This window comes from Marmota flaviventris, chromosome 3 (genome assembly GCF_047511675.1).
Source record: "Marmota flaviventris isolate mMarFla1 chromosome 3, mMarFla1.hap1, whole genome shotgun sequence".
NCBI classification, from domain to species: domain Eukaryota; kingdom Metazoa; phylum Chordata; class Mammalia; order Rodentia; family Sciuridae; genus Marmota; species Marmota flaviventris.
Genome location: NC_092500.1, coordinates 31,265,032 through 31,337,120, shown reverse-complemented (window position 1 = coordinate 31,337,120; position 72,089 = coordinate 31,265,032). Strand labels below are relative to the sequence as shown.

The following is a 72,089-nucleotide window of genomic DNA, read 5'->3' as shown; positions in this document are numbered from 1 at the left end:
GTGGAAGGGAATAAAACAGACTTTAGAGGTCTATGAATGAATGTGACATCTGAACAATCATCCCTGTTTTACTTAATTTGAATGAACTGCTCTATTGTATGTTTTCTTTGTCACCATATTTATATGTCTTAATGTCATGAATAACTTAGCTCATGCCATGAACAGATAGGTCTCTGCCAGGATCTTAGCATCAGTGGGTCTACAGATCAGTAACCCCCACCCCCAACCCCCTCCCAGGTGACATGAATTTAACTTACACTAAAAACATTTTCTTTCAGGTGCTTTTCATTTCTAGGACTCAGCCGGCACCTGCTGTGGCTCTGCTTGAATTTTCTGCATGAATCCCTCATGAATTGCATCTCTGTTTCAGCCTCCATCAGAACACTAACATTTGTGCTACTGAGTGGACTCCTGTTTAAAGGAAACCAAGATTAGTGACATGCTCTGATTCACTCATAATGAATTATCTTGAGTCTGCTCTTCTCAAAAGTAGGTTTAAAATAAAAATAAAATTACCCAGATCTGGAGCTTCAAGCTAGAGGGCACTGGCCTCTCACTTTGAAAGATGGAGTTTGTTCAAACACAAGAAAGAAAAGCATGCATGCCCCCCCACCCCACCCCTACCATGTAGTTTGTGTCCTCAGACCTGAAGATCCTTTGCTGTATTTAACCTTGGTAATCTCAGAACCACCAATATTCCCAGTGGCCTTGAGGACAGATTCTTATTATTGCTTCTCCGTAGTTCTTATTAAGTGAAAAGTTGAAGGACCCTGATAACTCTTTCCGTTTCTTCATATCAAAACTATTTGAAGAAATATGGCAGAAAATTTAGGATAATATAAATAAGAAATGATCATTTCTTTGTGCATCACCCAGCAGTATGGAGACTCTTGAATCTTAAAATCTAGTATCTTAAAAACTGGTTCCTATAGAATCATCATTAGAGAAAAATCCTTATTCCTAGGAAATAACACTCATATATACATGCACAGAAGTCGACTCCTGTTGAGTGTATATTCTTTCCTAGTGAGGATACTACTTATGCAAATTCTTTTGAATAAACATGGTAATGAAGAACCCAAGTTTTCCTGTCACAAAGATATGAGTTCACAACCCCATGTTGTCACTTATTAGTAGTGACAGCTTGGAAAATATTTGAAAAGTTTCCCTGAGGATCATTTACCCTGTGCAAATTGGGCATAGTAGCAGCTATTAATGGGGTCGTTGGAGATTTACAGGTGTGTGTAAAGCACTTGCTATCACATAGCTCATAACAGACTTACCATTATCATCATCATCATTAGCTGTTACTATATCTGGATCTACTTTAATTTTCATTTCAATTCACATGTAACTTCATGCTATTCCTATGCAATATAGATTATCATCCCCCTTTTTCCATGAGGAAACCAAGGGTTGAGATAATCAAGCTAATAATTGGTAAAAGGGAGATTTGAACCCATATATGTGCAAGTATGGAGCTCTGACCTTTTCCACAATTCCATATATATATTGTCATTTTTTTCTGGTACAGAGAATGACTTTTCCCAGAACAATCTGGACACATCTTTGTTCATACAAATTGATAGATCAACTGACTCATTTGGACAAAATAAGATTCCCTGGTGCTGATGGAATAGAGAAGTAGGCCCTGGGGAGAAATGTGACAGGGGAGGAAAAATTTATTATTTTGAGTTCTTTACCTAGCTGTTATCTTCTTTGAGATTCTAGTGTTTGATAGTTTGTAATCTTCCGTGCAATCCTACACTTCCCAAGAGAATTCATCTGTAGTGCAAAGATGTTGTACCCTATAAAAGAGCATTATATAATCATAGCATCATTTACATAACTGAAGTGTTGGAGTTTGCTTCTAACACATGGCAGGGCCTCAAGAAAGTCCTTTGAAATGTACAGCAGGCAGTATCAGCCATTAAAAAAAAAAATCTATGCCTATATGCCTTCCTTCCTGGTAACAGGATAATTTCACTTCTGAGCAATATTGATTAGGACAAACAAGGAAGTATTTAAGTCCACTTAAAATCATAACCACAAGTTGCTACATGCATAATTTCTTGTCACCAATCCCAAAGTAGTTAAACTTTTCCAAGTAATAAATAAGTTTTCATATATACAGCCAACCTCCATACTGTGAAATATCAGCAGGTAAATAAGAAATAAATGATTATTTTAGGTTTATCTCAAGTAGGGAGAGGGAGAGTCTGTATAAATATCTCAGTTTCATTGATACATTGTTTTAATAAAAAAAATTTAGTGAATTTTGTGGTTTTTTTTTTTTTTTTTTTTGGTGCACTGGCAAACTTTCAAACAATTCTAAGAACATAGGCGTAAGTAGACAAAACAAGAAGCTTGCCAAATCTACTCTTGCAATACTACCAGTAAATATATATGGCACCTTTCAGCCCACCTGAAGGTATCATTAATTACATGTTCAAGCCCTCTGCATACTTCATCACTTCAGTACTTGCCTGAAGACCTATAAAACCTTCAGAGAGCAACATTTTGCAAATTGAATGTATAAAACAAAGGCATGTTGCATCAAATCAAACTCTGTCTTGCAGGGAGCTGTTTTGGAAAGGTAAAGTTCCTACCTTTCCTATTTAAATGCTTAACCTACCTCCTCCTTGCTGTAGCAATGCATGTTTGACAAAAATGTATGATGCAGGCTTCTGAGATTCCTGAGAAAATTCGCACCTTTTGCATATGTATAAAGATATTGACTTGGCTACTGTGATACCCACAACTAAGAGAGAGTGTTGTGTAGTGTTTCAAAGCCACAATTGGCAATAAATTTGAAGGTGAAGCTCAGCTGTACAGCTGCCTATTTGTATGACCTTCTTAGCTTCTCTAAGCCATAGTTTATCTTAGCTATATTTTGTTTAATGGGAAAGAATATTAATATTATCTACCTTCTAAAATTATGCTGAAGAATAAGAAACAATTTATTAAAAGCTTTGAATGAAGAACCTAATGATTTTGTTTAAAGGAAGACATAAGAGGGAGGGAACGAAAGGGAATTGGGACTTCAGCTTTTTAATTCTGAATTTAACATAACTAGAGGTTGTAGAGATTGGAGAAAGGATTGTTGATAACGGATGGATCCCTAAGAGGCAGTGGGCAGACAGCAACGACTATTTAAATATTTCACAACCTCATAAAAATTACACAGCTCAACCAGGAAGTTTGAGTTACTTTTTTTTTGCTATATCTTTGTTTTCTTCAGAGTTTGTTTGTTCCATTAAGAATTAGGTCTAGGAGATCCCAATGAATCTTGAAGTTATAAAATAAGCAGGAGAGGGTGGGAACATCTGTACCTAATACACACTCTCTCACACACACACACACACACACGCACGCACGCACACACCCCTAAAATTGTGCTAAATTTTCCCTTTGGCTGGCAAAGTTATAACAACATATGTCTGGCACCAGACTCCTACACCTCCTCCTTCTATGCCAGTGCCAAAGGATTCCCCAAACATCCAGGTACTGTTTTACTTTGCCCTGACAACAGTTGAAGTTTCAGTGTCTCCTGTTTTTTCTCAACTGGAAAGGATATTCATTTCTGCCCAGCTCAAAGTTTATCTGTCTTGCACCAGAATGTGCATTCTACTACTAAATCTAAAGCCTCCTTGACATGTTGTTATAATACCTCATGGATGTTGAAAGTTTGCTGTAGCCTAAGGTGAAGCATGGGAAAAGGTGTGATTTAGCAGTTCCTTGATGATGTGTTTTCACACTGGTGCCCCAAATCACACTTTCTGTGTGGGGAACATTATGACTAATGAATTTACTACCTGCCTTTCCTTGGTCTAGGCTTCTTTATGTTGCTAGATTGTATTGCCACTTTTGGTTACAAATAATTGCATTTGGATTCTATTTTGTCTTCTTATACAATTAAATTCTGTAGTGGGATTACAACCAGGAGAGAATCGCTAAAAATCCCATTGGATAGAAAAAAAGTCAGGGGGAGCGTTTTGAATGTTTTTAAATTTTTTTTTAGATTACTTAAATTGACATGTAATTTACAATTTTAGTTTTTTAAAGACAAATTGTATGATGTAGAAAACCACTGAGGACTCACTGGAGGGTAAATTCACACTTGGCATTTTGCCTAATTATGTTTGATCCTTAATATAACCTTTTAAAGAAATTATTATGATATAAAGCATAATTTTGAGATATATAGCTTGAAGTCATAGAAAAAGCAAGAAGTGATTTGAGGTTTTGAGTCCTCTGAGTAAAAAGTTTGAGGAATGCATTTATTTAACAATACTTTTGTGGGAAAATTCCATGCATCACCAGATAGGTTTGGGGCACCTACTATGAACAAGGCATTGTCCTAACACTGGGAATACATCAGAGAAGAAACCAGACACAATCCTTGCATTCAACAAAGCTCCCGATCAATGAGGGAGATGTTTAAAAGTTTCATTATGAATATGGCACAATGAATCCCACTATTATGCATAATAATACACCAATTAAAAATAATTAAAAACTTAACTTAAACTTAATTAACAGGACAAAGAGTCTATTTTGCAATGCCACAAACTTGTAATTCCAGCTGCTTGGGCAGTTGAGGTAGAAGGATTGCTTGTTTGAGGCCAGCAGGAGTAATTTAAAGAAACCTGTCTCAGAATAAAATGAAAAGATTTGGAGATACAGCTTACTGATGAAGTACTTGCCTAGTGTGTTTGAGGCCCTGGTTTCAACGTCCAACACCTTACGAAAAAAGTTTTAAAAAGAAAGGGCAAATGTATTCCATGTGCAAGTATTTACAGACAACCAAATGGAGAAATAAGAGCCCAATTTCCACCCCACTCCCCTGAATAAGAGAAAAAGAGTCTTCTGGAAGAGAAGAAATATCAATCCATATACAAAAATATATTTTAAAAGGTTTATTACTAAAGACTCCATTGTTGTAAAATATAATATGTAAAACATGTATGTATAGGTTAACAAAGAGATATTAAATTGAACGTCCATATACCCAGCACTCAGGCTATGAAATACCCATTAAGATTCAATCTGTTCCATCTCATGTGTCAGAGAAGTTAGCTGAAATTCTGAAATAAAAGTTCACAATCATTCTGCTTACCAGTAAGATTATTTATATTTGACTCTAAGCAATAATTTACTTAATTGTATTTAACTTATATATATATAAGTAGTAACTCATTATCATTATTCTATTTAATCATTAATTATTACTTATAATGCTTGTATTAAAATTTCTTTTAATTGTTTTTGTTTGTTTGTTGCTCTGTTGCCCAGACTGGTCTTGAACTCCTGAGCTCAAATGCTCTTCTTACTGCAGCCTCCCAATTACAGGTACATGTCATTGTTCCTGGTTCCTAAAATTTTCATTGTTTCTAATAAAGGCATTTGAAAAAATACAAGTAGAAAAAAATTAGAATAAATGTGGAGAGTTTTTGTCTACTAAAAAAAAAACTCTAGATACAACAATTTAATAAATAAATGTTTCTACATAATAATCTTCTTTTTAAAAATTTATTTATTTGTTCAAATTAGTTATACATGACAGCAGAATGCATTTCGATTCATAGTACACAAATGGAACACAATTATGAAAAATTCTCTTGTTGTACTCAAAGTAGAATCATACATTGTGTCATCACACATGTACCTAGGGTAATGATGTCTACCTCATTCCACCATCTTTCCTATCCCCCATGCTCCCTCTCTTCCCTTCCCTCCCCTTTGCCCTATCCAAAGTTCCTCCATTCCTCCCATACTCCTGGCCCCCATTATGGATCAGCATCCACGTTTCAGAGAAAACATTTGATTTTGGGGGATTGGCTAACTTTACTTAGTGATATTCTCCAATTCCATCCATTTACCTGCAAATGCCATGATTATAGTCTCTTTTAATGTTGAATAATATTCCATTGTGTATATATACCATAGTTTCTTTATCTGTTTATCTATTGAAGGGCATCTACATTGGTTCCACAATGTAGCTATTGTGAATTGTGCTGCTATAAGCATTGATGTGGCTGTATCCCTGTAGTATGCTGATTTTAAGTCCATTGTGTATAGACGGAGGAGAGGGATAGCTGGGTTAAATGATGGTTTCTAAGGAATAGTGGTTTCTAAGTTTTCTAAGGAATCTCCATTCTGCTTTCTAGATTGGTTGCACAAATTTGCAGTCCCACCAGCAATGTAAGAGTGTGCCTTTCCCCCTGCATCCTCATCAACACTTATTGTTGCTTGTATTCTTGATAGCTGCCATTCTGACTGGAGTTATATGGGATGGATTCAACTAAAAAGCTGATTCTGGGCAAAAGAAACAATCATGAGGTGAAGAGAGAGAGACTACAGAATGGGAGTAAATTTTTACCACACGCACATCAAATACAGCACTAATCTCCAGGATATGTAAAGAATTCAAAAAACTTAATGCCAAAAAATCAAATAACCCAATCAATAAATAGGCTAAGGAACTGAAGAGACAATTCTCAGAAGAAGGTATACAATCGATCAACAAATATATGAAAAAATGTTCAACATCTCTAGCAATTAGAGAAATGCAAATCAAAACTACTCTAAGATTTCATCTCACTCCTAATAATCTTCTTAATAGTTTCTCCCTCCATGGAAAATATGACTAACAATATTCTAAGAGCACTAATTAGGAGTAGTGCCAAATTATTTGCATTCCTGCAACACCCACATGTCTCACTACACACAGAAAACTTCCCACTGGAATTGTCAGCTAGAAAGTTTACTGTACCTGTGATGCTCAGGGAAGTTTAGGCTGGATATGTAACTTTAAAAGCCGCTTACATAAAGATAAAAATCTAAGCCATGGGAATTGTTGGAGTTATTTAAACTGAGAGTGTAGATCAAAATACAAATGGTTTAATGAACTAAGCTTCAGCTGAGCACAGTGGCTCACACCTGTAATCCCAGGTACTTGGGAGACTGAAGCAGGACGATCTCAAGTTCAAAACCAGCCTTGGCAACTTAGTGAGACCCTGTCTCAAAATAAAAAATAAAAAAATAAAAAGGGCTGGGAATGTGGTTCAGTGGAAGAGCACCCCTGGGTTTAATCCAAAGAAAGAAAGAAGGGAGGAAGGAAGGAAGGAAGGAAGGAGCCTCTGTCCCAGGGAAATTGTTTCATTGTGGCCCCTACTCATAGGTAATGCTAGCAATGGTCATTTCAGTAGTGAGATACAAGCAGAAGTCCAATAGATTACAGAATACATAAGAGTGAGGAAATGAGGCAACAAGGGTAGATACTTTCTTAAAATAAGTTTGATTATAAAAAGAAAAGAGTATATCAGGGATGGAGTAAAGGTGAAATCAAGGGGGTTGTCGTTTTTAAGGTGGGGGAAATCTGAGTGTATTCCATGGGAATATCTGCAGGGCAGGAAAGGTTGAAGAGATAAAAGTGAAGGAGATATGCAAAAGGGCAAGGCTTGGAAAGGTGTGGTAGAGGGTGCTATCAATCAGGGACATGTGCCACAGGAGGGGGAGTGGGAAGAGAAGGGCCATCACTAATGGATGTGAATGTTTGCCAATGAAACATTAAAGTAATTTTAACTGTTGACATATTTTATTTGACACAGAAAATCAGATATTTATTGAGAATGAAGGAGGAAGGTGGTGGTATTATGAACTGAATAGAGTAAGAGGGTGCAAAAAGCAAAGGTGTGTGCAGTGTGGAAGTGGGAATTGAATAAACTCCTGACATGGGATTGCTCCATAGTATTCAGGGTGTAGTTGAAACAGAATAACATTGCTATAGAAGGTCAACTATAAAGTATCTTTTGTGATTTTTTTTTCAATGTGAAATTATTTTTATTTGAATGAATCTTTCCTTTTTTCTTTCTTTCTTTTTTTTTTTTTTTTTTTTTTTTTTTTTTTTTTTTGTCTTTTTCACTTTTTTATCTTTATGTGATTTTCTGCAGCAGATCCCAGCAGCTTGGTCTCAGGTACAGAGAAGTGAGATTAGCCATGTCATATAGAAACAGAGGCAGGTAAGGTATCGTCATTTGGGGATAAAAAAAAAAAGACAGATAAACAAAGATGTAAAATTGACAGTAAAATGATTCAAATAATAAACTCAAATCTAAACTTGATAGGTGAGTCAAGATGTGTACATGGGGAAAAATGTAGGAGACCAGTAACTTCCATCATGGAGACCTTGGAGAAAAGACTTGGAACAATAAGCTGAAAAGATAATGCCCCAAACCCAACATGTCTGAATTAATGATTTGAAGGCAGACGTGTAACATTCATTATGAACAAAATGTGTACCTACCAACTCCTTTTGAAGTAAGCCACCCACTTTCTAATCAGTCCTAGAGTTTAAACATTAAAGGAAACAAATCACTTGAAATATATACATGAAGATTTTGCTTCTGAAATTTATATATGATTTTTATGAAACTTGAAATATTGAATTTTCTTTGGAAATATGACTTTTATTGGATTGAGACTTTGGAAACTTTTCCTTTTGAATACTATTTAAAATGTTGAATTTTCTTTTTGATACAATAAAAATCAAAGGGCAAATCCTAATCCCATTTTCCACTTTTGTATTCCCATGGGAAATAATTTTCTTCTAGAATAGAGGTACTTTGGATTAGACAGAGGGGACTAAATGGAGGGGAGGAGGTATAGAGGTAGAAAGAATAGTAGAATGAATCAGACATTATTACCCTATGTACATATATGATTACATGACTGATGTGATCCTACATCATGTACAACCAGCAGAATGAGAAGATATACTTCATTTATGTATGATGTGTCAAAATCCATTCTACTGTCATGTATAACTACTTATAAAAAATAAAAAAATATATATATGTATGTAATAAATTAATTAATTTTTAAAAAGTAAATAATTTTCTTATAAAAATTGTTTGATTTAGGGTTGGTGAAGTGACCATTAGAGTGATTTGGCAAACGACACCATATTTGGTTTTACTTTTTCAGTCCCCATAGCGATAATACTCTTGTTCAGTCGTGATTTCGCTCCTCTTCTAAATAAGAAATGCTGAGAGTTTACCTTGTTTCTCTTTCTGCACACTGAATTGAAAATTTCATTTGATCCTCATGATCATATTTTTGTGTTGAATATCACTAGATACTTTTTAAAAATTCAGGTAAGAACCCTGAAGTATCTTGTCTGAGATGCCTTAGTAGATGGATCCTTAACAGTTTTAGTCTGATTCCAGAATCTTAAATTTAAACATTGTTTGTCCCTGTAATAGCTCTAATGTTCAATTGCCTATTAAATGAAATCTACAAAAATGTTGTTCATCAGTTAAAGATCTTGCATAGTTTAATATGAAAATCGAATCTATAATAATTTATACTAATCAAGATGTCATTTTTGAAAGTGTTGTAACTAGATAAAGTTAAAATTTCTCAATGTCCCTGCTTTCTCATACAAATGTCACCATCAATTACCAACTTCAAAGTATGTTTGGGGAGGTGTCTTCCACTTTAAGTTGCGATGGAATGGCTTTCTATTAGCCCAGCCATCCTATTAAAAATAATGGTAAGGGGTGGAGAAAGGAGGAGTCAAGATCTTAGAGTAAAAGGGAGCACACTGACCTGAGTTGGTATTTCCTCACAATCCTTTCCCTTTTGAACATTTGGCAATTCATGGTGGAGGTCATAGAAAATCTAGAAGAGGCAAAAATTAAAATTTAATTCTGACAAGTCAATGAAAGCCTGAAGAGTTAAAACTCTAGAAAAAAGGAAATCAGAAGTAAGTGAAATGAATGCTTTGCTCCTTTGCTATCTTTTAGGCATTTGGCAAATTTTATACTATGTGAGGGATAAAATGAAAAAGCTAAAGATAAAAAAAATCTATAAAAGTTTAAAAATCTAAACAAAAATTTAACAGTTTCATGAATATAAAGAGCGGAGATCCAACATGGCGGCGGGTTCGGAGAGATCAAGTCTCTGACCTCTTCAGCTGCGCGGGCATAGGGAGTCGTAAACCATCTAAATGCTGTTTGCTCAGGATCACTAGGCAATGCTGAGCCGATGTGGATCTGGGGCGAACAGTCTGGGTCTCTCAGAACACACACCTAGCCTGGATCAGCTGAATTCAAGCTCCCATTTGCCTGCATCTCGCAGACAAAACCTCTGTGACTCAGCACTAAACGATCCTGCTAAAACAACTGGTCAGCCCTTCTGAACGTGCGGAGGTTAATACCAACCGAGCCTTCATAGGCAGTGGCCACAGGATTGAGACGGGGCTTGGGAGAGCCAGTCAGGACCCACCCATTGCATTGGTCACCCGGCAAAGGGAAGGAAGGGTCGCCATTTGCATAGGATACCACCATGGCAGAGAACTGACGTCACCAGAATGCGGCCGAGGAGATAACTTCATTGAAACCGGCGGCAACAGGTGTGTAACCCCCTAGCCCTCCCACTCCACACAGTGGGGAAACCTTAAGGGCCCCTCCCAGCTCTCCCATAAGGGCCCCTCCCAGCTCTCCTGTGAGCGCGATAGTCAGACCGAGGGAATCAGGAGTGGCGCGGGACCCGCGGCTCAGAACCCCCGGCTACCGCTCCCACAAGTGCTGACAACTGAGGTCTCTTGCACCAGCTACCGGGGGCGTGGCTACCGGAGGACAAGCAAAATTCGCTGAGGGTTCTCAGCCCCAAGCTCCACAAACTTAGGGTCTGAGGGAATGGCAAACAGGGAGAGTGTGCCCAGTCATTCAAGAAAATAGGGCTCCCGGGAGCACCAGACCTGGCATGTAGCCAGTATTGTGGTGAGCATCACCGGTGAGCGGGGCCTGGCTTGAGGAAAAGTGGGGAAATGACTAGACACAAGAGAAGGCCCTAGGCACTCAGGATTGGAGACCCAACCTGTCTGGGAGGAGGAGCTGCTGCACAGTGATTGGTTCCCTCATATTGAGAGGAGAAGCTTGGCCCGGTGGGCACAGCTCCACCTACTGGAAGAGAAGTTAATCAAACTCTAAGACTGCATTTATTAATTTTTTTTATTATTATTTGGGTTTTATTTTTCATTTTCATTTTTTAAATTTTTAAAAATATTTTTATTATTTTTTTTAATTTTAATTTTAATTTTTTTGATTATTTTTTAAAATTTTTTTTCTTTTTTTATTTTCTATTTTTTTCTTTTGTCTTTTCATTTCTTTTCAATTTGCTTATTCCCCCTTCCTTGAATTCTACCTGCTTACTCTCATTCTATTTAGTGACTTCTTCCCTTCCCTTCTAATACCTTTACTCCCAAGCATCAAATAAATTTATAGGAGTAAACAGTAACTCAGCAGTCAAACAGAACAAGAAGTAACATGAGCAGCATGGAAAAGCAAGGAAGAAAAGGAGTACAAACAATGCAGGACAGCCTAAATATTCAGGAGGACCTAGAGGCATCAGAAAAATGGTCAAATAAAGAACTCAAGGAATACCTTAGACAGATGGAATGGAATCTTAAAGAGGATATGAGACAGCAAATTCAAACAGTGAAAGAACACATTGAAAATGAATTACATAAACAGATAAAAGAAGCAAATAAGCATCTTTATCAGGAGATAGAGATTATTAAAAAAATCAAACAATAATTCTAGAAATGCAGGAAACTATAAACCAAATTAAAAACTCAAATGAGAGTATCAATAATAGAGTGGAGCAAGTAGAAGCCAGAACATCAGATAAGGAAGACAAAATATATCATCTTGAAAAGAGTCTAGCCAACTCAGAAAGGCTGGTAAAAAATCACAAGAAAAACATCCAAGAGATATGGGATAACATAAAAAAACCAAACTTAAAAGTCATCGGGATAGAGGAAGGTATAGAGGTTCAAACCAAGGGAATGAGCAACCTGCTGAATGAAATAATTATAGAAAACTTTCCAGAAATAAAAAAGGAAATGGATATACAAATTGTCGATGCATACAGGACATCGAGCATACAAAATCACAGTAGACCAACGCCAAGACACATTGTTATGAAGATATCCAATATACAGAACAAAGAGAAAATATTAAAAGCTACAAGAGAAAGGAGACAGATTACATTCAGGGGTAAACCAATAAGGTTAAAAACAGATTTTTCATCAGAGACGCTGAAAGCGAGAAGATCCTGGAACAACGTATTTCAAACACTGAAAGACAATGGATGCCAACCAAGAATTTTGTATCCAGCAAAATTAAGCTTCAGGTATGACAACGAAATAAAAATCTTTCATGATAAACAAAAGTTAAAAGAATTTGCAGCCAGAAAACCAGCACTGCAAAGCATCTTGAGCAAAACACTACATGAGGAAGAAATGAAAAACAATAACCAAAACCAACAGTGGGAAGTACCTCAATAAAGACAGAGGGCGGCGGGGGGGGGGGGAAGCTAATCATGGAGAAACAAACTAAGTTTAAAAAAAAAAGATAAATAATCAAATATGGCTGGAAGTACAAACCATATATCAATAGTAACTCTAAACGTTAATGTCTTGAACTCTCCAATAAAGTGACATAGGCTGGTAACATGGATTAAAAAAAAAAACAATCCAACAATATGCTGCCTCCAAGAGACACATCTGATTGGAAAAGACATACACAGGCTGAAGGTGAAAAGTTGGAAAAAAATATACCATGCACATGGTCCTTGTAAGCAAGCAGGGCTGGCCATCCTCATAGCGAATAAAATCGACTTCAAGACTAAGTTAATCAAAAGGGATAAGGAAGGACATTATATACTGTTAAAAGGAACCATTCACCAACAAGACATAACAATTATCAATATTTATGCACCAAATAAGGGTGCTACAATGTTCATAAAACAAACTCTCCTCAAGTTCAAGAGTCCAATAGACCAAAACACAATAATTATGGGTGACTTCAACACACCTCCCTCACCATTGGACAGATCCTCCAAACAAAAGTTGAATAAAGAAACTATAGAACTCAATATCACAATCAATAACCTAGATTTAACTGACATATATAGAATATATCAACCATCATCAAGTGGATATACTTTTTTCTCAGTAGCACATGCATCCTTCTCAAAAATAGACCATATATTATGCCATAGGGCAACCCTCAGTAAATATAAAGGGGTGGAGATAATACCATGCATTTTATCTGATCATAATGGAATGAAACTGGAAATCAATGATAAAAGAAGGAAGGAAAAATCCTACATCACATGGAAAATGAACAATATGTTACTGAATGATCAATGGGTAACAGAAGACATAAAGGAGGAAATCAAAAAATTCTTAGAGATAAATGAAAATACAGACACAATATATCGGAATCTATGGAACACAATGAAAGCAGTTTTAAGAGGGAAATTCATCACCTGGAGGTCATTCCTCAAAAAAAGAAAAAAACAACAAATAAATGAGCCCACGCTTCATCTCAAAGCCCTAGAAAAGGAAGAGCAAAAGAACAGCAAATGTAGCAGAAGGCAAGAAATCATTAAAATCAGAGTGGAAATCAACGAAATTGAAACAAAAGAAACTATTGAAAAAATTGACAAAACTAAAAGTTGGTTCTTTGAAAAAATAAATAAGATTGACAGACCCTTAGCCATGCTAACGAAGAGAAGAAGAGAGAGAACTCAAATTACTAACATACGGGATGAAAAAGGCAATATCACAACAGATGCTACAGAAATACAGAAGACAATTAGAAATTATTTTGAAAACCTATATTCCAATACAATAGAAGATAGTGAAGACATCGATAAATTCCTTAAGTCATATGATTTGCCCAGACTGAGTCAGGAGGATATACATAATTTGAACAGACCAATATCAATGGATGAAATAGAAGAAACAATCAAAAGACTACCAACCAAGAAAAGCCCAGGACCAGATGGGTATACAGCAGAGTTTTACAAAACCTTTAAAGAAGAATTAATACCAATACTTTTCAAGTTATTTCAGGAAATAAAAAAGAGGGAACTCTTCCAAATTCATTCTATGAGGCCAACATCACCCTGATTCCGAAACCAAAGACACCTCAAAGAAAGAAAACTACAGACCAAAATCTCTAATGAACCTAGGTGCAAAAATCCTCAATAAAATTCTGGCAAATCGGATACAAAAACACATCAAAAAAATTGTGCACCATGATCAAGTAGGATTCATCCCTGGGATGCAAGCTGGTTCAATATACGGAAATAAATGTTATTCACCATATCAATAGACTTAAAGATAAGAAACATATGATCATCTCGATAGACACAGGAAAAGCATTCGACAAAGTACAGCATCCCTTTATGTTCAAAACATTAGAAAAACTAGGGATAACAGGAATTTACCTCAACATTGAAAAAGCTATCTATGCTAAGCCTCAGGCTAGCATCATTCTGAATGGAGAAAAACTGAAGGCATTCCCTCTAAAATCTGGAACAAGACAGGGATGCCCTCTATCACCACTTCTATTCAATATAGTTCTCGAAACACTGGCCAGAGCAATTAGACAGACGAAAGAAATTTGGCATAAAAATAGGAAAAGAAGAGCTTAAATTATCACTATTTGCGGATGACATGATTCTATAACTAGAAGACCCAAAAGGGTCTACAAAGAAACTACTAGAACTAATAAATGAATTCAGCAAACTGGCAGGATATAAAATCAACATGCATAAATCAAAGGCATTTCTGTATATCAGCGACAAAACTTCTGAAATGGAAATGAGGAAAAACACCCCATTCACAATATCCTCAAAAAAAAATAAAATACTTGGGAATCAACCTAACAAAAGAGGTGAAAGATTTATACAATAAAAACTACAGAACCCTAAAGAGAGAAATAGAAGAAGATCTTAGAAGATGGAAAAATATACCCTGTTCATGGATAGGCAGAACTAACATCATCAAAATGGCGATATTACCAAAAGTTCTCTATAGGTTTAATGTAATGCCAATCAAAATCCCAATGGTATTTCTTGTAGAAATAGATAAAGCAATTATGAAATTCATATGGAAAAATAAAAGACCCAGAATAGCAAAAGCAACTCTAAGCAGGAAGTGTGAATCAGGCGACATAGCGATACCAGATTTCAAACTATACTACAGAGCAATAGTAACAAAAACAGCATGGTACTGGTACCAAAACAGGCGGGTGGACCAATGGTACAGAATAGAGGACACAGAGACTAATCCACAAAGCTACAACTATCTTATATTTGATAAAGGGGCTAAAAGCATGCAATGGAGGAAGGATAGCATCTTCAACAAATGGTGCTGGGAAAACTGGAAATCCATATGCAACAAAATGAAACTGAATCCCCTTCTCTTGCCATGCACAAAAGTTAACTCAAAATGGATCAAGGAGCTTGATATTAAATCAGAGGCTCTGCATCTGATAGAAGAAAAAGTTGGCTCTGATGTACATATTGTGGGGTCGGGTTCCAAATTTCTTAATAGGACACCCATAGCACAAGAGTTAACAACAAGAATCAACAAATGGGACTTACTTAATCTAAAAAGTTTTTTCTCAGCAAGAGAAACAATAAGAGAGGTAAATAGGGAGCCTACATCATGGGAACAAATTTTTACTCCTCACACTTCAGATAGAGCCCTAATATCCAGAGTATACAAAGAACTCAAAAAATTAAACAATAAGATAACAAATAACCTAATCAACAAATGGACCAGGACCTGTACAGACACTTCTCAGATGAGTACATACAATCAATCAACAAGTACATGAAAAAATTCTCACCATCTCTAGCAGTCAGAGAAATGCAAATCAAAACCACCCTAAGATACCATCTCACTCCAGTAAGATTGGCAGCCATTATGAAGTCAAACAACAAGTGCTAGCGAGGATGTGGGGAAAAGGGTACTCTTGTACATTGCTGGTGGGACTGCAAATTGGTGCGGCCAATTTGGAAAGCAGTATGGAGATTCCTGGGAAAGCTGGGAATGGATCCACCATTTGACCCAGCTATTCCCCTTCTCGGACTATTCCCTGAAGACCTTAAAAGAGCGTACTACAGGGATACTGCCACATCGATGTTCATAGCAGCACAATTCACAATAGCTAGATGGTGGAACCAACCCAGATGCCCTTCAATAGATGAATGGATAAAAAAAAATGTGGCATTTATACACCATCGAGTATTACGCAGCACTAAAACATGACAAAATCATGGAATTTGCAGGGAAATGGATGGCATTAGAGCAGATTATGCTAAGTGAAGCTAGCCAATCCCTAAAAACAAATGCCAAATGTCTTCATTGATATAATGAGAGCAACTAAGAACAGAGCAGGGAGGAAGAGCAGGCGGAAAAGATTAACATTAAACAGAGACATGAGGTGGGAGGGAAAGGGAGAGAAAAGGGAAATTGCATGGAAATGGAAGGAGACTCTCATTGTTATACAAAATTACATATAAGAGGTTGTGAGAGGAATGGGAAAAAAAACAAGGAGAGAAGTGAATTACAGTAGATGGGGTAGAGAGAGAAGATGGGAGGGGAGGGGAGAGGTGATAGTAGAGGATAGGAAAGGTAGCAGAATACAACAGTTACTAATATGGCATTATGTAAAAATGTGGATGTGTAACCGATGTGATTCTGCAATCTGTATTTGGGGTAAAAATGGGAGTTCATAACCCACTTGAATCTAATGTATGAAATATGATATGTCAAGAGCTTTGTAATGTTTTGAACAACCAATAAAAAAATAAAAAAAATTAAAAAAGTGAATATAAAGAGACAAAAAATTGAAGTTTGGTATACACTGAGGAGAAAAGAGAAAAGTCCTAAAATTTTTGATTGAAAATTTTTATTGAAATCTCTGAATTGCTACACTTTACCTAATACTAAAACTTTTAGAAATATCAAAAATGATATTGTGAATAATTTTTTTGCCAAAGACTTAAAATCTTGATGTAATGAGAAAATTCTTTGCAAAGTACAATTTAAACTTTCCAAAGTACAATTAAACAGTAGAAAATCTGAAGATATATTTATTAATTTTAAAAAATCTCCTCTAAAAGAACCTCCAGGTACACATGTTGTTTATTCCAAATATTTAAAGAAGTTGTAACAACCATCTTATACAGTTCTTCCAGAAAACAGAAAAATAAAGATATTGTCCTACCTATTCTAACAGTCTAGCATAACTAAATCTGATAAGGCCAATATCAGAAAGGAAAATAATAGGCCAATATCTCTTACAAAAGTGGACTTAAAGATGTGAACAAAATCATAGCACACAAACTCCAATAATGTAGAAAAAGCACAGCAAAAGTGTGTTTAGCCCTGAGAGTGTGAGGTTGGTTTAACATTTGCAAATTAATCACTATAATTTATCACGTTAATTGAATACAAGAAAAAAAAAAAAAACTATGTAATCATGTAAACAGAAAAAGTTTCTGCTAATATTCAAAATCTCTTCATGACAAAAAACAGGATAGAAGTGAACTTCTGAAATCTAATAGAGTGTCTATTTAAAAAGAAAAAAACTGTGGGTGGGGTTGTAGCTCAGGGGTAGAGTGGTTGCCCAGCATGTGTGAGGCCCTGGGTTACTCAGCACTGCATATAAATAAGATAAAGATCCATTGACAATTAATAAACATTGAAAAAAAGAAAATACTTCCAGGAAGCATTATATTTAATGATAGAATATTAAAACCTGATATCAGAAAGTAAATAAAGAAAAAAGAAAGAAAGAAAGTAAATAAAGAGATCCACTACCACCATTTCTATACACCTTTATTAAACCATTTAGTCAATGCAATAGGTAATATCTACTAAAAATAATATCATATGCCTTGATGCAGTATTCCTACAAGTTATATTCTTTCTTAATAATTTATGTATAACAATACTCATAACAGCATTATTGATGATAACAGACAGGAAATTATCCAAATAAACAGTAATACTAGAATGGATTTTAGTTATAGTATTTTTATTCAATGGAATGAAGTTATAGAAATGAATGTACTATTGCTTCACACAAAAAAAGGGGATGTTATCTCACAAGAATAATGTCAAGCAAAAGAAGCCAGTAACAAAAGAAAGCATTTGAGATTTTTTTCCATTTACATAAAATTTAAAAAACAGAGAAAAGCTAATCTGTAATGATCAAAGTCAGTCTAATGGTTACCATTGCTGGTAAGAAAGGATTTTAGAATTTTGACATGTTTTAAATCTTACTTTGGTTAATTACATGATTCAGTGTGAAAAAAAAATACATCTAACTACATATGTTTGCTTTCCACTTTCATGTATATGATATTTTTCAATAAAAAATTATTAAAATTTACATGATTTTTGTGACTCGTATGAATTCACCTTAAAGATCTATTACCTAATTCAAGAACACTGGCTTGTCAAACCATGCTAGAATTCTCCTTTTGAATTGCTTTCATAGTCTGCTTATCAACCCAAAAGAAAAGCAGTTCTCTTACGTTAGCCACTTTTCCTGTTTCATCCAGGCAATATTTTTTCAGCTTGATCACAAACCTTACTTATAACTTTAGTTTCCAATGATTTTTGATCATTTCTATAAAATATATTTAACCTATGATAATTTTCTGTCATTTGGAATACCTGTGAGGGTGTATTTCAGATTCTTGAAGTGATGCCACTCAGGAATCCCTTTGAGCGACAATAGAATCATTGGAATTATTGGGATGCATTTTATCTTCTGAAATGATTATTTATTCTATATATTTCTATTCTTACTGAAACCTGCTTTTAAAGAGTATAGGGGTAAGATGCTGAGGTTGTGGTTCAGTGGTAGAGCGTTTGCCTCCCGTGCATGGGGCACTGGGTTCGATCCTCAACACCATATAAATAAAATGTAAAATAAAGGTATTATGTTCATCTACAACTAAAAATTAAAAAAAAAAAAACCTTTAAAAAAAACGAAGTATTTGGTACTTAAAGAGGAAAAATAAAGACATTTTAGACCTGCATCCCAGTAATAGGAGGAGAATAGGCATGAGAATGGGGAGAAAGTAGATGTTTTAATTGCAGGAATAAAAAAAGACTATAAAATTTCTATTTAGAAGTACTCCTAAATTATTAAATAATAATAATAATCAGCATTTGACATTTAACAAAGTAGTTTTCATAGTCTATAATTGATTAAATTCTAAAAATAACTCTGAAATAGGCATTATTCTTCAGAGTTCATAAATTATTTATAGTCTGAGAATTGAAGATTAATGCTCACAAAGCTAAGTAAACTTAAAACCCAAACCCCAGCCTTGGTCCTTTATTATTTAAAGCAATGTCCTTTATTTTACCATGTGTTGTTTATTGATAACATTTCAATAGTAATTTAAAATTAGAGAGTTGAGAAAATATTTTATGATTATTTAATAATGACATTAAAATTCTCTTTATAACATATTTATTGGGTTGATCCTCCATGGAAAGTCATCAAATGCCTACTAACAGTTAGATACTCATTGCTACAGATCAATGTTTATGGAAAAAGCTTTTTCATTTACTCTTAAACTATTTTGGAATTTATTTGTAGGATTAGCTTTCACGTTAGATTATTTTTTGTCTCAATTATGTAAAACTTGTCAGACTTAAGCAAAAAAGTAAGAAAATCACACAGTTTTAGTCCCTGAACCAATTGCTTTTGGCGGGATGGGGGTGGGTGAGGGGAGAGGATTTGGTGCTGGATCAGATTGAACTCAAGGCTCATGCATGCTAAGCACCAGCTCTACCAATGAAGTATATCTCCAAACTGAGTATTTTTGAAACTTTAATTGTATAATGTTGTGGTTTGGATGTGAGGTGTCCCCCCAAAACTCATGTATGAGACAAAGCAAGAAGGTTCAGAGGAGAAATGATTAGATTGTGAGAATCTTAACACAATCAGTGATTTAACACCCTGATAGGGATTGACTGAGGGGTAACTTAAGTGATGGGGTATGGATGGAGGAGGTGGGAATTGGGGGCATGGCTTTGAGTATATATTTGTATCTCACAAGTGGAGACCTCTCTCTCTGCTAATCAGCAGGTGAGCTGCTTCCCTCCACTACAGTCTTCTGCCATGATGTTCTGCCTTACCTCAAACCTGAGGAAGGGAGTCAGCCTTCTATGGATGGAGACTTCTGAAACTATGAGAACTTAAATAAACTTCCTCCTCTACAATTGTTCTGGTCAAATATTTTAGTCATAGCAGTGAAAAAGCTGCCTAAAGCATATAATAAAAACCTAGACAGTTTTTTAAAAGCAGATTTCAGGGTATCATACAGAGAAATGACTATTAGATGGGATGGGAAAGAGGAATCAGTTTCTGTAACAAACATCCAAGTTGATTTGTTCCTTGAACTACACTTTAAAAAACACTGCCCTTAACTTTACTTTTCTTTTTAACAACTATTCTTTATTTTTGGATATTAAAAAACTAAGTTGGGTTGCAAACTATAATCTTCAGTAACACAATTGCCTATATAACTCAAATGTGTTTCTCTTTTCTCTATATTTGAAGGTGGTTCTTTTAGTCCTAAAAAACTATCTATGATAAAATAACTTCACAATTTCTAGCTTTTACTTTAAAAGAAGATTCAGAAAATATTTACTTTGAATTGACCAACATTAAAAAGTATTTATCTTTATAAATGCTCGGGGAAATGCAAATTAAAACTAAAGCAATAATTTCATACCTCTCAGATTGGCAAAATAAATAAACTAAAGAAACCCAGTTTTGGCAAGAGTATGAAAAAATTCATTCTGTGTGAAGCCCACAGACTCATTACTCATGGGAAAGTACATTATTGTTGAAAGAACGATCAAGGCTTCCCACTGGAGAAAATGTTCGTTTATTGAGGATCAGCTCTGCATATTTATAGAGCTGGGGGTGATTTGAAAGTTATGACAGTTTAATGGTTGAAAAGTTTGACAGTTGGCATGGAGTGCTTTCTGATTGGTGGGTAAGGATCATGTGAGCCAGCAGGGCTAGTCTGATTGGTGGGTAAGGATCACGTGAGCCAGCAGGGTTCACCATTGAATGGCTCTTCTTGGGGGGATGGGGAAGTTAGTCTGGAGCCAGGGTGACTCCCAACAATTGTAATGTTGAAAAAAATTTCGAAAAAAATTTATTGATAGTTATCAGAATTAAAAAAAAAACACAGGCCATTATATGTTTACATAACCATAGATACAAAGATAAGAGTTAGTATTATTATATGTACAAAACTGTTTTTTATAACACTTTTGTGATGGGCAACACATTACTATAACAAAGAAAATACTTTTAATCAAAAGAGGAAGGCTAAATAAGTTATGGATTTAAAAGTTATACATTGATTAAAAATAGTAAGATAGATATAGTGATCAGGATAAAAATCTATGGACCCATGTTAAGTGAAACAAACAAAATTATGTTTACAGAGCAATTTACATAACATTGTTCATTTTTTAATAAAAAATAGCAAGAAATTTTTAAGCATTTATTGTGTTAGATTTTTGTTGCTGTGAGCAAAATATCTGTCATAAACAAATTAAAGGAGAAAAAGTTCATTTGGGGTAATTTCAGAGGTTTCAGTTCATAGTCAGCTGGTTTGCTAGGTGGCCCTGTGTAAGCAAGTGTCCCAGCACTCCTTTCTTGAAGCAAAATGAGAAGCCAGGAAAGAGAGAGAGAAATAGTCTTCAAGGGCATTCCCCATAACCCATTTCCTTCAACTAGGTTCAATCTCCTGCAGTTCCCAATAATGCAAATAATTCAGTTCCTACTGATGAACTCAGAGTCCTTATGATTGGATTATATACCCAAAGCCTGACATTTGAACATTTGCTGCATTAGGGACCAAACCTTTAATATGTGAGTCTTTGGGGGAACATTTCCTATCCAAACCACAGCCTATATTTACATGAGACTCTAAATATCATGTGGTCTACAATATGGTACCTAGAATGCACATATTAGTAATTAAATTTACATTAATTAAAACTAAATAAGTATTCATAAGTCATAACATCACTTTGTACCCTGTAAATACATACAACTATAATTTGTCAGTTTGTTATTTTACAAATTAATAATTAAATAAATAGGTAAAAAAAGCACAAGTAAAAACTTAGCACTTCATCACACATTAGTCATGTATTTAGTGCTCAGTAGTCACACATGTAGCTTGTGGTGCCATGTTCCGCAGCACAGATGAAACATTTTCACCACCACAGAAACTTCTGTTTGATAGCCTTGCTCTAGAAAATTTTGGAAGGATAGACACTAAACTCAGAGTTAGGATTGGAGAAGAGGAGGGGAACAGAATTGTTGGCATATCATTGCATGTTTTGTAGCATTGATTTATAAAATGTTAATACTTGTACAGTTTTTAAACCCAATTAATTCAGTGAAATAAGTTTTTTTTTTTAATTTGCATTACTCATTGGGATATATTTTTCAAGGCTTCTGCAGTGCTTGTTAAAACAATTTCATACATGTATGACTAAAAAAAAAATTTAAAAAATAACTTTTCCTTTTCTTTATAATCAAACATTTGGAAAGTTACCCAAGGTCCACCCTACAGTTGGATTTTCGATCTTTGTGAAGTGATAGGCTATTACTATGACACAGCATGGACATTCTAAACACTTGGTGGACAAGAAAACGTGTAATTAAATTCTAACCTTTCCTTTCCGGCCTGAGGTGGTTTTTTGTGTTTTTTTTTTCCCTCCCCCATCTCTGTCTTTCATACAGACAAGGACAAAACTTGCAAATTGTATTCATTCAGTATTTTCTTTTCCCCTGAGTTTTAATACTGTCTTTTAGTTGACAAGGGATAACTGAACTCAAATGTCTTTTTTTTTTTTTCCTTTTGAAAAAGTACTGACAGAAAGCATAACTTGAGGGCATTCATCCTTGGCCTTCTGTCCTTCCTCTTTACTTTTTATTATCTTCCTATCTAAGCAGTTAAATAATATTTATGAATGGCTGCTCCCTGCAAGTGTATGTGAATGAATAAAAAAGAATGATGTATTCAGAAAATGGCTCTGTTTCCACTGCTCTACTCTTGTCTCCTGACCAAAGGATTCCCAACAAAAGCTTCCAATCCGTTCACATGGCTTTCCTGTGACTTGGATCAGTGCCACTTTCAAACATTTTACTACTCTAAAGCACTATGCATTAAATGTTGTTGGAAAGCTAAGTAAATTTTAATCACTCCTTATTAAGTTCATTCATGAAAGATAGGAAATGTCCTCAGCCATGAAGGAAAGGACATGTATGTTGAAGTATGGACCTATGTTATACCAACATTCAAGTCCTGGGCATGGGCAGGCTTCTTTTGAGGCCCACATAAAAACTAAAGGACAATGGTTCTATCAGAGTTGACAGAGAAATAGTCAATACACTGGCAGCTGGTATCCAAGCTAGACTCAAGAAGAAAACTAACTTACCTCATTTCATTTTGCAATCGACATAAAGTGATTTTTAATGGAAAAACAAATGAACAAAACTCATCGTGCCCTATTTTATGCACTTTGCTACTCTGGTTACTATAAACATGGGCCAATTTAAAGGTAGTTATTCTGGGTTCACTTGTCTAAATATAGAGCTAGTAGGCATACGTTGATCATTTGTCCATTTAAAGTCAGCGGTACAAGGTGCAGGACCTGAAGATTGATGTGGACCAGGATCTATGAATTAGCTATAAAGTATGCCAGTAGGAGCCGTTAGTAGCTTTGTTCCTTTTGAATTCCTGCATGCTGATTTAGAGCAGGTTAAAATGAGGGTATTTTCCAAATAAAGAGCCATATTTAAAAACTTGCTCATCCTTTTCCAATCTCCTGCTAACTTAACTCATCAGATTTTCAGGCTTATAAAAAATAATTTTCTATACTGAAATGAGAACTTCAGAAAAGGGGGCTATTGAAAGTACCTTCTTTATTCCATGATTAGCATCCAAATTCTCAATCCAGGGCCATTATCTTGAGATTTATGCCTATCCTAAAATCTAAAACAAGTCTTACTTTTAGCAGATAAAACTTTCTATCTTTATTTCTCAATGGTTATCTTTGATTTTGTGATCTTATCTGAATTCTTTTTACCAAAATAATTGTTATCCTACCCAATAACTGATTCCTACCCAATACTCAATTCCTCATCTTTTGTCCAAATCCCTATTATGATGTTCTGTTTCTTCCATAAAACCTTCTCAACTGGAGTCATGCATTAGCATGAGCTATGAAGATTTTCTAAAATGAAGATTACCAAGGCATATCTCGGTAGATTTGTATTTAAAATTTCAAAGCTAGAGTTTGTCTTCTACATTTAAAAAAAAAAGTATTCATAGACTGTATCTACTGCTATGCTTCCTCCATCCACCCCTGCCATTTTGCTTCATCCCTTTTCTAGCCTTTATTACACATTTTCTGACCTGTTTATCCACTAACAGAGCCACACTCTTAAAATGCAAACATTGCATGTTTGAGGTCTTCTCAGAAGCATCAGAAAAAACAGCATTATTTATTTGCAATATATTATAATAAGATTACTGTTGTGAAAAACAAATATGTGTCTGTATTTTGGTCTTCTATTTTTGGTATCATTCAAAAATGTAGAGTGGCAAGAGAATTTAACAGAAAAGCAATTTTAAAATAGCATATGAAATTTGAAATCCTTAAATTAGAGGTTCAAAAACTTTAGTGTGCAAAAAAATTAGTTGAAATTAATGGAGGGTTTTTAAATTAAGCATACGTTTTTTAATTAAGGGCACACACACACAACACACACACACACACACATATCCTGGCTCCCATCTTTCTAGTAGGTCCTGACAGATACCCAGGAAACGGAAAGTTTAATAACCAAAAAGGGTACAGATGATCTTTGGTACATGTCTTGAGAAATGGTCTAAACCAGCTAATGTTATGAATTTTGGTTTTCATCTTGATATTTACAAGCATTTTTGTTTTTAAATTTTCTCCCTGGTAAATACAATTTGATACTTGATTATTGAAATACAACAGTAGTTGATGCTTTTTAGCAGGTCTTACTCTGAACATGATGTGATTATTTTATTTTTGTATGACTTTTATGTCTCTTGACTTCTTTTAAAAGGAAATATGTGGGGTCTGGGATGAGACTTAGTGGTACAACACTTGCTTACCACATGCAAGGCCCTGGATTTGAGACCCAGAATGGAAAAAAAATAGTATAATTATTATTTTTCAGTCATGCCTGATAATTTAGTATTTAGGTGACTAAGTTGTCTGGGGCTGGGGCATCACCACCACCTGATGGCAATGATTAAAAATTGCAGGTTTGGGGGTGGGTGCTGGGGTTGTGACTCGGTGGTAGAGCGCTTGCCTCACACTTGTGAGGCACTGGGTTTGATTCTCAGCACCACATAAAAAAATAAATAAACAAAATGAAGGTTTTTTTTTTTTTTAAATGCAGGTTTAGTTTCTGACCCTGAATTCGCACATGTAAAATGATAGCTCTAGAGGTTCTGCTATAAGCAATTTTAACAATATAAAAGGTATTTGGAAGACTTTTACAAATTTATTTTCTAGTGTAGTATCTTTACTATATGATGATTTGGTCTTTTCTCTGCCCTATGTATAAGCACTTTTTTTTTTCTTCTCTTTGTTCCAGAATGTCAAATGTACAGTTTTTAAGGTTTTCACAGAATAATTAGAAATCAAGGATGCAAAATAAAAGGAGCAATGTTGACAGAATTCTCTACTTTTCTCAGTGGAAAAATTATTATTTTAACCTAAGTGAATTCTTGTACCTTATTATACTTTGGTAGCATTAACAATATCCTTATTGTTTTTTGAAAAATGAGTTATAGAAATGTTACATTCTGCAGCTAGAATAAAATATATTCGAACAAAATATATGTTACATTCTGTATAGAGAACAAAATATATTAGTCTGCAGGACTTGGCAGTGTATACTGTGGAATGTATACATATGACCAGCAGACTGATGTTTTCCAAAGTCTTATATTATCACTCTCTCTTTTTCCTTTGCATTTATGTTAACAACCCCAGTAGAAGATAGTCTTAATTTTACCTTTTGAAGTGCTTACCTTCAAATAATGGTTACTCTTATGTTTCATTTTGATCTACTATAAAGTTTGACATGCATTGTTTGAAAGCCATTTAAATAATTGTCAAGAACTGGACAGGACACAAGAGTACTATAACATGAGAATGTAGCTTAGAGGGAAAGGCTTTCCTTTTACAGTCAGCCTTCTGTCTCATTGGCTTTGTGCTCAGGCATTCAATTATTTAAAATCAAAATTGTGTCCATACTAAATGTGTATAGACTTAGGTCACTATTTCCTAAACAATACAATATAACAAATATTAGTGTTAACTCTGTATTCGATATTAGAAGTAATCTAAGGCTAGGAAGGGTGCATGGGGGCAGGAAAGATGGTGAAATAAGATGGACATCATTACCCTAGGTACAGGTATGACTGCACATATGGTGTGATGCTACATTGTGTACAACCATAGAAATGTAAAGTTGTGCTGCAATTGTGTACAATGAATCAAAATGCATTTATCTAATTAAAATAAATTAATTTTTTAAAGTACATGGGAAATCATCCAGGCATGGTGGCCCAAGCCTGTAGTCCCACCTACTGGGGAGACTGAGGCAGAAAGATTGCTTGAGATCAATTGTTTGGGACTAGCCTGGGTAAAACATAAGACACCAGTCTCTTTAAAAACCAGACAAAAAAACAAAGGCCATGGAAAGATTTAAGTAAATTTTATGCAAATACATGCCACTTTATATAAGGGAATTGAGCAACTGCGGATTTTGTCATATGTGGGAAGACCTGGAACCAATTCTCCATGGACACCAAAGGATGGCTGTAAAATACATCAAAATAATTTTAGAATTTTAAGAGTTTGTCTCTGGCCAAAGTTGCACTTCATCTTGTGCTTGTAATTTCACTAGCATATAACAAATGTTTACTTACCTATGGGAAAAACTTAACAATAGTCACAGTAACAGCATGTTAACTTAAGATTTGAGCTACCAAGAAAGATGGGACAAGTAGTAGAAGTACAATACCTGAATATGGGCACTATAAAATAAAAAGCACAGAAGAGCTAACCACAAATTTTGATGGGTCCTCATTTCTGTTCAAAGTCAGCTTCTGATTTGGGATCTGAGCCACATCTGTGGTTAAAAGTTTGCTTCTTGCCAGGTGCAGAGGTGCATACCTGTAATCCCAGCGGCTTGGGAGGCTGAGGCAGGAGAATCACAAGTTCAAAGCCAGTCTCAGCAACTTAGCGAGGCCCTAAGTAACTCAGGGAGAACTTGTCTCTAAATAAAATATAAACAAGGGCTGGGGGTGTTGCTCAATGGTTAGACACCCTTGGGTTCAATTCCTAGTACTACAAAAAAAAAGTTATGCTTCTTAAACTTCTCTTATGCATTCAATATGCTTTTGAAAAGCTGTATTTGGGAGCATTTAAGCTTGTCATTAATTCTCCTGGCCCTATGTGTAACAATACCTATAAAGTGCTCAGCAGTTCAGCAGTGCACTGTACTGTTTATATTTATTCTCCATAGAAGGGAACTGAGTGCTGCTTAAGCTAAATGACAAGAACATCCCAATGCCAGAATTTTAAGTTCCTTTAGTTCTTCAAAACAAGATATTCATCTATTAAGAAAAATAGTAGCTTACCTGGAGATGTGTAGGTATATTTTTAAATGTTTGTTAAAGAGAAACTAATCATTCCATTTGCCAGAAATTCAAGTGAAATGAGACTACAATAAATGGTGCCTCAGAGTTCAGGAAACAAATCACAAAGGAATGTTCCCACCTAACTACATTTGAGCTAAAATAATACTACAGATTCTATTTCTGTTGAGTCATAGAAAGACTATTTTGTTCTTTTTAAATGCATTCCCCAAGGAATATCTATGGGAAAATCTGGAACAAACCTTCTCCCACCATTGTATTTAAAATACACACAACAAAGGAGTAAACAAACTAGGATCTTCTTTAGGTGCTCTTTTTTTCTTTCTGGTTGTTGATTTTGAACTCTGTGGTTGCTGAGTTGATGAAAACATTTATAAAGATTTTTACCAGGGATTGTCCATCTTTTAAAATGGGGATGATTAAGCCTCTAAACCCTGTGTCTCTTATCGCATGATTATGTGTAACATGGTGCCCGACCCTCAGGCTTCCCAAAGGATCAAAATGAAAGGACAACTCCCAGCATATCATTTGCTACCCCAGCATCCCAAGGCTGCTGTCTAATGTTAAACTCATCCTGAATTCCCAGCTAAGTAGATATATCTACTGCAGGCAAAATTTATGTTTGCTTTAGGTGAAAAAAAATCTAGAAGCACATAGTTTTAAATTGATAAGAAAAAGATGTTCAAGATTCTAGAAGATTTCATTTTTGGTCACTGTTTAGAGACAGCTATTAACATGCTGGCAATTATGGTTGTTGGTATTTTTCATAAGGACCATTAAATGCCCAAAGTTGCTCATCATGGGTTCTCAGATGCATTGTTGATGGACAAGTCAATTAACATATTTTCAAAGTATTGAACATCCATCAGACATAGAGTGAGGAATTAATTTTGTAGTGTCCAAAATAATGTAAAATCAACATAAATAAAGACAAATATAAGTCTTCTTGAATGTGTTGAAGAGTAGGAATGACTTAAGAATTATACCAAAGCAATAAAGAGCAGCCTAAAAATTTATTTAGCAAATTTTGTGTGCAGCCTATTATAACATGTAATTTAATTTACATGGAATTAAAATACAATGCAATTAGAAAGTGTTTTCTAATCCAAGATTTTTATAATGTATTTGTAGGAACTAACTAAATACACTAAAAACATTTTGGAAATAATCATTAAATAATGTGAATTTTTCCTTGCTTCCCATAAACTCAAGTCTCTCAAATTCTAAATATAAAACTTGTATCTTCTTTTGACACTACATCTCCTGAAATTATTATGACAAGGAGCACATCAAAGTAGAATTTAGCCTGATTTAAAAAGTTAAGAAGGTATTCCTGTTTTTTTTTTTTTTTTTAATTTTGGTTTTTAGAAACTCAACTGCTGTAGTCCAGCACCATCCATTAATGAAGGTATCACAATGACTAAAGGGCTCATTTTAAATGTTACACACACACACACACACATACACACAGGTGTGTATGCATGTGCATTCACATGTACATGTATGATTATATTTGTGTATTTTACTGTGTTTATTCATGTACAGCTAACTATAATGGCGTTAGAGCAGCTCCTGTGAGTAACCTCCATTTTCTCCTTTCTAGATACTGAGTAAGAATCCTGAAGCATTAGAGTCAAGGTAACAGTCCAGTGGTGGTAGCATCTGTATTAATTTCTAACTCCTAATGCACTGACTCTTTTGTTTGTGCTACAATGTCCACATTTTAGTTTTTGGTTTAGTTATAAAAGCTTCTGTGTACTTTTTTCCTAAGTACAGCTTGTACAACCTGCATCTTGATCAATTAATTTTAACCAAGGTATCACTTCCCTCCTAGCTCTGTGCAAAATACTGGCTGGCTCATTTTCTAAATGCAGTGACTGACCTAGCTTACTTCAGTGCTGTCTCCTAACCCTTCAGTGACTCTTTTCTCTTAGTTAGCTCTGTTTTTTTTTTCTCCTCCCAGATTCTCCACTATTTTGCATTGTCACTCTAGTACCTAGGAAAGGGGCTTTGTTTAAAATATTTAATATCCTTTCATTAACAACACCCCCCCCCCAAAAAAAAATCACTTCCGAGCAAAAGAATACAACCAGCATGATTAGAAAATAACACATCACATCTTGGGGCTGGGGTTGTGGCTCAGTGGTAGAGAGCTTGCCTCACACATGTGAGGCACTGGGTTCAATTCTCAGCACCACATAAAAATAAATAAATAAAATAAATGTACTGTGTCTATCTACAAGTTGAAAAAAATTAAAAAGAGAGAAAATAACACACCACATGTCAAAGACAAAACCATCTGGAAAATATGTCAAGATAGCCATAGACTTTTTTTTTCCATAGACTTTTATTAAAATTTCAAAACAAAATATAAAGTGGGACCTCAGCTCTTCTCTCACATGGGTTCCTCTGTCTAATTATAACATGTGCCTCTGCTGGTAGCCTGGCAAGGATAAGAGGAAACTTTTTTTTTTTTGCTGTTGTTATTTTTAAACTGGACAGGTTAGTTATATTGCAGAAATAGGACTGTAGAGATGAGCAGGAAAAGTTCAGTGTGACACAGGGAATGTGTGCTAGGCCCTTTAACATCTGCAGAAGGTACAGCCATCTGGAAGTGTCTTCTGGTACCTATATATTGTGCTGCCATTGGACATGGAAAGGATCTAATATTTATAAGAGCTTGGTAAGCTGAGCACCACAAAGCAGACACCCTTGCCTTTCCACCTAACTCCCACATTCCTCCCAGTTTTTCTTTAGCTACAGAGTCACATAAGGAAGTTGAACATCTGTCTCAGCCTTGCTGCCCAGCGTAGGCTAATAGGAGGAAAGTTGCTCTGCCTTCTGGGAAGAATATTCCCTCATGAGAGACAGGCAAAGATAATGCCCACCCTTCTGCTTTGGGCATTGTCATGTAAGGCCATGATACCTGGAGCTACTGTAGCCAGGAGAATCATAGAGACCCTGACCTACATATCTGTGAAGTCATCAGCTCAGGCACCAACCCAGGGAATCCTTACCTCTGCATTTATTTTTCTTTCAGAAAAATATTCCCTTGAACAGAAACCACTTTTAGTTGAATATTTTGTTTCTTGCAGTTGTATATATCCCACCTGAATAACATCACTCTAGTCGCTTGTAATATGATCGCTTTTGATGCTTATAATCATACTGCTAGGTAAGCACTATCCTCACACTTCCACCTCGTTTTTAGAAAGGAAGAAAGGAGAGCTCAGAAGCGATTCTTCCAAGGTGCTGAGGTTCTTAAAGAAGAAGTTGTGATTTGAACCTATATGCCTGTGCCATCCGTGTGTCTGGACTCTCATTCTCTGTCCGCCGTCTGGCTCATCACATGGCCTTCTCTGTTTAGCAAAGATTTTCCTACTGACTTAGAATTTGAACCTGGTAGGGGAAGGGTAGGCAGGGATATCTTTGCTCTGAGACCATGGAAACCACTAGAAGAAGTATGGATTGATCATAAAGACAATTTTCATTGATGACATTAAAACAATGAGAATAATTTCAGCACACATATGTCCTCAGATATAATTAGATATGGGGTCATGAATAGAAACTTGGCTTTGCAAATATTTTTTGGAAACCATGTAACTGCAAGAGTTTCCACAATGTTTTTTGTCTTCATTAGAGCTCTCCTTCCTGATCCTCAACTCCTTAGTTGAATCCAACAATTTAACTGGAATGATTTGAAATCTGACTCTAGCAAACACAGAATGTTGTCAATTTTTTTCATTTGGAAATTCACAGAAGCCCTATAAAATAGGAGAGAAAAATTAAAAATGAAAGGCAGAGTGTTTTTTTTTTCCTTTTGAATACTGCTTGCATTTTTCAAAGCAATATACTTCAGAAAATTCTATGAGGCTCTGGACAAATGGAACCTGATTATCTATGTGTTTAAATGTGAGTCTTTTTATAGATGTAATGTTGAAAGATATAAGTTTCCTTCTGGTTTCTCCTCCTCTGTGTGCTCCCAGTTGAAGGAACCAGGCATTAGCTTGAATCTTGGACCTCTGCAAACAGCCATATCCTAACTGCATAGGTTTCCTCATTTGGGAATTTTTCTTCTCTTCTTTTTTTCTTCCTAAACTTCCCTCTACTGTTCTGTTGGTAAACTAATATGAACTAATGTGTAAATGGTGATTCAAAGCTAAACTGTTATATGGTACAAATAAGAAGTAATATATTTGGAAGATCTTAACACAAAGAAATCATTTCCTTGTAGAAATTTCAGTCAGAGTCAGAATTCCTCTAAAGGAGCCAAAATCATGCCACATGGGCATCTGCCTCCTACACCAACCAGCCACAGTGGTTGACAGTATCTGGAAAATGAGTAGAAAATATATTACCGTGGTGCAGTCTTTAATAGGAAATAGAATTTTAGGGAAATATTGGCCTATGAAAGACTTTATAATAATGAAAAAGAGGCTAGGTCAGCCATTGCTGTTTTCCTAAACTCACATTAACATTAAAAGCAACCAGAGAGGGAAAAACAAATAACTACACCCTGTTTGCATTGTTTCTAGTGCAATGGCCCAATATCTGTCACTGGAATTACTGAGATGATTAATTGGTCTCTCAGCTTCCACCTCCCCTTCTCAGTCAGTTCTCAAAATAGCAGCTAGAATTATTCCTCTCAAAACTAAATTAAATCAGGATGTGCTTTTGCTCATAATCCCCTGATGCTTCTCCTGCTTACTCAGGGTAAAGCTGTGACAGTGGCTTTGAGGCCTTGACTCTCTCTCATCTGATTCCCTCCTGATGGTCTCTAATGCCCCTCCAGCCATGCCAGCTCCCTTCTGTTCCCAGCAAATCCCCAGGCATACTCCTCCCTCCAGCCCCTATTCATCTCCTTTGCTCCACTGCTGTCTTCTCAGAGAGGCTCTTAAGATCACACTATTTAAACTTTCAAACCTTCCACCGAAGGAACTCTCCTCCCCAGCATTCTATCCCATTTTCTTGCTTCACCTTTTTTCCAAGGTGGGATGTGGCTCATTGTTAGAGTGCTTGCCTAGCATGTGAAAAATCCTGGGTTCACTTCCCAGTACTGGGGGAAAAAAAAGAAAGTTAGAGCTAGGTGGGGGTGAGGCTCGTGGTCAAGTGCTTGCCTGGTGTGTTCGAGGACCTGGGTTTTGATCCCCAGCACTGCGAAAAAGAAAAACAAGGTTTTTGTTTTTCCACCACAGCAAACAGCACACATTTCATTTGTTTGGTTTCATTTGTCCTTTTTCATCTTTGTTTTGCATTCTCCCCTGCCCCTCAATAGAATGCAAGCTCTGTAAGGGCAGGCATTTTTGTCTATTATTTATCAATTCTGCATCTGTGATGCCTGGTACTTATTAGATATTCAATAAATATTTGTTAAATGAAGCACCCTCCCACCTGCCTATTTGTTTGGACAGTTAGTTGCAAAACTTACAATATAACCTGTTTCCAAAGAACTTCAGCAGAGAAGTAATTTATCAAAATCAAAATTAAATGCTAAAAAATCAGACTCAGAAAACGATTAGGAATCAAAGTGGTTAGTCAGCAGGACACACTAGCAGTCGGATGTCACCCCCACCACTAAGAACTACCCAGGTTCTCTTCACCTGTCCCCACACCATGAACACTAAGTGTCTTGTATCTTTGCCAGTTGGCCAGTTGCATCCTTCTACATCATGTGTCAACAGTCCAGCTGTCAAAGGTTGGGGAGACAATACATCACCCTGTCAGCTTCCATAGAGAGGAATGTGTTCTGCCTCCAAGCAAATTTATACAGTGAGGGATTCCCCACCATATGGATGGATCTGGATTATGGGCAGCACAAAAGAAAAACACTTCAAAAAACAAAAGAGCCCAATTTTAACCTATAATTTTAAATAGAAAGTGACTTTCATTTGCTTGATTTTGTTTGTTCTAATTTCTGCTTTCTAAATGTTCCCAGTATTACCAATCAGTACATTAACTTATTTAATAGTTTTGGATATAGGTAATTAACGCTCAACCATATCAAGTTAATCAAAATTTTAGCCATACTTCTATTTTTTTCCCCTTGGGGCAAACTGTAATTTATGTTCTGTCAGCATTTACACATCAGAATAGGATGTGAGTGAATTGAAGTCTGCAATGAACTATCTGATTTCTTTGAAGTAAAGGTTTATCTAAAGGGTCACATGACGTATTTTATCTTGCTGTCAGTCCATTCTTCACTCATCAGCAACATTAGGAATGTACTGCTCAGTACCTTAGTATCCTCTGTGAAATGAGGTACTTGTGGTATTTGTGCCATAGATAATCCAGGTGGAGCATGCAGGGATATTCTTGGTGTATAACAAACCTCATCTGCATACACCCTGATTGCTGTTAAATACTCTCAGTCCCTGAGAAGTTCAGGTCTCCTTGGTCATGTCCTTTGGCAGTCTTCTACATCTCTGTGAAAATACATGTTTGTGTAAAGTCATGTTTCTACTGATATCTTTCACTGCTAAAGTTCAATTTTTATATATCAATTTTAGGAAATCAAAATAAAACAAAATTGCACACTAAAATAGTTAATATTATTTGTGATCTATATTATTCAAATAGCTGAAAATTTAAGACTATGTAAATAGAAAGAGGCTTTTCTTCTTTCCTACCTTTAAAGTTAAAAACTGTTCAAAAACATTTTAAAACATTTGAAAGAATGAAACCACTTTTGCATTTATTTTAAATTATCATTAAGTTTAAACATCATGACTTAAGTTCTAAATATATGAAGATCAGTCATTTTACTGATAATTCAATTACCAATATAGTGACTTGTGAGTAAACTAATTGGTTTCCTCCCTTTAACTAAGGCACCTATGACATTTAAACTTCATTTGTGAGAACACAAAATGATATATTGTATATTTCATTTTTATTTATCCAAAATGATAGAAGTTGTTTTTTAAATCTTTGGGGATATCTTTTGTTGTCATCAATCTTGGTCCTATTAAATGAATAAGCGTTTCCTCCCTGTGACCGCTTCATTATAAATGTGAGTAGTGAACAAAGAACCATTGTTCAAAACCATTTGATAAAAAGGTTTTCATTTGTTTTTTTTACTCACCATTGTTTGTTTCTAGATGAATAATCCACCTTCCCTGATAACTAAGCAATTTGAAATGGAGGGGGGGAGATGCATTCCAAATTCAACATTGGTATGTCTCCATTGCAATTTATCAGAGAAATGTTCAGAAAGCAATCTGAACGAATCAAAGATTGACAAATCAACTACTCTTGTGAGTTCCCAGCTACAAAGGATTTTAAGCCAGGCATTCTATGTAAAAAAAGACTGTCTTTGAAGTTTCTCTGTATGTGTGAACTGCTGAACCTTATTCTAGCATGTGATATAAGTTTTATGAAAAATAAGTCAAAATTATAAGAAAATATGTAATGAATAAATGCAAATTAATCTAAAACTCTGCTATAAAAAACCTACTGTCCTTTATAAAAAAAGTTAACATAAATAATATATCTATCTTTAAAAGAAAAATCAAGTAAACTCAAAAAAAATCTTCGGGAGAAAAGTAAAAAATTAAACATTAAATATTTATTTAATTATAAAGCATTACTGTCCAAGGAGCCACAGGATTAAACCATTATATTCTCAAATTTTACATGATCATTTATAAAAAAAAAATCACTGTAAATAGAGTGGTATTTTATACAGTTTTAAATGATAAATCATGTTGGAAATACCTATAATAACTAAAATTTGGTCATATTTTAAAAAGATATAATAATAACTTTTAAAATTCTGAAATTTATGATAAATTTATGCTTTATAAAGTCTAATGTACTAGAAGATACAAACAAGACTTTAAAGTACTGAGTTAATAAGACTCTCTTCTTTTACTTCCATTTTTAAAGATGTCTAAGTAACACTGTACTGAAAACAAAATGAACCATGCTAGAATCCTATTAATTAGGTAACAATTTGAAAATATATATTAATTAGGATGGGGAAAGTAATCTAACTGTAACCATTATAATCATTTAAAAATATCTCTAAAGTGCTTGAATTGGGTTTTTTTGTTGTTGTTTTGTTTTGTTTTTTGGTACCAGGAATTAAACTCAGGGGCACTTGACCACTGAGCCACGTCCCCAGCCCTATTTTGTATTTTATTTTGAGATAGAGTCTCACTAAATTGTTTAGCATCTTGCTTTTGCTGAGGCAGCTTTGAACTCTTGATCTTCCTGCCTCAGCCTCCCAAGCAGCTGGGATTATAGGTGTGCGCCACTGCACCGGGCTAAAGTGCTTGAATTTTAATAGAAAAGAAAGTAAAGACATTTTCAAATTCCCTCAAGGAGCAGAAAACAATAACATTCTGATCAATACATGTTAATAATATGAGAAAATTATATCAATGCTTGCTAGTGAATGACATTTTCCTATCAAATTCTTTCTAAGGTTAATTTGTGGAGTTGTTTGGATTTTCTTGCCTAACCTTTCTGAAACATTTCTGCTACTGCACTGAAGTAAAGTTCAGCCCACATCTGTCTTCAGCCTACAGCAATACCCTTAACTTTGTTAAAGAAAAAAATCTGTATATTCTAATTTGTTAAACCTGGGAGAAGCTGTTGTGAAATGCAACCTGTTTACTGTGATAGAGATTTGAAGTTATAACACAGAAACAAAACAATTCCAGGTTAATTCTATGAAAACTTGTAGGGAATATCAGTACAACAGCAAGAAATGTAACTCCGTAGTCTATGAAAGATATTTCTAGAAAGATCACTGCTAATATGCAGAAGCCCGTGAGCATGGCCAAGACCTACAGAGTATTTCTACCCATGGTGCTTGGCATGGTGCTAATCTAATCTCAAGAAAAACTCCAGCGTTCAATTCAATTCAACAAATATTTGTTGAGCAAAAGCACTTACTATTCATTGTACAGGAGAACTCAGAAACTCTTGTCAAATGCCCTGCTTTGACAAAAATCTGAAATCTATGTGTAACTTTGGGCAAAACTTTTAATCAAACCTAAGCCTCAGTTTCTTCATCTGTAAATGAAGAGACTGGATTAAATAATATCTGAAGTCTTATAATTCTATGGCTATGGAATTGCTAGACATAGTGGTGACAGATTATTTGTTGCTTTACCCTATGCCTTTACCTCACTAATAAGGTAGAAAGTGATAGAGAACCATAGATTCCATTTGATGGAAGGTTCATCAGACGTTAGAGGAAAGAGTGTGTGGAGGAATACAGACAGCACAGTAGTGGAAAGGTACCAGGGCCCTGGAGTGGGGCTGCTTGAGTCAGGGCTCCACCATGCACAAATACATGATTGGGGACTGTCACTTTGCATCTTGGGGTTTCAGTTTCCTCATTTGTAAAATGGGGATGATAATTGCATTGGTGTTATGAGGTTGTAAACAGTAAATGAGTTAATGCACTTGTAAAGTCCTTAGAACAGCACAGAACAGAGGAAGTGTTCAATAGAATTAGCTTTCATTGCTTTGGTTAAAAGCAAAGTGACAGATGTCAGTGACCTAGGGTTAGCCCCAAGCCCTGACATTCACAAGGGTATTGCTTACATTAATTGATGGTAGCCACCTCACAGCATTACTCATAGAGTTATGGACAGATAAATATCTATATTTATATCTCACAGCAACACTATCTGACATAAAATATGCCAATTAATAAGTAGTAGAGCCAGGATTACATATAACTACTACTCTTACTTCAGTGCCTAACAGATGATAACACTAGGAAACACTAGGAACTCAAACATTGGGAAATGAGGGGGAAAATGTATACATATATAGAAGTCTTCAGGTAGTAGGTTTTATATGTAATAAGTTTATATACTTAATAGTGTTGAGTTTTTGCAGAATAAATATTCAGAACAAGAGTTTATAGCCTTCAATGGCATACCTAGCATATAGTACATGCTCAATGAACATTAGTGTTTCTTGTTTTTAAATTCTCTTTCTATAGGATTAGAACACTTCTTAGCTTTTATTAAAAATTTAACTTCAATATGCAATAAAATCACACTCAACAAAGTAATAAAAATTTAAATGATAAAGAAGAAACTTGTTTTCTCAAAACACAGCTAAAACTATGTCACAAATATGACAGAGTAGCTTCAAGGACCCAAGGAAAATTAATCATTATAGCTTAATAAAATAGAACTCATAGCATAAAAAGCTATTCTCTTTCAATTAAGTTCATTTCATCAACTGAACCCCCAACAGTATAAAAAGGATAAGTGACAACAGCTTTGATTGCTAAGATTCTTTGTATTCTTTGCAGAAATCATTATCACTTAGAGAGGAGTTCATTTTCTTTTGGGCTAAAAACTGAAGTTTAAAAGTGCATCAAAATAATTGTCTCAAGACAATGTTGTCTGTAAGTTGACAGTGAGATGGGAGCAGATGTGTGTCTCACCCCATTAGTAGGTCTTCAGAGGATGTACATGCCACTGAGATGGATTTATAATTTATGCATTCAGTTATAAAGGAGTTTAGTAAAATTATTTTCTTTCATGTAAAGGTATCATGTGGTTTCTATATGAAAGTATTTGTGTAACTAAATTGTCAAATCAGTTAACTCAGGATAAATATTACCATTTATTGTTGGATAAAAAGGCTTTAACAGCCTTAGCACACATATAAAATGCATGACTCCAAAAGGATAACAAAACAACTATTGTCTCTAGCAGTTTTCTAACTTTTTATTTCCTTGCCTCTCCCTACACGCCTTAAAAAGTTCAAGTGTACAATATACAGCCACATGCAGAGTTGAAATTAAGAACAATTCATCTTTATGTAACATGTTCCCATTCCTATGCTGAACGTATTAGCTGAAAGATTTTTTTAAAATATTTTTTAGTTGTCAACGGACTTTTATTATATTTATTTATATGCAGTGCTGAGAATCTAATCCAGTGCCTTGCACATGCTAGGCAAGCACTCTACCACTGAGCCACCACCCCAACCCCCACAGAAGATTTAAAGTGGCATTATTGGTGAGGATTTTTGCCTTCAACTAAGAAATAGGGATCAGATTTAATAACAAATAATAGAAAACAACAGATTTTAGACATTGTACACCAAGCAACTTAAATAAGCCCTGGAAAATCTGTGTCCCATCAAGCCATGTGCAAAATCTCATAATTCACCAGACATCAGGAGAGTTTAGCTTGGTAATAAGAAAGAATCAGCCCTACACTAGAAAAGTGAATCTGATCCTGCCTAACAACATTTTGAAGCAAGCCTGAAAACTTTCAAACTCTTTAAAAATAACTAAATTCTAGACCAAGTCTCAGGCAGATTTATAGAAATACAAAAATATCCAATACCCCACGAGGTAAAAGTCACTATGCCTGGCATCCAGCTAAGCGTGTGTGCGCGCGCACACACACACACACACAGTGCAAATAATTGGAAATAATTTATAATGCAAAGAAAAAAATCAACCAATAGAAACAGATCCAGAAATGACACAGATGACATAAATGATTAGGCAAGCACATTGTAACAGTTATAATAACTATTTCATATAGTTATGAATTATTCTGTGTGTTTAAGAAGCTAGAGGAAAGACTGAACACATTAGGTTAGATATGTGGATGATATATAAGAAGACCCAGACTGAAGTTCTAGTGATGTCTGAGATAAGAAATATTTGTAATGGTACTAAAAGCAAATTAAATACTGTACAAGAAGTGATTAGTAACTTGAGACCTAGAAATTTAAAGTATCCAAAACTAAACAGATAAAAGAGAACTGAAAACAAACAAATAGAGCGTTAGAGTGTTGAAGGACATCTTTGAACAACCTAATATATGTAAAATTGAAGTCCCTCAATGACAGGAAAGAGAAGATGGAGAAGAAAATATTCGAAGAAATCATGGCATTAATTTTTCCAATTTTGATGAAAACTTTCAACCTATAGATCTAGGAAGAGCAATGCATCCCAAGTACAAGAAATAAGAAGAAAATTATAACTAAGTCTTCCATAATTAAATAGTTTAAAATCTTAGACTGGATAATGAAAAATATTATATACAGAAGAAAAGCAGCATTTTTATTATTGGAATCAATGCAAGACAGAAGATGGAAGAGAAGCATCTTTAAACTACTTACAGAAAAAAGAAATCCTATCAACATAGAACACATACTTGAAAAAGGAAGGAACATTACTTCTTAAATATATAAATGGTGAAATAATTTATCAAAGCAGAACTGTCACAGGAAGGTGTGCAGAGTAAAAGGAAAATAATACCAGATTTACACGAAGAATTGAAGAGCTCAGGAAATGGGAAATATACACATATAAATGTGTTATTTTCTCATTACTGGTACCACTTCAAAAACTATTTGACTAAAGCCAAAGCAATATCTGTATTGTGTGTTTTAAAACATATATAGAATTAAGATGAAAATAGGCTGCCATAAGGTTCTAATACTATATGAGAAAGAGTATGGTAATATTTGATAAGTTAAAGAAGTATTCTGAAATCCCAAAAGCCACCACTGAAAAACAAAACAAAGCAGAGATTGTTCCTAAAGCCAACAAATGAGATAAAGTGAGGTGTGGGTATTATCCTAAGTGTAGCAAGTAAGAACTTTCATGGTCAAGAAATAGATTTTTCAGAAATTCATAACTCCTATTATTTAGCTCATGAGCCCAAGTCATGTCATTTCAAGGACTCTTAGCTGTGTCTAGTTTAAAATACATGGTGGTAAGCAGTTCAGTTCATCCAAAGTCTTTTCTCTCTGCACTCCTCCTGATGCCTCCCTGGATGCACAGTGCTCTGAAGGTGCTCTTGCACATTAAAGCCTACATGAGTGATAATTTTACTATTATCTCTCTGGCACTCTGCCTGCTGCAGCCATGCAGTTCAAATTTTGCTTTCTTTTTTCCTGGTACCAGCAAATGAGCATGTGCACATTTCCCTTGGGGGTTTCAGAAACATTCTTGTGGTATTTCTGGGCTGGGATGTCCACTATCCAGCGGTGCTTTCTGGGCACTTCATATCACCACTGCTTCTATACTTCTCTATCAGAAACATTCCCTCTTCCCAGGCCAATCTCTGAAGAGCAAGATACAAATTCTTTCCTTGTTTCTTTGGACTACCATGACCTATCTTTCAAGCAAGTATTTTTTTTTTTTTTACATGAAGCAGATGTATTACTTGTAGATAGGAATCAAGGGACAAAAGAAGCCTAGGATCATTTATGAGCTGGTCCCCCATGACTTGAGGCTTAAAAAGCCACCATAGGGTAGATGGAGTCTTGACTACATGGCCCCACTTGCATCTCAATGTGAGGGACCCCAAAAGGCAGTCCACTCCGGGTTCTATAACCCAGAGGTCACAGGACCCAATGAGCAAAGTTTCAAAAGACATCCCATTTCCAGAGAAGAGTGGAACAAAATCTGGCATGTCTAGAATAGTTCCTCCCTAAATCAAGCTGGTATATTCCCAAGGAAGGGCAGGAACAAGGTCTGGGTGTTTTTCCTCCATATCTTAGGATATTCATTGTGTTCCCAGAATATTCAACATTTATTCTGGAGACCACAAGTACCTAATCCATTCTTGGGGGGAGTGTCAGGAAGTTTTCATACTGATGATGGTGATGACAGTGGTGGTGATGATATGACAGCTAAAGTTTTGGGGATACTGTTGCCAGGCACTGCCCACAAAGAGCACATGTTGTCCTATCATCACAATAAAAGCTCCATGGCTGCATTCCTTGACACTATTAATTTATGGATGAAATTCCATAAACAAAATTCTTGCCATTCCCAGAACATTCATTTCACCTCTTCGTAACTTTGCTTATGTTCATCTGCCTGCAACCCTGTTCTTACCTTCTCCACCTGGGTAAAAGCCATGTTTCTTCAAAATATTAGCAAGGGTCTACCCAATTTAGTGAGATCCTGTCTTACAAAACAAACAAAACAACCAAAATAGGCTGGAGATGTAGCTCAGTGGTAAAGCATCCCTGAGTTTAATACCACCAAGAACCAAAGAACAAAACAAAACACAATAAAGAAACCAAAAAAAGAAATAAAAAACAAAACAAAAAAACAAGATCAACACAAGCATCACTAAACTCCCTGAATCCCCAGGTGGACTATTTTAAGTAAACTTCATCTTTGCCCACAACATATTAACTTTTCTATGTAAACATCCTTTTCTGCACCTCCTCAAGCTAGTATTTTGAATACATGCTTTTTAAATTTCTGTTTGAAAATTCAGTGCTTACTTGTGACTCTGTGATCATGCTGTGGCCATCATGTTCATCATGTGGTCATCATGTTCAGCAGTGTATGGTCAGCAAGCTCTCTGCCTTCATGCTAAGGGCAGTTAGGGGTAAGAAGAGTGGATAGAAGAAACCTGGTGATCTGTCGAATGTTATCCATTTCCTAGTGGCATCCTTGAATCTGCCCTAGTAACACACCATTCACTGAACCTTTACTATTACTAGAAACAATTTCATTACAACATATTGGAAAGAAATGTCACGCACCACATTGCTGCCTGCAGCAGTGGAGGTATTTGTTAACACAGAGGCAGGGTTTTAGATGCATTTGGAAAGTCCTTGAGTGACCGTGTCTACTGAGGTCACCCTGAATTCCCTGGAAGCTGCAGGTGCCTTTTGATTAATCTAGAAGTAAAGTCTTAAGGAGTTCCAGTTTCGTTGTGAAAACTTTCCATGGAGCCATTTCCGATGATCAAAGCTGAAAACAACCTCTTACTACATGTTTCCTATGGTGATTATGACACACTGACTTGTGGTATAATCATTCACCGACTCTTCTGGTCTCCTTCAGTTGTCTAGAATCCCCTTGAACAATGGTACTGTCACATACTGGCATCCCCACAAGGCTTAGCAGTGTCAGAAGAAGCTATTACTGGTGCCTCCACCACCATATGAGAAGATGGCCCCCAACACTGATGCAGGTACTCCACAAATGTGATTCCTCTTGGTTCTCAAAAGAGAGTCTAAGTTTCTTATTGCTTTACTCATTGTATGGCTAGGATCATTGAGGTTCCAAGCTGTTGCAAGACTTTTGCTAGGGAAAGCCTAGGACTGTAATTCTACCTCAAAATATGTGATTCCATGCCTTATTTCTAGTCACTACAGTATAATAACTCCTTTACAAAACACCTCAGCATTGACTGCTTCTGTGCTTGTTTCCTTTTACTGGATTGACACACAAATCTTCTGGTGGTTAGACTGTCGTTGGAGGGCATTTAGACACAGGGAGTAGACACAGGATTTGTGGTTATTGAGATAATAGAGGCAAGTAGATAGCATTTGTGGCTATTGAGATAATAGAGGCAAATATACAGTTCACTGCTTTAGAAACTTGTGGACATTTTGCAAAGAAGAGTCAATAATATTCTTTGAATTTGATATGAATATGATAAATTTGTTCAGATTTTTATAACTAGGAATGGAAAAAATTAGGAGGAAGGTATCTCAATAGTTTAACATTTTCAATATACAAAAGACAAAGTCTTGTTTTTTTTTTTTTTTTTTTTTTTGTTGTTGTTGTTGTTATAGAAAGTGAGAAATCTGGGGATGTAGACACTAATTTGAATTTGGAACCTCTGGCCCATGGCCTGTGTCTTAGAACTGCAGGATTGCATTCCTCTACTCTAAAGAGGAATGTGACCTCTGAGCAGAACCACTCCGTGGAGGGGGCAGAGTGTGTCTTCTGCTAAACTCACTTCTCTTTTGAGAAGCCCTTTCCCCTTCTCACAGACCCTTCTTCCTATGACCTTCCCCCTGCCTTGCTTTTCAGTTCTCTTGTGTCTAGAAGAAAATAAATCACTAATCCTTTTAGGGGAAACAAAAAAAAAAAACTGTCTATGATAAATCTCTTGGAGAATATGTAATTACCTCAAAGACAATAATCAGTCTTCATTCAGAGAAATAACCAATGATAGTATTTCAACCGCTGTGGCTCAAGCTTCAGGGAGTTATTTTGATGGTAAATTAACATTTGAGGGGTAAATCTGTACCATAAAATCAACCACCTGCCCTCCCACCTTGAGTGGCTTAGTTTAGCACTGCATATATATTAGGAAAACAGATTCCATTAGTCAGTGTGAAGAAATGCACAATCCCAGATTTGATTCCATACTAGCAGAGAGGTTGAAGAGTTGCTAATAGTGGAACAAAATTAATGGAAACTTGCAAAATTGCTCTTCATTAACAGTGCTCTGCTGCTGACCTTGCTGTCGACCTTGTTGCTGACCTTATTCCTTTCTCCCAATATGTGTCAGGCGAGTGGACTTTTAGCCGCCGGACATGAAGAAATCACATAATCAATGAAGCAAGCAATCAGTCAACAAATATATAATGGATTCCTGCAATTTGCAAGACTCTGAGACAAATTGTACCAGGGACACAAAGATGATTTATGAAGCAATATCTCTTCATAAATGTGCATGATACATGCTAAAGGAGACAGAAGAAAAAGCAATCCCATGATGCTGTCCAGAAACTATTTTTTTAAAAAAATAGATTCCCTTTCAAGTAATATTGCAGGAAAATAATAATAAAATTTTTTAAGAATAATTTCTTTGTTTCAGGTATGGTATTAAGCTGTTTACACATATACTACCTGGAGTTCTTAGATGACTGAGTGGCACATGGTAAATGCTCAGTAAGTGTAACCTACTCTTCTTAATGTTGTATTCACCCTTCCTTATTCTTTCAATAAGAACCATTATCTTCTCCATGATAGTTGAGAAAACCAAGGCACATCAAAACTATACAACTGTACAAGATACTGGCTGTGAACATAGACTCTCACTCTAGGATGGATGAGATGGATGAGTAATGGCAGAACTCAGAGTTGGGGATTAGATCCAAGTAGCACTAGGGGCAGATGGATAGAGGAGACAAAGTTCCAATCTTGCTCAGGGGGTCAGGAAGTTAACTTTAGGGTTAGAGGACTTAGTATAAAACTCTGAGGGAGGAATGACTAGAAAAATAAATTAGAACTAGTTATTACAGAATTTGAATTATTGCTGGGAAGGATATTAAAGGAATAGCTACTTCATCTTATATGTGCTGGAGAGTCAATGATTTTCACACACACACACACACACACACACACACACACACACAGTGACAAGAAGAAAAGAAACACATTTGTGAATTTCAAACTAAGGATATTATCAAGGTCAACTTATTATTCATCACCCATAGCAGTTACAGTGTCTGGAGCCCACACTACATGTAAGGGCCTACTAAAAGGCTTTGATTTATTTTAAATCAGAAAGACAAAGTGAATATAATAGCAATTAATATGAAAAAAATGAATATAAATTATATTCATCTTTATACAAGATAGTCATAAAATATAATTTAATTTTTTTTTAATGGAGGATATGGTGAAAGTGCAAACAGCCCACAAAAGTCATACTGCAGCCCTGGGTATTGTGTTGAGTCATCTAGAGAAGGGAGTGACTAAGCAAAAGTAAAAAATTTAGGGAACTACTAAAATCATTATGCATAAGGCACTCCAGACTTTGACTAAGTTTGTGGTCATAACCGTAATGAAGAACTACAGATAAAAAAACTCAAGAACGTTAACTATCTCTGTCTACTTACGTATGTGGGAGAGGTGGGTTTATGACTTACATCTGGATACTTCAAATGTTAAAGCTTCTTCATAAAATGAGTCAAGATAATGAACAAATATACACTTGCAGTTTGTGTTCCTACATTTCTTGAAATAACAGAAGAGATCTATATTTCAAAATCCCTATTAATGCTGAAAAATTAGAAGACTAAATCCTGCAGACTAGAGAATGTTTTAAGGATCTGATTCATTAAAGAAAACAAAAAACAAAGCTGAGAAACCTAAAACAAACTCAGGAGGGAGTTGCAGGATTCAAATAATCAGAATTAAAGGAGTAGTAATAGCCATAGGGTTACTAGTGTAATACTTGCTTTAAAGGATTATGAAACAACCAGATCCAGTCTATACAGGGAAACTGGCTGAAGTATTTGCCATTAGGATGCACAGTTAATGGTAACAGCTTTCAACACAAAGTGGGAGAATCTGCCGTGAGTTGGCGCACCCACGTAATCCCAGCAACTCAGGAGGCTGAAGCAGGAAGATCACAAGTTCAAAGCCAGCCTCAGCAATTTAGTGAGGCCCTAAGCAATTTAGTGAGACCCCATCACAAAATAAAAAATGACAAGGGCTGGGGATGTAGCTCAGTAGTTAAGCACCCCTGGATTCAATCACCAGTATTGAAAAACAAAACAAAATGAAGAATCTGCTGGGCCAAGATAGGTGGAAGGCAGGGCCAGTGAAATCTCAACATGATCTTAATGCTGCAGACAAAATAATGTGGGCGTTGATGACTTTAAACCCACAGGGACATGGGATAAGGGTGAGGGGGAATAAATGGCTCAACTCAGCAGACAAAGGCATTCAAGTGTTTACTTTCTTTCACATTTTGGTACTTAAAGTCCAGCCTTGCTTGCCAGCTTTCTGTACACAAACCCATCAGCCAGCAAATTTTTGTCCTTTCAAACTTCCTAGTAATTCCCCTTCATTAAGAAGGATGGGTTTTTGAGGAAGCAGACATATAGACCTTCTAAGAAAACCCAACTAGGTAATTATGCTAATCAGCCCAGTCCTTCATTTGCATATCTGAAGGAACAAAAGAATCCATGCATTTAAGAAAAGGCAACATCAGAAAAGATAGTTCAATAGAACAGCTGAACTATAAGAAATGTAAGCATTTTAATTTATGTTTAGAAAGACTGAACAGGCTATTAAAGCCATGAATCAAGTACAAGCTGCTTGGAAGAAAAAAAGATACAGAGAATAAAAAAATGTTCTTAGAAAATAAAATATGATTGAACAAAACAAGCACACATATGTATATATATATTAGGCCAGAGCACAAGGCTGATAATGTTGGCTGCATTAACAATGGGCCTAATAAAATCCAAAACACAGACAAAATAAAGAAATAGAAAATATTAAAGACAGAAAATTTTCAAGTGATAAAGAATAGGGCCAGAAAACTCAACCTTTAAAGAAATGGAAAGAAAGAGAAAAGAATACAACTCAGAGAAATATGTGGATGATAGTAGAAAAATGTCCCGAAATGAAGAAAGATTCAGTTATTCAAATGGAAAAGTCTTTGGTATATTGAACAGAAATAAGGAACACATAGATATTCAGACACACCCTGATAAAAGTTTTAAATTCAAAGAATACAGAGTTCATTTTTAAGTTTTCACAGTAAAAACAAGTAACTGAGGATCAGATTGATATGGAATTCTCAACCTTCACACTAATTGCTAGAAGAAAGGCAGAAATGACCTCATATCCTGAAAGATAAGGGATTAGTAATTAGGACATTATTCTCAGCTAATTACTCTGCAAATATTTGGGAAGCAGAACTTTTGTTGGACTTGAAAAACTATAGATTATTAATGTGTGTTTTCAGGCAAAAATTATTCAAAATTAATTTCAAAATGAATCCAAGAAAGGTGCAGGTATGTTAAAACATGAATAAAATTAATTATGTTGTTAAGCTTGAGCAATTATTGATAAATATGAACATAAATTCTCAGTGTAGTTAATTACAAAAATAATTTCTCAAAATTAAGGGCATTACATAAAACAAATGATTAAACATAACTAGAAATTATTTAAAGATAATATATGGAGCCTAGGAGGTAATTGATCTGATATATGGGAGCTAAGTTTTCTGTAAACCTGAAAAATTATTTTTAAAAATGTCTATTGCTTAAAAAATGCATGGGAGATGGAAGAAAAGATGAATTAAAGGCATGTTAATGCTTGCTGTTTCTTTTTCAGAGAAGAAAAGTAGATATGAATGGATGAAATTTCCAAATAAAAATGACTCTCAAATGAGAAAGAGTGAAATCTCCAAGATATACAATATACCCGTTCACTGTCTTCTCTCTTATTGGACATTTGAGAATGGACTGTTGAAGGGCCAAGGTCCAGAGGCAGGCAGGTGAGGGCAAAAGGACCAAAGGGGCTACAGATAATGTGTCTGAAATGGACAATCAGAGAAAAACTGAAAGTTTTACTAGGCAAGACTGGTAGTGAATTATGCTCAATTAATTAAAAAATTTGATTAACTGAATTAATAAAGCACTTGAATATATATACAAAGACAGCATGCTTATATAATCTTATGAACAGATTTACCCAAGTCTTCAAGATACAGTTCATTCTCATGCTTAACATCAGCAAACTGAAAACATCCTCAAAAATTCTTTTATAATGCCAGCAAAGCTAAGGAAGGAGAGTATGAAAAGAAAAGATAGCCCAGACTCATTAGTAGTTGCAAAAATATAACTGAAATAACAAATTTAAAAAGAATGATCCATTCAGGAATGGGAGGGAGACTTTTAGAAGATGCAGTGGGAAAAGGATAGCAGAGAGGAAGAAAATAAGGAATTGCTTTTGGTAGCCATAGCCAAGAATTTGAGGAGTGGTTTAATGAGTTGGCTACAGAATTCCTAACAAAACTCTAATATAAAGTTGTTTTCAATACTGACATTGGCTGAGTTCCTAGGTAGGGTTAGAGATGTTAGGGTTCCAATAAAACATGGGTGTAAAGATACTGTTTTCATTGACTGAGATGAGATTGTCCCCAGAACTTTCTTTTCCTTGCCTTCGGTGCTAGAAGAATCGGCTGTCAGGAGGTAATGCTGAAATATGCTCTCAGCTTCTTGAAAACATTTTGAGAATGGGTATTTTTTCACTATATACTTTAAGATGTATAAAATGTGTACAATGGTTGAAGATATCTAATCTGAACACACAGAACTGGATGCAAAATAATTTCTAAACCAAATGCTAACAGAGGCCAAGGCAAGGAGGTGCCACGGTTTAGAGCCTATTAGTCTTACAGGACTAACTAACTCCCTGAGCACTAAGGATGATGAGAGTACTCAAGACTGCAACAGGGAATATAGAAGGCCAACAGATAAAGGGGAAACATTATAAGGTCAGTTGAAGTGACCATTGGACTTTGCTATAAATATGCAGCGGACAGTTCAATATGTAGGACTGAGTTTGGAAAGCAGGGATATTAAGCCTTTTTATAGATTAGGATGCTGAGAAAAGATAACCAGGAGTGATGAGCCAAAAGATGAAAAACAAACTTAGAATAATGAAAAACCTCATAGTGGTAGGAGTAAAATGAAGCCAGAAAAACAAAAAGGTGATGTAAAAATGCTTTCAGACCGCCAGATGCAGTGGCACATACCTGTAATCCCGGAGATTTGGGAGGCTGAGGCAGGAGGATTGCATGTTTGAGGACAGCCTCAACAACTTAGTTAGACCCTATCTCAAAATAAATAAATAAATAAACAAATAAACAAATAAATAAATAAATAAAATAAAAAGGGTTAGGGATGCAGCTGAATGATAGAACTCCCCTCCCCCCCACCCAGGTTCCATCCCCAGTGCCCCCATACAACTCTTGTAGACTAAGGGACAAGAAATACAAAAGCAGAGGTCTTGAGACTCTGATCCACAGAATGTTTTAATCCTGAAAGTATAGAGACATGAGGAAAAAATAAAGTACTATTTATTTACTCTATAAATATACACCAAGCACACCCTATATATAAAGCAGATTAAACAATCCCCACTCTTCTGATGCTTTTAATTTGATAGACCAGACAAAAGCCTCGAAATGATATGTTAATGATTTGGAAGTACTAAGAGTAAATTCTTCCTATAGTAATCCCCACATTCCTTTTACTTCTCTCCATATCGCCTGAGGAATTTTCATCTTTTGGCTCAAGATTGAGACTTTTCTGGGCCAGAACCAAAAATTCTTGTATGGATGTCTGAAGATATCTGGTTGATTTGGCCAACCAATAGAGGTTTATCTGAGTTTTCCTCAATGCTGAGAATACAGCAGGGGACAAATCAAATTCTGTGAACTTAGGATGGATTTTAGAAGGCAGGAAGAACAATATCCAAGTAAATACAGAAGCAATCTGTTTGGTAACAATAAGTGCCATGGGGAAGAAAAAAAATCAGGGTAAGGGTGAGAAAGTATTGCAAGGCTTGGGGGAGGGGTGCTGTTTCACATAGGACAGACATGGAAGGCCTTTGATAAAACAGAGATTTTAAGCAGATACCCAAAGTAAGTAAAAAAAAAAAAGTGAGTTTGATGCTTTTGGGGGGAAAGAACATTCTTAAAGGGGACAAGCAAGGGGAGGGGCCCTGAGTGCATGCTTGCTGGGGAGACCAGTGGGTGGAGCAAAGTGAAGGTGGGAGAGGACACAGAAGCAGGGGCCAGATCAGGCTGGCTCCGTATGACACAGCAGGACACTTGCTTTCAAGCTGGATGAGATGGGAAGTCCTTCTAAAGTTTCACACAGAAAAGTGAAAGAATCTCATCTGTGATCTTAAAAGATCACTGACCACTGAAGGGCCCTGGGATCTATCAGGAAGTTTCTATCGTTAAAGAACTTTAACCAAGTTATTTATTATTCCAAACTTCAGTTGTTGGTGGAATCTTTTTTTTATTTAACATTGTTTTAGATGTTGATAGACCTTTATGTTGTTCATGGTGCTGAAATTTGAACCCAGTGCCTCCTCACACATGCTAGGCAAGTGCTCTACCACTGAGCCACAACTCCAGCCCATAGGTGGTATCTTAATTGACATGTGCTTCATGTAATGGTACAGACACTGCTAGTTGTCCCCTGCCAAAAAAATATTTTGTCCTTCTTCCTTAGTGAATCACTTTGCTAGTGTTGTCATTCAGATTACCACAGACCAAGTGATTTAAACCACAGAAACTTATATTGTCATCATTCTGGAGGCTAGACATCTGAGATCAAGGCATTGTATTGGTAGGTCTGGTTACTTCTGACACCTCTCCTGGGCTGTGGATGACTGTTTCCTGTGTCCACATAGTCAGTTCTAAGTGTGTGTGTGTGTGCGGGTGTATGTGTGGTATCACAGAGTAGCCTCATAGTGTAGCATCACAGTGTAGCATCACAGTGGTTGAACTTAAAATCTTCCTTTTACTTCCTTTTACTTAAAATCTTCCTTCCTTCTCTTTCCTCCTTACCTTCCCTCTCTCTGCTTCCTCTTCTTCTGAAAAAAAAAAAAAAAGAGTTATGGTGATACCTGCTGCATTTTACTTTGTGTAAAATACATAGAACGACCCTGAGTATAGTAGATGCACAATATATGTTACCTACTGTTGACTGTTGACATAGAATTCATTTTTGTTTAATTAGTTGTAAGGCTTTGAAGTTCAACATTTAATTTTTCAAATACTTTGTCAGTATGCAGCACTACACTTCTCCATAAAAAGCAGAAGCTGGAGCCCATCATGTGAGAAACTCTAAATATTTTTAAAAAGAATTGTAGTATTCATTGGCCCCAAGTAAAATGTCGTGTAGCTATAAACCATAGATGTGTGAGGTTAAGACACTGAGCACTTCTGTTGTTTTAAGCACTGGAGTCACATAAGCTACTTTTATTTTGTAAACCATACTCTTCCATGGCATTTGACTTTCTGATAAGAAAAACAATCCTGAATTAATTTCTCCACATTTACCATCCACATTTACCACAGAATCAAAATTCCAAATCAAAGCAACAGTCAATTCTGTGCTTTTTGTGTGTTAGCTTTCATGTTTTCTTGTCCTCATGACTCATCTTTTCCATTGTCAATTAATAACCATGTCCTCCCTCTTGCTTTTATTCTCCCCCAAGCACCCACATGCCTGTGATGGACTGACATGGGTTCATCTTGCATCTGATGCTGTCTGGTGTCCTTGCTCCCTCCCTGTTTAGCTGCAGCTCCAACCCAGAGTGTGCATACCATTCTCCAGAAGCTGCACAGACTAGGCAGATTTCACAGTCCACACAATTACCGATCACTTGTTATTCCTTAACCCCAAAGTCCAAAGGTTCCTCTGCTGACCCTTTGGGCCAAGGACTAATGTGTTGACCTTGGCATTTTAGGAGTAATTTCAGAGATTCAAGTGTTTCTTCTCATCCTAACAGTAAAATGGAATGTTACTAATAATTATCTCAAGGTCATGGTGTAGATGGAGTTTGGGGTCATCCCATGTTATCCTTACACTTCTCTGAACCTTAGTAGGAAAGGATTCAGTATTCCAAACTCAGAATTATGTGTGCTGTTATGGTCTCTTCTGTTTCTCTCAGTTATTTCTGTCCTTGAGCTTTAAAATGCATCATTTTACAGCTAAAGTCATCATAAAATTTAAAGTTATAGTACCATTATAATATTCAACTCATAGAAATTTTAATTTGGTTTGGGATTTAAAGTCACGGTAATAAAAGTAACTTAAGGAAATTAATTTGTATTAAATTTTTAATGATATTTATAAGCCAATAGTTTCATCCTGCCTATAAACCCAACTGAAATGTGACCAAGTGTCTGTGTATGTGTGCAAGAGTGTTCATGACCCAAACTGCAGATGACCCAACCATAGAACTTGTAAATAAATTTTGGGACATGGTACAAGGGACTGTTATACAGCCAAGAGAATAAGCAAACTACGACTCAACTTCCCCTAATCTCAGAAATGCCCATGACCACTCAAACACCCTTCAAGTGTGAGGGAGGCCAAGGGTGCAGTGCAAATCTTGTGACCTAAACAATGTGCTGTTGAAGTGCTACTCTTGAAAAATTTTCTAGAAACTGATGACCACATACTAGCTGCTAGCTCTTGCTGTTGTCTCCACAGATGCCAACACCCCCTCCATTTGCTCCTCTGTAAACCCACCTCTGCATTTTGCTTTGCCTCCCTGGTTGCCTGTGGCTTCCTCTGGAAGTGAGCTCTTCATCTCTAATTATTGTCAAAACACTGTGCACACCTAAGGTTGGCTCCTTGGTCGACTGGCATTGTTCCCCCGTGGTCAACAACTATCTGTGTGGTACTATTTAAGTTTCTCCTTCAGTGCCTTTTCATAGGGTTTCAGGTGCCTGCCTCACAGGCAGCCCATTTCAGCTTTGCCAGGAGCAGCTGGTGAGGTATCTGGGTTTTGTTATCAACCATTGTTAGGGGATGACCAGCTGAGCACAGTTGGGAGGCGGCCATGAAGCTTTGATGCAGCAGAACTGGCTGTGCTTCAAGGACTTGATGGCTTTCTCTTGCCATTTGCTGTAGTTTTGATACTAGTGAATAGGGTGGACCCTCCTATGGACACATGTGCAACAGCAGTACTTTTTTCGTCTTCACTCTGATTACACGGTTCTTGATCCAATTCATCGATTGCCCAGACAGGAACTGCCTGCACTTATTTGTGCTGACTCTTGACTCTATTTTACACCTTGAAAAAATAGTCAGAGGAGTTATTCTCTTTCACTTATAATTTATGTTTGCTTAACAATATGATATACCTTGATGTTTACCATGGATTTTGTAAGCACTTGAAAAAATAATTCTATAAACAAAATATCCATCTAATGGGCCAAGTTTTGAAGTCCAGTGATAATCTGTGCTGAATTCCTTCTTTTCAGCCTAATGAAGCAGTTATTCTAAGTAAATATAAAGCTTTTACATGCAGCACAGACATTCTTTTAGATTGCTAATATAGGGTCAAATAACCTGAATTTATTTTATACTAGTGTTTATTTATTTTATACTAGAGAATCTTTAGATTATCCAACAGGTTGACAATCAACATTTAAAAAGCTTTTCAATTTCTAATTGATTCTTCCTCTTATTTAGTTGTACTGATAAGTACTTGTAGTAAATATTTCGTGGCATTACTTGATTTAATTCTCATAAAAAACCATCACGAAGGCAATATTAGTCCTGGTTTTGAGGAATTGGGCCTCCGACAAGGGATAGATAGAGTTCTCACAAGAAATACCTGGTAGATCTGTGATTCAAACATGGGCCTGCTGATACCAAAGCTAGTGTTGATAACCATGTTCTACCTTTCAGAATTACTAGTTCAGGAAGAAAATGTGACTATTTTAACAATTCTCTCAAATCTAGAACAAGCCAGAATTATTTTGCTGTCTGAATTTATAGTACATTTGGATTATTAAAAGGTTAATTTTGAAAACAAATTCATTTTATCATACTCAAAATACCCTGCATTTGATTTTGTTTGCATTTTTTTTAGTTAAATTATTTTTATTTCAGCTATCCCCATGCCTGTTAGGCAGTTATGCTTAAAGTGAGGTCCTTTGCCTGAGGATCTTCTGAAATGTTTATTAAGACTCACTTGAGCTAGTGTAAAGAAATCTGCACTTAAAACTAAAAATGAAATTATGATTTTTAAAAGCACCAAAATTCTCCTTTTGGATAGTTTTGCCATGCCTGTGTCATAGTTGATATTTCCTATCTGTTCCTTAAAGATCTTGATCCATAATCTTAGTGTAACTGGTTCTCTGAGAAGGGTCTCTCCACTAGTCACTAGACCTGTTCATATGAAACCTGGTTCTTCTCCATCAAGGCACATGATGAGACCACATATTGCTGACTCCTTGGAATTCTATGTATCCATTGGTCAAGTGTGTTAGTCAGCTTTTCATCTCTGTGGCCAGAATCCCAACAAGAATGACTTAGAGGAGGAAAAATTTATTTTGGCTCATACTTTTAGAGGTTTAGTCCTTGGTTTTCCTTGCTCTGGGCCTGAGGTGACGCAGAACATCATGGTGGAAGGGCTTGGTAGAGGACAGCTGCTCGGCTCCTGGCAGGGAAAGCTGGGGACGAGGAACAGGGTAGATGAACACCTCTAGGGCATGTCCCCAGTGAAACACCTCCTCCAGTCATGCCCCACCTGTCTCCAGTTACTATCCAGTTAGCTACTATCCAGTTAGTCCATTCAAACTAGGATGGACTGATTAGGTTACACCTCTCACAATCCAATCATTTTACTTCTGAATATTCCTTCACTAACTCAGAAGTTTTGGGGGATAAGATTTCATATCCAATCCATGTCACCGACGACAGTTTATGGAAGTCATACATGCTTCCTTTCCTGGCTCTAGCAAACATCTACAGTCTGGGTAATAAAAGCTTTGTTAACCTGGATTCCTGCGTAAATATGGGATGGAACAGAACCCACAGTTGATTCACATGGATCTAGCAAGAGCGAAGCCTAGCATGATGCTAGTTATCTTCCAGCATTCATTCCATATTTATTCCTTAGGTATAGAAACACCAATTTTTAGTCAGCCACATTACTACACAGATAAAGAATAAATTTTTTTAGTCTACATTGAACTTAAGCATATAGGGATTATTATAATTTACTGTGAAATACAGGTGGGAATTTATCTTATTGCTAATGAGCATCCTAAAAGACAAGGGTGTGCTCGCCTTTTTTACCCCCCTTTCAAGATTCCTGAGAATTAAGTGTAATGTCTGGAGCTTCAGCAACCCTTTTATCTATGATGTAAGTTTTAAGACAGAAGCCACAGTCATTAGAGCAAGATGATGAAAGGATCCTGGACTACTAATAATTTCTGTACTGTACTGCCCTGGGAAGCTTACCTCTGGACATATTTTATATAAAAGAGAAATAAACCTGTAAATCACTATTTTTCAGATCTTTATTCTCTACTATCTCACATATACAAAGCAGTATGATGCTTGCAATTATTTAGAAGCCAAGACTATTGTATCAATTGGAAGCAACATAATCCATAATTCAGGGCATTTTCTCCACTTGGAAAGAGGTGATAGTGGGTACCATGTCTCCAATGTAGGTGAATTAATGAAAGTTTTGTAGATTACATGCCTTCTCGGAGTGGGATATGATACCCGTGCACATCAACCAGTCTTATAAAATGATACTCTGCATCTTCTGAACCACTTTGCCAGCTCACCAACTCTCAGGCCAACACACTGGTCAGCATGTTGTCAGAATAGATGGAATTTATGAAGTATGGCTGGCTTCTCTCAGAAACAGCTGGAGGAATGAATTTTGTGAACTCACTGAAGACCATAAGCATGCCGTAAAGGAACTTCCAAACAGCTGATAAGTACATTTATTTTTGGTCCTCATTTATTTCTTGCAGATTCATATTGATCAACTGACATGTTGCTCTTTCATGCCACTCTTGTAATCATCCGTTGTTTTAGAATCCTGCAGTTGTTCAGGAGACTTAGCATTCAAAGTTTAACACCTGGGTTTTACATTTGAGGAAAATAAGCCTTCGCAGCAATGAGAAATTGGGAGGCACCCCTAGGGGCCCCCACTTTCCATATATCACTCTTTTTTCTAAATTATTCTTCCCTCCAAAGTCATTTAAATTCCTTTCTTCTACTTGAATGTGAATTAACTCACTCAACATTCGGATGAGATTATTTTGAGTTTACTCCAACTTTTGCATTCCTGTCCAGAAATTTACAGAAAAAAAAAAGTGTCTCTTCCTGATGTGACCTTCTGAAGCAAATGCTTCTTTCAATAGTCTCCTCTTGGAACATTTATTCTCTTTCAACCAGTTACTTCCCTCCTGCTTATAAGTGTACCTAAGTCTTTCCCATTTTTCTATATATTATTTTTAATACATTTATTTTATTTATTTGTTTTTATGTGGTGCTGAGGATTGAACCCAGGACCTCACACATGCCAGGCAAGTGATCTACCACTGAGCCACACCCTCAGCCCTCATCTATATTTTTTAATGTAACAAGAATCTATTAAGTCTTTAAGCTTTCAAATTCTTCTTCATCATCTGGGCAGCTTCATTCAGAGATGTTTTTGCAGATCCTCTATTGCCTTAGTACCTTTCTATTATTGTTATTTTGTTATTCTCTGACATCCTTTTCTCCTTACCTCTTTTCTTATTGATATGAAATACCCTTATATGTGCAGATATAAGTACCCTTATATCTGCAACTACTGAGTGTTCTGTAAATTTTTTGAATGAAGAAGGAATATAATAGTCAAATAATTATAACCCGATCTGGCTTCTCATTAAATATCCTTAACCAGGGGACAGAACTGTGAGTGCAAACATAAGCGTAAAGGAGGCACTCAATAGTTTCTATGTGCTCTTTATGCCTGTGCACTAGTCTCTGTTCTAAGTTTCTGGCCTCAGGATGTGCAAGGCACCCTTTGGGCCACTTGTGAATTCACAAGGGTAGGCACTGAATTATCCTAACAGAGACAAGGAAAGATGTGACCTCTGCTGTCACACAGCAGGTGAGTACCAGAGCCAGGACTAGAGCTCCTGTTTTCCAACTCCAGAGTCTGCTCTCTTACGTCCCGACCATTCTGTGTCACCCAGGCCTAACAAAAAAAACAAACAAAAAAAAAATTAATGCTCTACAAAAAAAAAAAAAAAAGGTCTGCTTCCTACCCCAAGGAGCATTTCCCCCAAACATCTTCTTTTCCAACTTGCATGCTGAGTGACTGACATTTTTGTTATTCAGTCACACTCTTTAAAGGCTTTCGAAAACTAGAAAAAAATTTAAACCACGAATGTGCCACATAATGACGTAAAACATAAAATCACATAAAACTCTAAGCAACTATTGACACTGGAACTTGAAATTATGTATCAGATAATATAATTGATCTTCGATAAGACTTGAAGAAACAGAACATGAGACAGCAAGTTGAGTTTTGAGATGTTAAAGGAGATCATCTCAAACTGCTGAAAATGGAGGAAAGAAAACCGAGTAAGATGGTAACCCTGAAGGATATTTGAAGAAAAAGGAAAAGGAGAAGATTTGAAATTTTGACAGAGTAAAAGAACTAAATTTGTTACTATCAAAATATTCTATGTGGCTCAGCTACCTCCATCTTACCTGATAGTGACTAATTTTATTGTATTCATTTTATTTTAGCTTATATATCATACTTTCAGTGATGTCATTAGGGTCAGTAATTTCTTTCTCTAGCTCTAGCTGTCTATTTTAAGAGCATAATTCAGACAGATCCCTCTTAACCAGAAAGATTAATCTCCAATTTTACAGTATAAGTCCAATAGGAGAGCTATGCCCAATATATAGAATTCTACTTCAGCAATTACTTTTATTAACATCAAATTTTGCTTTAAGACACATCCTTGAGGCCTCGTTTCCTGAATGAGAGCCAACCTCCAATTTTTACTGCCTGCCAACACTGTGGTTTTTTAACTTATAAGTTTATTATAATAAAGAAAAATTAGTTTAAGCATTTTTTAGTAATCCCTATGTATGGACCTCATTTACATGTTTAATAAAGATAGGTGGTGTCATTTGTCATTGTAATCAGTTTTGATCTCATGAGCCTTTCAATGAATTTCCTTCTCTCAATTGGAGGAAGTTGTACATGTGCTTTAGACATGAATCATCTATTTTTTGTTAGCAATTCACTGCTTCTATAAATTATGAATTGGGGTAAAGAACTATGGAAAATATAAGCCTGCTTACTCTGGTTGACACATATACTGAAAGTGGAAAAATGTTAAGTGAACAGTATTAATTCCATGTATTTGTGAGAGTGATTTTATCAAGCCTTTCTTTGATCCATTGGATTTTAAAGCAATTCACAGTTGTATAAGATTTGCTTGGCCTGAGGCAGTGTACTTTGTCTGAAATCCTCATTCAGAAAATAGTCCTGTTTCCTCAGTTGCCTAATCCTCAATCCCTTAGAAACGTACCCCCGGAGGGCAGGTTTCTTACTGTTTCTCAAAGGCGGCAATATATTAAAGCCTACTACGTTCCCATGATGGGACAAAAAGGATTGACCAGGTTAAGAAGTACGAAGAAATAACTGCATTCTAGGCATCAGCATTGATCTGTGTCTTTGCTTTGACAGCTGGAAATTTAAAATTGTTTGGAGTCGACACTGATTCCAACCATGGGTTTGTCAGCCTCTACTCCTGCTGTTCCAGTTCAGACCTCAAGTGCTTCAGATCATCAGACAGCATCACCGCCTTCAGGATGCCCAATGCATGAAGGGTAAATGAAAGGCTGTCCAATGAATGCAGAACCCTCTGGTCCAGCCTGTGAGAGCAAAACATACTCTCTGCCTGCCCACCAAGATTGTGCATATGAGTATGTGGAGTGTCCTGTTCCAGGCGCGGCTGCTGAGAAAAAGGAGAACCTGGATCCTTCAAATCTGATGCCAACACCTAATCAAACACCAGCTCCAGATCAGCCCTTTGCATTGTCTACCGTCAGAGAGGAGTCATCCATTCCACGAGCAGATTCAGAGAAAAAGTGGGTTTATCCTTCTGAACAGATGTTCTGGAATGCAATGTTAAGGAAAGGGTGGAAGGGGAAGGATGAGGATATTAGTCAGAAAGATATGTATAATATCATTAAAATTCACAATCAGAACAATGAACAGGCCTGGAAGGAGATTTTGAAGTGGGAAGCCCTTCATGCTGCGAAGTGCCCTTGTGGTCCATCCTTGATCTGATTGGGAGGGAAAGCAAAACAATATTCACCAAGAGCAAGAATTCGTTCCTGGATGGGGTGCCAAACAACAGGCACAATTGGATCATCACCGTTGTGGCACGGAATTTGGATATGTGATACATTATTAGGATGGCGGCGAAGTCAACAAGGACTACCAGTTCACCATCCTGGACGTCCGCCCTGCCTTGGATTCACTTTCAACAGTATGGAACAGAATGAAAGTTGCTTGGTGGTGCTGGACATCATAACCACTGTTTTGTTTGTGATGCAAAGTATAAGGGAGATACATTAAACTATTTTCCCCAAACTGAACTGCACTCATGATGTAACGGGAACTTCAAGTGGGTCATACACTTCATCCTCTACTTAGCAAAGGGCCCCTGCTCCATTCAGTTTTGAGCTGCATTTTGCCTTGCGGTTTACAGCAAATAGTTTTAAGTTTTCTTCCCGTTTGGTTTAAGTGGGAAGCAGTCTCTCAGTTTGTCCGTTAGCTGCAATATTGCCTATGTATTTCATCTAGAAAAGTCTGAAAAAGAGTTTTTAGAAAGTAAGGAAAGCTGCTTTTTCTTACCGTTTTCTCAAGAATATTTGAGAGGTAAAACCTGAAAGCCAGTGTACTGCTCATGAGCTTTTACCTGGTCAAATATTTTAACTAAAATCATTTATTATAAATAAGCAATATCTTTTTTAAAAGAGACTATTATTTCTGAAGTCCCTACGATTTAGTAGAGACCCTGAACAAAATGCAAAGCCATACCCTTGCACTCCAGCAAGACTAAGGTATGTCTTGGCTCTCAATTCTTATTTATATGCATTTTTCAGACTGGGCCTTGTTAAAGTAGTTTCAACTCATCATGAGGTGCTAATGCATATGCTCTGAAACATATATTTTAATTTTTAAAATATTTTCCTGTTGTTCTGATATGTAACTCTGCTCCCCCCAAACAGGTCTCTTCATTGTCCCTGGAATTTCAAGTTATCCCAACTTTGAGTCCCATTCCTTCCTCCATTGGAAGCCTTCCTCCTGGTTGGCTTAATCCAGATTTAAAAGTCTGGCTCAAGTCACAGTGCCAGTGATTATATTTAGCTGAGTATTAACAGTCACAAGAAGAGTATTTTTCTCAGATGTAGTTATGTTTGCATTAATTCACTGTCTCAATTTTTATGTTTTAAGGAAGCTTTAAGCTTGGTGTTGAAATTCCTTGTATCACCCCAAAACTGATTGTTCTAATTATAACAGCATGTTACAAATGACTTTTTTTTTCAAGTGTTGATAATATTAAATCCTTTAATTAAAAAAAAGAAAGAAAGAAAAAAAGGAAGAAGAAAGAAAATAATCCTATGTATCCATTCCTTTTAATAAAACTGAGTGGCAAGATTAGATCCACAAGATTCTCAGTGTGCATTCTTTGGGTGCCAGCAGTTACACTGATTTCAGATGAATTTTAACTTTTATTGTGCAAGGTACTGTCATAGAAAGGTAACAGGATATCCAAATATGGCTTTTCCTGTCTGGGAAGAGTTTAGGCCAAGGCCCCAAAGCTGAGAACAATAAATGCCAAGTACTCCCACAGTTAAAGTAAGATGGACATTTGTAAAGGAAGTAGGGACAAAAATGACTCTGCCAGCACTGGTTCAGACTGTGCCAAAGAAGTATTCAGTAGGAGGCAATTCATAGGAGGGTGACTTATTTTTGGCTGTTACAATGAATGAGAATAGGCTGGGTGGCTTAAACAGAAGATTCAGAAGACTGGAAGTCGGAGATTAGGGGGCCAGCATGGTCAGATTCTTGGTGAGAATCATCTTTCTGAATTCCCGAGTTTGTTTTTGCATGGTCTTTTTTTTTTTTTTATGCCCAAACCCAGGATTGAACTATTCTTCTTTTTAAAAGGCCATTCATCCCCCATCTCATCTCATTTACACCTTGCAAAAGTATACCTCTAAATACCACAACATTAGGGATTAGGGCTCCAAACTATGAATTTCTATGTGACACATTCAGTCCCTAACAGAGAGAGTAAGGGCTCCCTTGAAGTCTGCTTTTGTTGACCTTCTAGGGCATAAGGCTCCTATAGCCCAAAACATGGGCCCACTACAACCTGAATACATTAGGGAAAATCAAACTACCTTTCCACACCTGAGAATGTCTTTAAAAGCTATGGCAGCTTCTGGAGAGTTTACCCAACAGTAAGGAAGAATAAACCAATGGAATGAATTTAATGGGGGATGTTGAGAAACTCAGTTGCCTTTTCCTTGGGGCCTAATGAATGCAGCTCAGTGAAGTGGTTCAACTGAAGGAGCTGGAAACTCTGTGGTTGTCAAAAATTCAGTATATGACACACTGATATTCCACACTGCAAAGACCCTGAGATGAGGAAAATTCACTTGTAGAAGCTGCCTGTGGGTTTCAGAAGCCCAGATAAACCATTCCCCAGAACATTAGAGCTGAAAAGAATCATTAGAGATTGAAAAGAAAATTTTGTGTTTAAGTACAAAATAGTGGGTTATCAAACAATCACTATTTCTCACTCTGAATATTGTCTGGAAATAAACAAAAAACAAACCAAAAACATCAGCAGTAGAGTAAGGGTTATTTTTCCTGTTGCTACCATAACAAATTTAAATATCTCACAGTGCTGAAGGTCAGAGAACCAGTGGGCTCATCTGGTTCCTCCAATTTCATACCTTGGAAATTGTGGTGTTCTCTGAGCTGTCTTCCTCCCTCTGGGGGATCTAGGAGGAAATCTCTTTTATTGCTTATTTAGGATATTGGCAGAATTCAATGTCTTGAAATTATAGGTCTGAAGTACTGATTTAGCAAAGGACACCTTCAGTTACTTTGATTTTATATTTTTAGTTGGGAATATCTTGGCCCCTGTGTTGAGTCCCTTTCCTGAAGTTGTGTGTACATGCATAAGTATGTACATCTGATTTTGCTTACTGATTTAAATTTTTTTAAAAATTTTCTGGACACATGGTCTAGATTCTGCCAATGGCTCCTAAGTAGGCCCAACTTAGGAATAGTTTGGTCCACTCCACCAGATCTTCCTTCACTCCAACAGATTCTCTTTTCTCCTATAATGACATAGTCGTTGGATTTAGATCTCACCCTGAATCCAGGCTAACATCTTCTCAAGATTCTTTACTATCTACACATGCAAAGACCATTTTCGAAATAAAGCCACAGTTACAGGTGCCAGGAGTTTGGACTTGCACATATCTTCGGAGGAGTCACTATTTGAACCACCATACCTAATGAAGTATTTGAGGGTGATCAGGGGATTGTGTTGGCAACTTATTCCCAAATGGTTTAGGGGAAAAAATCCCTATTTTTAACATACTTGCAATATTTATAAGTTTGAAACATTTTCAAAATTAGAAAGATTAGAAACAAATTAGAGCTCTGTTACATAGTGGTTAATAGCACAGATAGCCGTGAGATTATTCAGGTTTGAACTCTTCTACTTATTGTCCACGTGAATTTGGGCAGGCCACTTAACCCATCTCAGCCTCACTTCCTTTGTTTGAAAAATTGCGATAATAGTATTTACTTCATAGATTTGTGAGGATCGAGACAATTGTGAAGAGCTTAGCAAAAAGAACTTAGCCTTTAGCAAACAGTTAAACAGTAAAATCAATTATTTTCACATATTATCATTATATGCTCATCAACAGCATTAAAATTGTCTAATTTTTATGTAATAGTAGAAAATAAGAGATGTGCCTTCAGGCTAATAAAATTTTTTTTTTAACTTAGCAGACCAGTAAGACTTGTTCTTTCTACACTAGTTTACCAAAACCATACATTCTTGCTTTCCTCTGGTTGCATTTAATTGTGTCATGTTTTTCAGCATGGGATTTGTAGTGTTTTCCCTTTAAATGTCTTGATATAAACACTCAAAGACCTGAAGATTCTTAGAAGTCCAGCCTTATTATGGTGGTTAAGTAAATGTCTCTAATATTGGTTGTTGTATCATGCAGGAGGTGTTCAGATACAAGTTATAGGGTAAAAGTAGAGTTCCTTAAACAAGTAGAAACTTATCTGTCTTACATGGAAAGAAGAAGTAGTCATTAAATCCTGCTGAGGCAGTTTACTGAGGTCAGCAAGGACAGTCAACATCATTAGCTTTTGTCCTCCTCTCTATTGCCACATAGTCACAAGATGGTAACAGTGCATGGAGGTTTTTAGGTCTACTCTTAGGCATGAAGAGAAGAGCTCAAAAAGAGCCACACCAACTGTTTGTGAAAAGAACAGCACTTCTTAGAAATCTGTATCCTCATCCTTTCTGTTCATCACCTTTAGGAGAACTGCACATGAGACTCCAGAGATAGGTCCCTGTGGGTACTGTAGAGAGGAGAGGAATGGTTTTACTCAAATTCAGATAAGAACTGGGATTGGGATCTGCTGTCCTTATGGGGCTAAACTTGGCATGTTAGTCAAACTTATCTGGGTTTCTGTTTTCAAGGAAGAATGGGTAGGGGATGAGTATGTAGGCAAAGGGTGACTTGTCATAATTAGCCATGGTCCCTTAGCCAATCTTCAAAGCTGAAATCCCATACTTCTAAAAATGTATCATTTTAGTGCCAGGTCTTTCTGAAAACATCAACCTAAGATACACCAGTAAAATTGTTTCTAATTTGTTTAATATTAAAACAATTATAAAACATACAGAGAAGTTACTGTATATTGTTCACATATGGTTCAGATGTGAATATAAAATAGAAATGCAGAGAATCCTCTTTTATTGAGGAGGAGCTAAAAACTCCTAAAAAATTAGTCCCATCATGGAACTGTAAACTTTTAACTTTGGAAAGAGGGAAGAGTTTTTCATCACATGGGAGATGAAACCCAATCAGGGGTCATGGGTGGAGACTACTTCTGTCTCAGGATCAGGGAAAGACTGAAAAGTAAAATACAAATCCAAAAGCAGTTCATCCTCACAACGTATGATGATCAACTAGTCCTGCTCTCAATGAAGGTATGAAAGCACCAACCCCCAGAGAGAGAAGTCAGGCATGTTGCCAGATGTTGTACAGTTGGGCAGCACAAATGGGTCTCAGACCTCCTAACCCTTATCTAGTGTGCTTTTCTCTGTATCCCTCTGAGACTGAGGCAGTCCAACACCCTGGAAAAAAGAATGTGCTGAGCTGTCTTAATTCTGGTAAGAAAAGAACAGAAAGAAAGCAAGAGAAATTCCCAGGAGAAACTAACCTCCCAGCTAGGAAGAGAAGACCAGGGATAAAGGTCTTGATATCACAGATGAAGACAGAATATTGCTGTGAATGTTTGGTTTTATGTAACCAGCAAGTCTTCACACCCTAGCTGTTTCTCTCCCCTTCTCCCGCTTTCTCTCTTGCTTCCTATTTTGACTTATTCAGCATCTGTTTTCTAACTGGCAAAATAGGGTATAATGTGAATGCTTTTAGTACAAACTAGGTTTTAAAATATTTCTAGGGGCTGGGGTTGTGGCTCAGTGGTAGAGCGCTCGCCTAGCATGGGTGAGGCCCTGGGTTCAATCCTCAGCACCACATAAAAATAAATAAATAAATAAAAATAAAGGCTTTGTGACCACTTACAACTAGAAAAAAAAATATTTCTAGATTGTGTCCACAAACAATCAAAATTACGGTTCACAATCTACTAGGAATTAACTATCTCACAATTAGCTCAATGCAACTAGTTTTTCCTCCAGAGTTGGAATGAATTTCTGAGATCTTACTAAACCAAGTGGTTGGCTTTTGTGTAGGGGCTTTGATAGTCAACAAATATTTGTCTTTAAACATCTGAATCAGCTTATTGTTGTGAGACGTTTGCACAATGGGACAAATAGAAATCATGAGAGATTTCTAGGTTTAAATAGCAGCATCCAGAATCTCATTTCAGATTCAATCTAAGGCCTGTTCATTGAGTAAAATGGTGAACAGCACTGCTCACACTTAGAATATCATTACCTTTTCAATGCCTAAAAAAATTATTTAAATGGAATGTTTGTAAGTTAAATGCATCATATATGGCAATATCACTAAATATAAACCAGTGTATAAGTGACTATGAAAATGTAGAATTACAACTCAATAGCTTATGAGTTGCTAAAATGAGCATCATTTTTGACGGGCAGTAGAAAATGGCAATAAGATTCACAAAGGGTTGCTTAGAAGTCTATGGTGAAAACAATAATTTATTAAGAGAGAACTAGCAGGAAGCATCTCCCCCAACCAAGCTTTGTATTATGTCTTTTGATCCTCAAAGAAATACAATATGGCAATTTTTATTAATCCCAATTAGCAAAAATGGAAATAACTCAATAACTTTTTCAAGATCCTACAATTGATAGGTGGTGGAGTCAAGATTTGAAGGTAGTTTTGTACAATTTCAAAGTCTGTATAACAGAGTCCTGCTACCCATGGCAGCAGAGCTAAAAATCCAGTGCTAAAATTCTCTTCTTTATGTAGATTTGTGGGCGAAATCTCCATCCTGGTTTCTAGCCAGGAATCATACATTGAAGGCATCCTGAGTAACTGGGATGTTTAAATTGAAAACCACTCTAGGCACATCTTATTCTAGCATTCCTGTTGCAACATTTAGCATCAAACATCTGAGCCATATTTTACAAGGTCAAGAATTGATGCCTTTTTTTAATCAAACTTCACTTTTTCCTTTGCATTAATTATTCTCTTGTTCTGCCATTTGTTCCTGTGATTCTCTCTCTCTCTCTCTCTCTCTCTCTCTCTCTCTATATATATATATATATATATATATATATATATATGTGTGTGTGTGTGTGTGTGTGTGTGTGTGTGTCTTTGTCCACAGTTCCTGGTTCCTTCTCTCCAATGAAGGTCATGGAAACTCTAATCTCCCCTCACCTTTCTCTCTTGGAATTGGCCATAGAGATAATTATCTGAACGAATTTGGTAGCATATCATAAGACCTTCATTTCAGAAGGAATCCTGTTCCATTCCTTGGAGGAAGGACTGCCGCTCAGAGAGGCCAATAGGAATTTAGACAGAAAGGCCTTGCTTGGTCCCCCTCCTCAGTCTCTTACAGTTTTGTCCAATCACATTTCCACCCTGTTGTCCATGCTTCAGTCATACCTATGCAAGGAGGTCTCCGTAAAAACCTCAAAGGACAGGGTCAGAGAGCTTTTATATAGCTGTACACATGGAGGACGAACATGGATTCACCTGCATTCCAGGAAGGTGGCCCAGCTGGACATGGGAAGGAGGGTGGCACAGCTGGACTGGGAACAGAAGCTCCTGAGCTTGGGACTCTTCCATCAGCTGACACATTTCTTCATCTGGCTGCTTAGTTGAATCATTTAATATGTTGTTTATAGTAAACCAGTGAATGCAAGTAAATGTGTCCCTGAATTCTATGAACCACTCTAACAAATTAATGAAGCCTAAACAAGGAGTGGTAAAAACCTCAATTTGTAGCCATTTGTCAGAGGTTCCTGAGGCCAGGAATTGTGACTAGTGTCTGAATGAGGACCATTTTGTGGCAGTGAGCCCTCAACCTGTGGGATCTGACGCTGTCTCCAGGCCAGTAAGATTTGAATTGAATTGAATAAGAAGTTGCCCAGCTGATGTTCACTGTATAATCCCGACATTTTGAGCACACAGAAGTGTTCTGCACTGAGAGTGTATGGTAGGAGAGACTGAGTTTGAGTTGCATTTTTCTTCTGAATCACCAGAGTTCCATTTTCACAGATAATTATTTTATGTTAGTTTATTTTATTGCATGGTTATAAAGTAACTGCTTTAAATCCGACCCATAACAAGGCATACTATGAAGAATGAAGTAAAAACCCAAATAGATAACTCATAGAACATGAACTTTAAGAATGAGGCATTAATTTAAAATTAAACTCATAAACTCTGAAAATGTATATAATTTAGTTACATTGTTTCCTTCGTTGTTAACGTTTAGTATTGCTATGTGTGAGGAGAGCAAGGAAGGAAGGAATGGATATTCATTCATTTTTTTCATGACTAGTCATTTGTGTTATGAGTCAGGTATTATGCAAAGTCTGAGGAAGAAAGGATGACTAAGACATCTTCCCACACATCCTAGAAACAAACACAGTGGACCATCCTCATTCAGGGTTCTGCATCTATGGATTCAACCTACTGTGGTTCAGAAATATTACATTGCTGCTTACATATACTGAATGAATAGTTAGACCTATAATAAGTTGTATATACACAGACCAGATACAGACTTTTCTTTCCTTGTCATTGTTCTACAGACAATATAGTGTAATAAAGTTACATAGCATTTGCATTGGATTAGATATTATAGGTTATCTAGAGATGTTTTAGAATACATGGGAGGAGGGACTTGAACATTTGTGGATTTGGGCACCTGCAGGGATTCCTAGAAACAGTCCCTGCAGACACCAAGGGATAATTGTGTATGATTTTTATTTGTCAACTCTATACCCTGGTAAAAAATAAAAAAATAAATTTTATAAATACATATCCCCTATCCTTATTGATGACTGCTATAAAAGGTGATTAGTGCTATAATGGAAATAAATAAAAGACATTCTGAGATTAATGCAGTAAAAGGACAGAAAGTTTAGCTTTTGATATCAAGCAGACCTGGATTTAAGATGATTGTTAATTCTATTCTTTTATGTCAAATTGTTGTTTAAAAAAATTACCACATGTTGGGTGACTTAAAACAGCAGAAATTTATTCTCTTACAGCTCTTGAGTCCAGAAATCTGAAATGAACTGTCACATGGCCGATTCCTTCTGGTGGGTCTGGTGGTCCCATGCCTCTTTCCTCATTGCTGGTGTCTCTGACAATTCTTGGATTGTAAATGCATTGCTCTGATTTCTACCTCTGTAATTATATGGCCTCTTTTTTATGTCTTTTCTTCACACAGCCTTCTAATAAGGATACCAGTCATTGGATTTAGGACCCACAATTTCATTATGATCTCATCTCAGTCAATTGCATCTGCTATTTCTAAATAAGGTCTCATTCTAAGTATCTAAGTAGACATAAATTTGGGGGTACACTATTCAATCTAGGACATTCACTTATTAGTAACTTAGATGATTCAATTAAGAAACCAATTTCTCTGTTTTATCCATTAAATGGAGATGAGAATAGTAGCTATCCTTTAAGTTGTTGAAATACTTCAACAAAGCAAATAACAGTATTCAGCATAGTGCTTGGCACATAAAAATTGCTGAAAAAATGCTAAATTGTAGTCGTTCTGAGTGCTATAGTCCATTTCATTCTTGCAGGGAAAATGTTTTGTTAAATGGTATTTGGGAAGTGTACCAACTTCACTTTTCAAAGTCTATGCTATTTATCTGGCAGAATAGTTTAGATTACTTCTAAAACTTTTTGGAGGAGAACTGTTACATGATAGCAAAAATTATCTGAGAAGTATTGATGTGCCAGGTGTTTTCCAATCTTTAGGATGTGAAAATCACCTTCCCCAAAATGTGCACATGAAAATTTGTCACTTAAATTGGTGTTTAGAGGAAGATAGTGTACATTTGAGTCTGTGAAGCACAGGAGAATCTCTGAGGACAATGTTTGATTGTTATTTCCTATTAACATGAGTAGATCATAAGGGGGCCCTCTCCTCTCCCTCTCCTCCCTGACAGGCAGGTGCAATGGCGGAAGCTATGGGGGCCAACCAAGAGCTGATGGTGGTGGCACAAGGTTTCTCCCACTCTGTGGGCTTTCTTGGCAGAGGCTTCTATAAATCCTGGTCCTTTAATCCCCTGGTGCTGGGACTCATCTCCAGCTGGCGGCTGACAGTCTTCGCAGGTAGGAAGAGCTGAATCTGCAAGGTCCCCCAGGGGATGCAGCTCAAACTCCTGTGGGACTGACGGGGCTGTAATCATAGCCCCAGTAGGGCCTGGGCCTGGGCTGTGGCTGGAAATTGGCAATTCCATAAGCCATCCTGTCATCTCCATTAGCCCTGACTGGCCTTGTCCCAGCCTTTCCAGCCCTGGGCATTGGATTGGACTCTTATGTCATTCCTTTGAGTTACTGGGCCTGCCACTGGTGCAGATCCATGGCTTCTTTTACCCCTTGATGGAAGGTTTCTACAGCATGGGGTACATTGCTTGGCCAAACATGCCAAGACCTCTAGGCCATGAGCATTACTGAACGTGAGGATGTGGATTTGTGGATTCTATAACAAATTTGAGATTTGAGATTCTATAACACATTATTATTAATAATCTATTATTACATGTCCTTTCAACAACATGCCTTGATCCTCCAAAATCACTTGGATCACAACAAATCTTGGTCTGGTCTATATATCCCAAATTTCTAAATTTATAATGTTACTCAGTGTCAGCCAGTTAGTGAGTGAGGAGAAACAAGAAGAAAGTAATACTACTCAGTACCCAAGGCTTTGGGATGCTGCTGAGCAAGGAGGGACCACAATGACTGGTGATCACACTGGTCAACATTTGGATTATCATTGGCAGAGTTGCCACTGTGATATGTTGGCCAGAACTCAATATCAGACAGCGCCGTTGTTGTTCAGGAGGTGCTTGTGTTAACCAAACCCTTGGGAACTCAAGTTGCTGTAAGGGCCCAATAGAGGCTGGATAATCCTGAAAGATGGAATAAGAAAGAAAAATGGTGGTCTATCAGGAAGCTCTGATCAGTGTGGCTATCCTAAATAGAACTGCCACTTGACTAATGCACAGTGTAATGCCCATGAAGCCACAGATATCACAGGCTTTGGCATACTTGGGCATTCTCAGAACCTTGTAAAACAACAGAGAAAGGAGATGTCTTTTGGCATTCATCATCAGCATTGTTGCCAAGATGGCTACCATCCACAAGGCCAGTGGGCAGCTTGGACTTCTCCCAGGAATCTCAGCCGAAACCTCTAGGGTATTACTGATTTGTCTACTGAGAGAATAGGTGGTTTGCTTTCGTTCTGCCATCAAAATTTCCAAGGGTTGCCAGGCATAGATTGTTGGTATTGTGGAAAAGGGGAAAAGGACTGCCAAGAAAATTGCCAAGCCTCGAGTTATTGAAATCCTGCCTGGTGGGGTCAAGGCTGCTAATGTTCTTTACCAGGACAGTTCCAAAATTTCCACTGAGTTTATTTTGTAAGATAGAACAGCAGATGTTGTTGAGATCTTAGATCCTTAGTACACAATCAGACAATTCTCAAGAGTTGATTTTAAGAAATTTCCTAAGAAGGCAATACTGCCTGCAGGGGTTCCAGCTGTCCATTCTGGGTGACTTGCATGAGCCTATCGAAAACTGCCTCTATGTGCATTCCAAGGCCAAGAATAATATTTTGAATGTTGAGGGGATGTGTGTTCATATCTTAGATGGATAGGGAGCAGAAAAATATGGTTTTTTTTCTTTCCACAGCAGAATGAGGGATTTTTCTTTGTGCTGGGATAATTATTATTATTATCTTTGCACAGGAAATAAAATTATTTATTAAAATTACATTGAGAGAAAAAAAACAGTAAATTGCAAAAATAAAATAATTAGATCAGAAGCAGTGGATTTTGATTGATACTGTTGATAAATCTACATTGTTAAAACACATTCTATATCTGCTGGAAACAGTGGTGCACGCCTGTAATCCCAGCAGCTTGGGAGGCTGAGACAGGAGGATTGTGAGTTCAAAGCCAGCCTCAGCAAAAAGCAAGCCACTAAGCAACTTTGTGAGACCCTGTTTCTCAATAAAATACAAAATAGGGCTGGAGATGTGGCTCAGTGGTCGAGTGCCCTTGAGTTCAATTACCAGTATCAAAAAGAGAGAGAGAGAGAGAGAGAAAGAGAGAGAGAGAGAGAGAGAGAGAGAGAGAGAGAGAGAGATTCTATAACACATTATTATTAACAATCTATTATTACATGTCCTTTCAACAACATGCCTGGATCCTCCAAAATCACTTGGATCACAACAAATCTTGGTCTGGTCTATATATCCCAAATTTCTAAATTTATAACACATTTTTCACAATTCAAACTCTATTTATTAGACTTTCCTGAAGTATTGGCTCTTTTTTGCTCTGGACAAGAATTGAGAAGCTTGTCCATTGACTGGGAAAGGTGAATAAGCAACATCTGACTTTTTCTGAGTTAATGATCCCTCTCTTCCTCTCACCCCATTAAGGACTAGGAGAGGCAAAGCAAGCCCAGAGCTGAGGCCTTAGTGGTCATTAAGATGTTGAAACTTGTGCTGAAATTTTCTGATGATTCCATCAATTTCTAGAACAATTTCTAGCTGAATAAATAAAACATACTTTGCTGGAAAAATAATTCAATCTTTCAAAACTGTACAACTCTCTTCAACTTCTCTGGTGAACTTGAATTGACTGAAATAATGACTATTTTAACCATTGTGATGAAAGTCATTGCCATAGTGCTTCCCTTAGAGGAGAAAAAGCTACAAGGCAAAAAAACAAAAGCAAAAACAAAAAAAGCAAGGTAACTCCTAAGTAAACCATAATGTCTGGAAACAGTAATTATTGTGAGAAGTGGGGGAAAGAAAGTCAGAATGGGCATGGATGCACAGGCAGACATGCTCTTTTGTACTGGTTGATAAGAGAAGGCCTGATGTGGGGAATGTGACATTTTGGGAGTATCAAGAATGGAGTAAAGAAGCTGGCTGTCTACCCTATCTGGGGAAGAGCATTTCTGAAAAAGGAAATAACAAGATGAAATACTCTGCGATGAGAATGCACTTAGATTGTTCTAGAAACATCAAGGTCCTGGAATCTGATGGGATGGAGAAGCTGGAGTAGGGATGAATGGAGAGGCCTGAAGGAAATTCCATTAGAAATAATCAGGACCTGATGAAGGGTGTTTTGTATTATGTGGCAGGAGCTTCTAGTGTCATGTTTACTATGATGGGAAGTGACTGGAAGGTTGAGAGTAAGAGAGTGATTGTTTTTTTGCGTTTTCACTGAATTTACATTATCAAAGAAATAATTACACTAGTAATATAAGGCAAGATTTATGCCATGATATAAATACTAAAATAAGAAATGAAGAAATGAAAAAAAAATGGCCATAGATTGAATGCGTTAGATTATAAACAAAAA

General features: G+C 36.5%; 2 pseudogenes; both read left to right on the top strand.

Moving 5' to 3' along the window:
• Nucleotides 1-49,739: 49,739 nt before the first annotated feature.
• Nucleotides 49,740-60,233, top strand: LOC114088650 (holocytochrome c-type synthase pseudogene; annotated as a pseudogene).
• A 9,114-nt stretch (nt 60,234-69,347) lies between these two features.
• On the top strand, nt 69,348-70,137 carry LOC114107600 (selenide, water dikinase 2-like; annotated as a pseudogene).
• Nucleotides 70,138-72,089: the final 1,952 nt, after the last annotated feature.